The sequence below is a fragment of the Chenopodium album genome, chromosome 20 (assembly GCF_948465745.1).
Source record: "Chenopodium album chromosome 20, dcCheAlbu1.1, whole genome shotgun sequence".
Classification (NCBI taxonomy): domain Eukaryota; kingdom Viridiplantae; phylum Streptophyta; class Magnoliopsida; order Caryophyllales; family Amaranthaceae; genus Chenopodium; species Chenopodium album.
In genome coordinates, this window is record NC_137853.1 from 15863011 (window position 1) to 15935099 (window position 72089).

At 35.6% G+C, this 72089-nt stretch overlaps 5 protein-coding genes and 1 long non-coding RNA gene across 7 annotated transcripts in view; 1 reads left to right on the forward strand and 5 right to left on the reverse strand.

Moving 5' to 3' along the window:
- Nucleotides 1–6097: 6097 nt before the first annotated feature.
- Nucleotides 6098–7713, reverse strand: LOC145596860 (protein FAR1-RELATED SEQUENCE 5-like). The gene is made up of 3 exons (XM_081653051.1): nt 7574–7713; nt 7138–7378; nt 6098–7045 (listed from the first exon to the last, which is right to left on the reverse strand). Exons 1-3 carry the CDS (start codon nt 7711–7713, stop codon nt 6098–6100), a joined length of 1329 nt encoding a protein of 442 aa, XP_081509177.1.
- A 1274-nt stretch (nt 7714–8987) lies between these two features.
- On the reverse strand, nt 8988–9620 carry LOC145596861 (protein FAR1-RELATED SEQUENCE 5-like). The gene has a single exon (XM_081653052.1). The coding sequence runs from the start codon at nt 9618–9620 to the stop codon at nt 8988–8990; it is 633 nt and encodes a 210-aa protein (XP_081509178.1).
- A 2206-nt stretch (nt 9621–11826) lies between these two features.
- On the forward strand, nt 11827–29865 carry LOC145598301 (vacuolar lysine transporter YPQ1-like). Of its 2 annotated transcripts, XR_014103530.1 has the most exons (14): nt 11827–12145; nt 14969–15011; nt 17716–17742; nt 17830–17922; nt 18373–18566; nt 19465–19636; nt 19722–19820; nt 20461–20574; nt 24959–24979; nt 25073–25131; nt 26911–27001; nt 27364–27469; nt 28489–28689; nt 29516–29865. XR_014103530.1 is itself a non-coding variant. In XM_081654639.1 (13 exons), exons 1-12 carry the CDS (start codon nt 11931–11933, stop codon nt 27451–27453), a joined length of 1218 nt encoding a protein of 405 aa, XP_081510765.1. In that variant the 5' UTR covers nt 11827–11930; the 3' UTR covers nt 27454–27469; nt 29516–29865. The 2 variants fall into 2 exon arrangements, 1 of the variants encoding a protein (XP_081510765.1); XM_081654639.1 differs by lacking the exon at nt 28489–28689.
- A 2428-nt stretch (nt 29866–32293) lies between these two features.
- On the reverse strand, nt 32294–33963 carry LOC145596863 (uncharacterized). Its single transcript, XM_081653053.1, has 2 exons — nt 33140–33963; nt 32294–33020 (listed from the first exon to the last, which is right to left on the reverse strand). The coding sequence occupies exons 1-2, from the start codon at nt 33961–33963 to the stop codon at nt 32294–32296; spliced, it is 1551 nt and encodes a 516-aa protein (XP_081509179.1).
- Nucleotides 33964–68467: 34504 nt separating this feature from the next.
- Nucleotides 68468–69373, reverse strand: LOC145596864 (uncharacterized). The gene has a single exon (XM_081653055.1). It carries the CDS (start codon nt 69371–69373, stop codon nt 68468–68470), a length of 906 nt encoding a protein of 301 aa, XP_081509181.1.
- A 1642-nt stretch (nt 69374–71015) lies between these two features.
- The window catches only part of LOC145598747 (uncharacterized), a 2738-nt gene continuing 1664 nt past the window's right edge, over nt 71016–72089 (reverse strand). The window contains exons 3-4 of the long non-coding RNA XR_014103605.1: nt 71935–72012; nt 71016–71448 (exon numbers count right to left, since the gene is read on the reverse strand). This is a non-coding gene — a long non-coding RNA (uncharacterized LOC145598747). The remainder of the gene's footprint in view (nt 71449–71934; nt 72013–72089) is intronic.

Sequence of the window (72089 nt, forward strand, 5' to 3'; positions counted from 1 at the left end):
ACAATTAGTTTGATTAAACATGCTCTCTATCATGCCATAAATAAATATGTAGTCCATATAATCATGCCAAAATATAATTTTCCAATCCATAGATCATCACAAATAATTCATGCTTCACAATTCAATCACCAACACCAATAATTCACAATTCAATACATGAACCTTAGCATGATACTACTTGTAATTGATTGAATTCAAGCCTAGCATGATTCTACATCATCAAAATATGCTAAGTACGCGAACGTACCTTGAATATGATCTTAAATTCGCCACGACTAGTAAAAATCGCTTACTTCAAAGTCTCCTACACATTAAAATTATAATAGTGTATCAAAGTCCACTCTAAACAAATTTCCAGCAATATATACTATTTTAAAACCCTTCATAAATTAATTAGAATAAGCTGAAATTATATTTAGAACACCATAATTAAGTCCCCTTTAAAGTCCTACATCTCTAAGTCCCCAGCCGGGGCAAAGAAGAAGAATAAGGGTCAGTCCTCCAAGGCTGGCCCCCAGCCTACTAGTAGTTCGGAAACCGACAAGGATCCGGTCTACACTATAGCAGGCGGATTTTCATGTGGTGGCCCTACCATCCGGGGCACCAAGAGCCACCTTCGAAAGATGGACAAGGATGATAATGAGCAGGCGTCTGCCTCCTCCACCTTCCCAGACGTCCTCATAACTGAGAAGGATAGGGGCAGCGCCCGCCGTCCGCATGACGACCCGGTCGTCATTGAATGTAAGGTTGCCAACCAGCTGGTTGGACGGATCCTTATTGACACCGGTAGCTCCCCCTCAGGCGTTTGGCCGCCTGAGCCGTCACTTCTATAATCTGGATCTCGTGCCGTCTGCATAGTCCGAGCCATTGTGTCCTGCACAGACGCGCAAATGGTCGGAATCCAAGCATGAGGGTGGTCCCAACACCCTGAGACGACACTACCAGTCCTAGACTCAGCCGTCCCTGGTGAACGGCTGGATTCTTCCCTAGGTTGTGCCGTGTGTGTTAGTGATGAATCCATTTATTGCAAGGAATATATACAAACGGAAAAATGATAAAAGAGCTGAGAGAGTCAGAGACGGTACCTTTAGATTTGAGATCTGAAGGTAGACGGGTCCGCTTGTGTATGTGCGACTGAGTTTCTTCGAATTTGCGCCTGACTCAGACGGATGACTTCTGTTCTCTCTTTCAAGATTCTCTCTAAGTTTACTCTGAAATTTTTGTGAAGCGTAACAAAATTATGAGGGTAAACGGCTATATAAAGAGGGTAAATGAAGGGGTATTCCCGTAATTTACTCAGAAGTTGAATAGTAAAATTTCGGCGGTAAAATTACCACCAATCAGAGAGTGACGCGTGTCACAGATGCCACGTGGCGTGCCACGTCACACCTGTGAGGGGCAAATGTTTAGGGTAATTTTACCCCTCCATGTGGCCCAATCAGAGGGTGACACGTGTCAGCCCGGGGGTGGTCCAAAATGGACCTATCCCTATTTGACACGTGTCATTCCGGATATTTGGGGGAAAAAGTCGGCCTTCAGGCCCAAATCCTGAGAAAGCCGCAATGCGGCGCAGCCCATCTCTAATTAGGGTTCTGTCACCTAATCAGGGGCACAAATCCCAAGGACCCTATAAATAGGGGGATTCCCCTCTTTTGGAGGACACGTTTTTCCATTTATTACAAACTGTCCCTTTGATAGAGACAACTGAGCTAGAAAACCTAGCAGATCCCCACCTAAATTTCCGCACCTTTTTCTCTCCTTTCAAGTTACTAACTTGATCGTCGGAGGCGGAGCACCAACCAACAGGTGTCTCCGTTTGTCTTGCCGGTACAGGCCGCTCCGGACCAGTCTTCGAGCTGTAACTCTCCCGAGGGACAAAAACACCCAAAACAGCACAAACGATTCATTTGATCCATGAAGACAACAGGAGCATTTGTGAGACCAAATGGCATCACCTCAAATTCATAATGCCCGTACCTTGTATGAAAGCTTGTCTTTGAAATATCTTCCTTCTTCACAGGAATCTGATGTACCCTGACCTCAAATCAATTTTGGAGAACACTCCAGCGCCCTTCAATTGGTCAAATAGATCTTCAATTCGAGGCAACGAGTACTTATTCTTGATTGTTACCTTATTCAGCTCTCGGCAATCAATGCATAAGCGTATGCTCCCGTCCTTCTTCTTCACAAACAAAACAGGAGCACCCCATGGGGACACACTAGGCCTGATGAAACCTTTATCAAACAATTCTTGCAAATGAGTCTTTAACTCTTGCAATTTTGATGGTGCTATTCTATAAGGAGCTTTAGAAATGGGAGCAGTACTAGGGACAAGGTCGATACTAAACTCCACATCCCTTTCAGCCGGAATACCAAGCAATTTGTCCGGAAAGACATCAGGGTATTCCCAAACGACAGGAATGCTCTCAAGTTGTTCTTCAAGAGATAAGTCTTTTACTCTACAAAGAAACACTTCTTCACCTTGTTGACGAATCTTCCTCATTTTCATGGTAGAGATGATCTTTACACCCTTCTATAGCACAATGCCAGAATAAGAAATCCAGTTACCCTTGGGGCCACGTAGAACCACCTTTTAATCATGACAATGGATAGTTGCGTGAAACTTGGATAACCAGTCCATTCCGAGAATTACATCAAATTCAAACATAGGAAATTCTTTAAGGTCTACAAGCAACTCAGACCCCGAAATAATAATGGGAACTCCCTTAAACTCATTATAACACGCATAACTCTCTCCAGAAGGAAGAGATATAACAACCTTAGTAGGCGAACCACATGATATATTAGCTTTAGTAACAAAGGAACTAGCCGCAAAAGACACGGTAGCTCCAGAATCAAATAAGACATAAGCAGGCACATTATTAACAAGAAATGTACCCGTGACTACATCTGGATGAGTGTCCGCTTCAGCTTGAGTCATCACATAGATTCTGTTCTTGGGAGGGGCTAAAGAGCTAGCCGGCTTGGCAGCACCAGACAAAGAGTTCAATTTCTTAGGACATCGGAAAGACTTATATATGTCCATCCTCTTTGCAAAAGTACCAAGTGATTTTAGAACCGTCATAATTCCTCACGGGATGGTAAGCACCACCACGCTCAGACTAGAGAAAGCTGTCAGGCGGACGGAACATGGCCTGAGTTCCAGGGCGTACGCCCCTTCGATGAGCGGATGATAAATGTCCGCCTCACCATGGATCCTAATCGTCCGAGAACGATGCCTTTAGGAATAAGACCCAATATGTGGTCCAGGGTGTTCGCCACCTCAATGGACGGACATAACCTGTCCGCCCCATTTTCTAGCCCAAAGCCCTGTATACTTGGACGCACAAAACGAGTAGAAAATCAGAGGAGGCGGCCAGTAAGCGTACGAGCCACCCCCTCTGAGGGGCAAATGTTTAGGGTAAAAATAACCTAAGTACGTGGTCCAATCCCGTAGTGACATGTGGCCCATTGAGAGGGCGACATGTGTCCCTATGGGAGGATGACACGTGTCAAAAGCCCTAAAGGGGCACCTAAAATCAACAAAGAGAAAAGGACTTTATTACATCAAGCCCAAATCCCGAAAAATGACAGTGAAAGCTGTAAAACGGTGCCCCCCAAGTGACACGTGGCGCTCCATGATTGCGCAGCCAATCACGTCACGGAATTTAGGGTACAAACCCTAGAGGGGCACATGTTCCCACCCTTATAAATACCCCAATCATTTATGATGGGGGGTGGATTGTGACATAACATTAAAAAGAGCATTAAAAGAGCTCCAACTTCTCTCTACTTTCTCTCTCTAGATCTTCCGTTTCTAGATCTCTAACTTGATCGTCGGAAGCGAATATTCTGGTAAAGGAATATTCGTTGTTTTGCAGGTGTCCAAGTCTCGTTGCCTGAAGAACGCGACCAGTATCTGAGGAGATCACAAAAAACCCCGAAACAACCATCATGTAAGAACAGTGCTTGACCTACTTCTGAATGAAAAAAAATCAAATGAAACAGAAACTGCTAACAAATGTTGAGGATTGGGAAGAAAAGAAAGAATCTGAACAAATGCTACAGTAGCTACTGCTATGTCTCTGTAGTTTTATGTGTTTTTTTTTTGTGATGAATGAAATAGCTTTTGGGTTAGTGCAGGTTTAGGGAAATGAATTTCAGAGACTGTTGTATAGCAATTCGGTAGTTCTAGTATATATAAGGCCTTATTTTGGTTAGCATCAATTATAAATGTAAAAAATATGTGATGCTATTTGTAATTAAAACTATGGCTTTAGCCACTTAATATAATATTTCCAGTTTGTGTTAAAAAAAAGAATACATATTATATATCTAAGTTAAATTACTAGGATTGTTCTTTCTCAAAAATAATGATAGCAATGTCAAAAAAAAAAAAAATAATGATAGAAAGTAAATGTAAATAGTGTTAAATTAAATAACAATGTGTTTAAAGTAAATGAAAAAAGTTTTTAAAAAAAATCTTTCTGAAATATGGTGTTCGATTTTAAAGTAAAGAAAAAAAAACTTTTAAAGTAATAAAACATGAATCAAAAGTAGAGGTGGAGATGGGAAAAAGTATTAAAGTCAAAAATCATTCGATTATAAGTAAATGAAAATAATGTTAAAGTAAATAATACTATGTTTAAAGTAAAAGGAAAAAAGTTTTAAAAAAACTTTGTGAAATTAGGTGTTCAATTTTAAAGTACAAATTAATACTGTTAAATTAATAGAAAATGGATATAAATAAAGGGAGAAATGGTAAAAAGTATTCAAGTCAAAATCATTGACCCGACCCGAATGACCCGACGCATGACCCAAATTTGACCCAAAATCATTGATCGGAAAAATGACCCAAAACCCAAAATTAACCTAACCCAACCCATACCCGACCCGAAAAATTAAGTTGACCTAATCAGACACTCGAGCTCACCCAACCTGAAGTTGACCACTCCGAATTTGACCCGAAGTGTTTAACCAACCCGAATATGATCCGAAGTGTTTAACCCGAAATGTTTAGCCAACTCGAATGTGATCATACACAAAACTGGGGATGGATAAAATCTCCTACTTCTTTTGCCTCACTGACATTCATAGGTGGAGGTGGTTAATCAAATTAATACCATAAACTATGTTGATCGAATTACAACTGGCCTTACATCTTATTAGATTTGGTAAAAATTTAGGTGAGTTTAATAACCGGTCAAATTACATTCAAGTAAAGTCAATAATTAATGGTTAGAAAATTAACTCATTCTAGAATTTTAGTCAAGTTTGGTTCAAGTCAATAATTTTACGGGTTATAATCAAGGTGAAATCACCAAGTCAATAATATATGGGTTACATTTGGGTCGGGTCATTTACACGTCAATCCATGTTCAAAATCGGTATCAAATACTCTTGTCAACTCGGGTTCTAGGACAAGTATTTTAGAACAAAAAATGGATACGGTAACAAGTATTCTAGGACAAAGGGAATAATACAAGAAATTATCTTTAATTTTGTAAATAAGAACATTATATAAATCAAATAATTCATATGATATAAAATATGATAAAAGTAAATGAAACATTTCATAAAGTTAATGTATATTAGCTAAAAGTAAATAAACTAAACTTAAGTTCTGTAGTACAATTACTTATAGTAAATGTAAAAATATTACAATAATAAAAATAATAAAAAATATTTGTTCATTAACTCTTGATCTTGATCTTCCAAAACATCTTCTAATTTCCAAGTATTATAATAACTGCACAAAAATAAACATCATTATTTGTCACAAATAAAAGTAAATAAATTAGAATGTAAAGTAAATAAATTACAATTTAAAGTAAATAGAAAACGTAAAGAGGTAAAATACCAAATAAAAAAAATACCAAGTATTATAACACCTGCACAAAATAAAAAGTAAATAAAGTTACTGTAAAAGTAAATAAATAGAAGTTTAAAGTAAATGGAACACACTTAAAAGTTAAATACCTGAAAGACTACTTGTTTGGATAGTTTCTACTGTCATGGGAAACACCAGATTGCCCACAAGCTCTACAAGTTCTGCCTTTTTTAGATTTTTCTTCAGTAGCTAATTCTTTTGCACTCTTCAACCTCTTTGAACTTCTGGCGGTACCTTTATTAAGACATTGATTGGAGGCAAGACATTTACATCTACTTCATTTGACCCAACCAAAACCTGAATATCATCATCTTTCACCTCTTTTGAACTAGGTGCATTTTCAGGATTATTCTTTGATATCATCTGCCCCTCAAATGAAGATAATGTCCTAATAAGCTCAGATAAATCATCCTCAGATTGGTTAGTTAAACTCACACAACTAAAAATCTTGGACCATACATCACTGACCAATTGCTTCTTCTTATCATACTTAGAAGCATCATCCAGAGCAACATCTATGACAAAAGCTTTATTCAGAACATCTTTTCTCCAATGATTCAAGATATAAGCATCAGGAATTTCACATATACACTTGCCTTTCATAACAAACAAAATGTGTCTACATAAAACACCTTGACTCTCAAACATTCTACAAGTACAACTTGACTCAAATGTTGCCAAGTCAAAATTTACATCAAAATTTATCCTTTTCTCATGATCAACAATAACAAAAAACTCCACACCATCTCCATACAGAGAACTACAACTTTCAACACCACATGAAAAACAGGGTCCCTGATATTCTTCTTGAAAATCATAAAATATGGCACGAGTATAAACAACAGCAACATGCTTTTCCAAGTGTAAATTAGTAACCAATTGAGGCTCAAGTTTATTAAGCCTGTACAACTCATCTTGTTCATGCCTTTGAGCATCAAGAGCAGTTTCATAACGGATAAAGAATTCAACACAGGTCACATGAGGGTTTGTAAAATTACAAAAGAAACTGTTTTCACCTTCAGACCTAGATGTAGAATGCAGTAACCCACCCATAAATAAGTCCCTAAAATATGTAGGAATCCAAAGATGTTTAATCTTGAACATGTATGCAAACCACTCATGATCAACAAGGTTAAACTCCTCCATAACACTATTCTAGCCATCAACAAAGGATCAATCTCTCTATCCCAGACTATTGCACTTAGCTTTTTCAGGAAATCAGTTTCATTACAAAAATCAGTTCCAACCTTTTCAGGTACCTTCCTCATTATGTGCCACATACATAGCCTATGTTTAGTCTTGGTAAAAACCTTTTCTATGGCAATACCCATTGCAGGATCTTGATCAGTGATAATACAAGAAGGTTCTCTTCCCATACACTTCAAAAAAGTTTGAAATAGCCACACAAAAGAATATATGTCTTCTTTAGATAATATATCAGCACAAAATGTAACACATCTCTTGTGATTATCAACACCAGTAAAAGGACTGAAAACCAATGAATATTTATTTGTATCATAGGTGGAATCAAAAGATAATGAGTTTCCAAATAAAAGATAATCTCTTCTACCAATAGCATCAGCCCAAAAGACACGGGTCAAATGCCTACTTTCATCAACATAGTAATCAAAATATTAACCCCTTTTACTGGTTTTCACTTTTTGTTCAAGGTTCTGAACAAACATTGCACCATCAACATTAGAGATATGGTTTCCGATGGTTAAAATCCATCGGAAATCACCCAAAAACCGTCGGAAATATGGTTTCCGACGGTTTTCCATCGGAAATGTGTCATCGGAAATCCCTCCGTCGGAAATTTCCATTTTTCCGATGGATAAGCCATCGGAAATCAATTTTCCGATGGTTTTTCAAGGCCATCGGAGATTTCCGACGGCTGAAACCATCGTAGATTTCCGATGGAAAAACCGTCGGAAGGTTCCGACGGCCAATCAAACCGTCGGAAATTCCGACTGCTTTTCCATCGGAAAATCCGGCAATTAAAAAATAAAAAAAAAAAAACCCAAAACCCCTACCCAAAACCACCCCTGACACCACCGAGCACAATCACCCCTCCCTTACATCCAAATTCACCACCACTTCTCCCCCACCTTACCCTAACCCACGACCCCAGACCTACCCACCCACCTTAAATCCCCTCAAAACACAAGCATAGACCCAGATCCACCCACCATATTTTAAAACACGAACTACAGACCCAACCCCCACAACCTGAAACCGAAACCTACACCGCTGACACCAACCACCGCAACAACCACTGTTTGTTTCATCAACCACAACCCAACACATTTAAAAAAAAAAAAGTGAACTCAAAAGTAGAATTAATAGTACGAAAAATATAAAAACGAAAACATACCTCAAAATATACCACTAAAAACTCCGAATCGGCTTCGAATTTGGTTTTATAAGGTCAAATTCGTCCATAAAAACTCTAGATCTAGAGTTTTCATGGATGAATTTGGCCTCAAAAACTTAACTTTGTGTTCAAACGTTAAAAATCTAGAGCAAATGATGAGAAGAAGGAAAATAGAGAAGTTTATTGAGAGGAGATGTAAGAACAGAAAAGAAAGAAGGGAAAATGAGGAGAGAGAGTAATGTAATAACAAATCAAAAGAAAGAGAACAGAGGAAGAACGAGAGGGATAGAGGAAATGAAAAGAGAGTGAAATGTAAAAGGGGTGGCTGGGGATCAGTTTAGGGTTAGGAAGTTTCAGGTTTTTGTTTTATTTAAAAAAAAACTTTCCGAGGGTTTTTTTGTACAAAGCCATCAGAAATTTCCGATGGCTTTCAAAACCACCGGAAAATATATTTTTTCTGATGGTTTTAAGCCATCGGAAATTTCCGATGGCTATACAAGCCATAGGAAATTTTCGATGGCTTTAAAATCCATCGGAAATTCTATATTTTCCGATGGTTTTATAAGTTGTAGGAAATTTCCGATGGCTTTTGTCATCGAAAAAGCCATCGAAAATTAATTTTCCGATGGTTTTAAAGGCCATAGGAAATTTCCGAGGGCTTTTTCCATCGGAAATTATACATTGTCATCGGAAATTTCCTACGACCACTAAAACCATCGGAAATTATGTATTTTTCGATGGTTTTATATGGCCATCGGAAACTATCCATCGAAAATGCCGTGTTTTATTGTAGTGATAAACTTTTAAGTCCCTAGAAAAATTACTGAAATCATTTATACTGCCCTTCACATTTTGAAACCCACCACAAAGTTCTTTCATGATCCTATAAGACATAACAACCCCTATATTTAACTTTGAGTTGTCAAAAATAAACTTATTATGAGCAAAATTTAAACCAACTTCATGTTTAGTAACCTGCCTAGTAATAGGTGTAGAAAAAGGGTGAGAATGAGATTCATAAAAACAATACACCATATACTTCCCACCGGTACAAAACCTAAATTTTATCTTAGCAGGACAACCAACTCTATTCACAGTCTTTCTCTTTAAACAAGCACTTTCAACTTGTTTACCAGATTTCTTGTTATTTGTCACATCTTCTTTGCTACATAATAAATATTTAATTATAATAACTCCTTTACCAGTAGGATCATCCTTATTCTTTTGTGATTTAGTAGTAGAACGGACTTTAAATCCACACTCATTAGCATATTTGTAATAAAAGACAATACCATCTTGAAGGGTATCAAATATCATACCAATAAAAGGTTTGTTTTCAGAAGAACAACATGGCATATACTCTTTATCACCTCTAGAATTATAATATAATTTAGGAAGCAAAGGCTGAGTGGGTGTTTTGAAATTCTTACATTGTTATCTTCAGTAGTGACAGTAGAAGAACAATGCTCTACGCTTTCAGACATGTTCCTGAAAAAGTAAATGAATCGAAGGAAAAGTAAACAAACAATAAATAAAAGTAAATAAACTATAACTAAAAGTAAACAATATTTTTAAAATATATGCTCTACGTACGCTTTCAGACATGTTACTGAAAAGTAAGTGAATAGAAGGAAAAAGTAAATAAACAATAAATAAAAGTAAATAAACTATAACTAAAACTAAACAATATTTTTAAAATATATACTAATAAAAACTATTAGAGGATATACTAAAAAGTAGATGACTCAAAGCATAAAGTAAATAAAACAAATTAAAAAACTTGAAGAACTTAGAAACATGAAGTTATAAGAATAAAGGAAAACTAATAATGAAAAGTTAATGACTGAATGCAAAAAGTAAATTTAAAACAACGACAAATTATACTACTAGATTAATAACAGCAAGCAATATAGCAACTATATGCATAAAATAACTACATTGAATCCGTAAGTGTAAAACCATAAAATAGGAATTAAAAACCATCGTAAAAATAAAACCCAAAATCAAACACTAAATTGTATAGAATAATTCAAAGAACAATTAAAAAGCAAAAATTAAGAAAAAATTACAATAAAAAACCCTAAATCGAAAAACTCAGCTCAAAATAAAAAATGAAATCAAAATAAACAAACAAAATACAAATATAATTAGAAAATTACCTCAATGAATGAAAAAATCGAAGAAAACAATGTAATTGCAGATCAAAATAAAAAAATCTGAGCACAAAATTCGCTAAATCGAAGAACTCAGATCGCGGCGGAGTTCTCGATGTTAGAGAGACAAAATGAGGAAGCGAAGAGAGAGAAAATGAAAGGAAGAGAGAGAGAGAGAAAGAAAGGAGGTCATTCAAAGTGGCAAAATTAAGGCGGGTGGGATGTCAGCCGTTGGATCAAGGACGATCAATGCACCAGATTAGTTCCTAGTTCCTACTCTATGCTTAGGTTCTCACATGATCCCATGTATATATATATATATATATATATATATATATATATATGTTGTACTATGTACTATTGATTAATTGGAGCATTAATAAACAAATTGATAATTTTAGGTGACAAGACGTTATCTTAGCCAATAAATACTTAGTTCAAAGTATAGAACACGTTTTGCCTTCGGTATGTCGTTCTTTATTTCTCTATTAATATTTATTATATTTAGCTATATTCTTATAATACCTTGTTATTGTTTTAGACGTACACTTATTTTAGATATAATAGGCCCTCGAAAGAAAAGGTTTCAAGATCCGCCACTGCACATGATGTTGCGAAAGGGAAATTAGATATTTCCGCCTTTTTTAGTGCTATACTTTGATCGATACATAAGTCTATGATTGCTGAGAGGTTGTTATATATACACTCGGGTGTAATGTATACTAAGGGCCTGTTCATATTTACTAAACTGAGCTGAACTGAACTGAACTGAACTGATTGGAGCTGAACTGAACTGAACTGAACTGATTGGAACTGAACTGAACTGAATTGAGCTGAAATGAATATTTTATGTGAGAGGGAAATTAAGAGCTTAACTGAACTGAACTGATTGGAACTGAACTGAACTGAACTGAAATTAAGTAAATATGAACATGCCCTAATGCGTATTAGTTTTCATTGTGATGATTCTTTTACATTTTATCATCAAATAAAGAGCAAAGGTTACTTGGATGTACGATACACTCGAGTGTATATAACAAATTCTAATGCTTGTTTTGATTCATTGAACTGGATTAAAAACACATTGATAACTTTTTCAATATTATAGTAGAACAAATGAAAAAGGAAAATGTTTACGAAACGGCCATATCGCCCAATATAGGGATTTACACCTTACCTAACCGCGCTACCTCAGACCTCACTGATATTGATTCTACCAAATTCTAGGCGCCAAAGCAACATACACACCCACCAATTCTTAATCCAAACAAATCCCACTTCCCAAAATCTACATTGTCATTATCCCTCATACAAATCACTCTAAAACAAACCTCTTGTTCTGAATATTCTCACCCATATAATATAAAAAAAAAAAAACATTTATTTATATAAATAACAAAATAACAAAACCCAACCTAAATACTCGGATACTCCGTAATATTCGTTACCCAAGGTTTAATTATTATCATTCTCATTCATAGTCACCGCTTTCAGTACCAAATTCAGCGTATCAATGGCGGAAGCAGTCTGCCCTGCGCATTGCGCGGCATGGGCGCGCGACTACCTTGGCTATTGCTTATGCACTACCAGTGACGCCGTCTCTTTATCCCTTGGTTTGGCTAGTGTTCTTAGTTGGGGTGTTGCCGAAATCCCTCAAATTATCACTAATTTCAAGACTAAATCTACCGAAGGCCTTTCCTTCGCTTTCTTGCTTACTTGGATTATTGGGTATTCTCTTTCTCCTTCTTTCTCTTTTTCATAATTGTATTTGTTATCATATGCTTGTGAATAATGTGTGAATGGTTAGTATTTTTCGTTAAAATAAACGGAGCCTTAATTTTTGCTCTGTTTGGAGTAATTTGATATGAATGTATCTGATAAGTTACTGTTGGTTGAGACTTGAAAGTGGCTTTTATTTATAATTTTGGCATCATTTTCATAACTTAATGGTCAATTATTGTAAGGGACGTTGTTGTTATTGTTTGGTATTGCTAAATGTTTTTTTTTTTTTTTTTTTTTTTTTTTTTTTTTTTGAATGGGTATTGCTACATTTTAATAATGGGTGAGTAATGTTTTTTTTTTATTTTTTTTACTTTTTTTTTTTTAATTTTTAATTTTTAATTTCATTTTTATTATGTAATTTCTGGGGAATTATTCTGTATGCGGCGGAAAATTTGCCCCAATCACACTTTTCATTGTACTAGGAATTTAGGTAGATTTTGTTTTTAATTATGAGGTAGTCCTAGTAGGGACTAATTGAGTTGGATCAATCTTTTAATTAAAGGTGGCTCAAAAAGGAAAAGGGGTAAATCTTTAAGGGAAGAAGAGAGTAACTTGTTATAGTCAATAATTGTAAGTCGGCCTTGACTACGAATTAGGTAATCAAGTGTAGGAGCTTTGTACTTTCATTGTTAGATGATAATAATAGTAAGTGTTTTATCTTTTTTGAGATTGTTTGGGTATTGCTTTATTCTTCCAGCCCATAATTCATGTATTTGCATGTGGTAAAAGTCACTAAGCTTTGTCACAATGCTGGAATAAAGATCAGGTTTTGTCTTATACATATGTAGTACCTGGGTTGTGTACTTTAAAGATAAGATTAGTGGTACCCTGATACAATTATGACTAACACTAGCATCTTTTTGAAAGTTTAATGGCAGCTGTTTCAAATTTTTAGTGTTTAGCTTTTTATCATTTTATATAGACTGTCTAGCACTCTAGCATTTAAGGTAAAATTTTGATAAGCTTAAGTAGGAAGGTTAATAATCCTCTGGATATTGCAATGACAGTACTATCAAGAAGGGAAATTTAGGATTCTTTTTATGGCTTTAATTTAGCTCACTTTTTCTTCTTACGTAGTAAATATTTTTTTTTAATCTTAAAATTGAAAGGGGCCTTTATTTTGTGTGAACAACTAGATTTAGTCATCAAAAAGCCCACAAGTGACCTAAAGCTGCTCTAAAAAAACTAACTCTGTTCTCTAAAGGCTTTTCTAGTATTCTGTATATTCGTATAAGTTTGACTATTAATAAATCAAATAATGTATTTGTATAAGTTATATAAAAGTTATAATCCAAAATTACATATTGAGAAAAATCCAACAATACACTGCATGAATATGTCTTTTGTATGTATGAATTACAAATGATGGTTAAGGTGAAGTTTGTGAAAAGATATGGCCCCTCTATTTCTCACATTCTATAAATAAAATACACACCTACCTCCTATTACATCTTTTTTTTTGTTTTTGTTTTTTTTTTTTACTTTTTTTATTTTTTTTTATTTATTTTTATTTTTTATTTATTTTTTTAAGAGAAAATGTGAAGTATTTTACTATCTCTTCTTATGTCTATTAAAAAATATTCCATTATTTCCTTTTACGTTTGTTTTTCATATGAAATAATATTGCACTATTGCCTTTTTCCTCTATTTTTCTAATCTAATAATAATTGATAACCAAATAACTACTTATCTACAATAGTACATGCCCATGATAAGTGCTAAAATATGGAAAGAGGGAGTAACAATATCCCTTATTATAATCATGTTTCTTGTAAATTAGCAATGGATGTGGTCATAAATGATAAACGTGATCAACTAATTTGAAACGGAGTAAGTATTAACCAGAATGAACGTACCTGTGTGGTGGGGTAACCGAGGGTAAAAGAGAAATTTTGTTTGCAAAAGTAGACCAAAGCAAAGAAGTAAGATCACTGAGGATTGGACACAAATGAAAAAAGTGGGAAGATATTTGGATAATTAAATGAGTATTCAATCAATGTCTTGCTTAAGTAGTTAAGCCACCTCTCATTTTTATTCCTTATCAATTTCCTTAATCCTTATATGTATTTATCTTCTCAAATGAGAGAAAGAACCTGAGAATCAAAGCTATGGTCCTCTGGTATCTGAAGCTCACTGTTTTCAACACAACAATCAAGATTGGCTACTTTCATTTGTAGCTTAGAAATTATTTTAGTAAAATTGATTGTATCATATGTGACTCCATAGAGGTTCAGCAAATCAGCAAAGTATAGATAGACTCTTATCTTAGTGTGTATAAGCCTCTAAGGTGTAAACGCAACTTGCTTAATGGGTTAGTGTCTGGATGTTGCTTAAAATTCTCAGTTTGAGTATGGATATGTTAGTACCAAAGATGAAAGAAGTTTCAAATAATATTGTCTAGTAGTAACTCAGATCATTTTGTGACGTGCATTCTAAAATCAGACATCAACTAGGTATTTATTATGAGATTTAAATGTATTAATTGGTCTTTTTTTTTTTTTTAGGGAAGTATTAAGCGGTCTCTCTCTCTCTTTTTTTTTTTTTTTTTTTTTTTTTTTTTTTTTTTTTTTTTTGAGGGAATTATTAAGTGGTCTTTTATCCAAGAGATGTGGCTTTATTTGTTTATTTTTTTTTTTGTGATTGTAGGAGTTATGGAAACTGATAATCTCTGTAACCCTGGATCATAATATCTTCTGGTCTTACCTGGATATGTTTTACTTATCCGTCTGCACTCAGTCTTACTTTTTGTTACCCTTTATATAATTGCAGGGACTTTTTCAACATGTTTGGCTGCTTGCTAGAACCAGCTACTGTAAGTTTCTCTGTTACAATTTTCATTGCTAATTATTCTGTATTTCCTCCTTTGGCATACATTATGCAGATTTGTTTATTAAATTTGAAAGTCCCATCTATGATTTTTGCTCACAAAGAACTTCAAATGGATGTATCTGTTTCTTGTTGATCTTTGGCCTCTCGAGTTGTAATTCTACATACTGAACTGTAAAAGAAAAAAAAAAAAAAGGAAAACTAGCTACCTCAGTTCATTGTTAGCCATGACCATATTTAGGCATTTGCTTCATGCTCCTCGAGGCAAGTAAACAAGGTTGTTCCCTTGCTGCAATAATCTGATCCCTTTCTTGGTTGAGCCTAGCCAGTGTTACGTAGTTTGCTCTTCCCCCCATTCACCCCCCCTAAAATAACCCCTGGACTGAAAAAGGCACATTGTACCAGCAATCCTATTTAACAACTTAGGTAGTGATTGCAAACCCGTACGCGAATTAGGTAACACTGTACCTTACTATTGTTTAGTTGCTTGATTCTCTTCCTATCTCTCTCCCTTTCACGTTCTTGTATTCAATTTTTATAAATAATGTGGATCAAATGGCTGTGTAGTCTATACCTTTGTGCAATTGTGGGTGTTGTACTAACTTGAATCTGAACTACAACTCAGATCAAGTGATTCTGAAATCAAGTGTTATTTTGTGTTTCTTATATCCAAAGACTTGACTACCCCCTCCCCCCATTTTCTTTCTTGTAATAATTTTTTCGAAGGTCTTTGTCTTAAAATCCCCCCCCCCCCCCAACACACACACACACACACTTTTTTTCCAAATCCTTAATTTTAGACTTTTGCTAATGCAAGCCAAAACCAAAGCACATGGTAGTATGGTACCAGCACAAACACGTAAAGTCGTAAATACCAACTAACAACTCTAAAAGAATACTAGGATTTAAAATCTGAAAAGTATACTGTTTTGAATCTATTTTTATTTTTCATGGTTATTAGAATGGAGGCTATTTTGTTTATTCCATTCTCCAAGGTTGCTCCTCACGATGGCCTATCAATGGCATCTTAATCTTCTTTTGACGATGCAAACTCATTGCACATCTACGTCTTCAAAGACACAAATTCCTTTCCAATCGGACAGTTTTAGTCTCTTAAGACCATTTTATAGTGACTTTAATAAGTTCAGTCAACTGTGATAAGTGATAACCATAATTTAACTGCTCCAATCAATATGTAGTGTGTATTTGCCATCTGGACTCTAGGTCATTAGAATTCTAAACAGAATTTGATGTTGGACATGCACATTGCACTGAGCTTTTCCAGCTAGACACCTTGTGAAAACTTTGTAGTTAAAGCCATTGAATATATGCATATGAGACTTGACTGGTTGCAGATTCAACTTGTTGACCTTAGAGCCTAGGTTTATCACTCATCAAATCCAGATCTTGTATTTTGAATGTCAGAGAAAACTCCCTGTTGGATAGTTTCTATTAAAGCTTGATTTTTTTTTTTCTTGGTCAGAGTTTTTAAATCAAGAAGAGGAAGTTTCCATATTGATCACCATTATCTTTGAAATGCTTCACAGAACTGACTGTAGACCTAGTGCTTCCCTTACTACACTTTTTTGTGGCAAGTCCTATGAAGTCTGGCTAATGTGTTTTATTCCAAATCTTCGAACACCTAAGGTGTAGAATGACTGTATTTTCCTGCCAGAAACTATACACTAATATATCCTTCTAAACTCATGCAGACAAATCCATATATTCCTAGTAGTTTGAATAAGAATTACTGTTTGTTCCGACCAAGTGAAAAAGGTGTTTGAGACTGGTGACTTTTTACACTGTAAGGTATTAAAGTAACCCTGATAGTGTGCCTCTTATCCTGAAAGTCAGTAACCTTTTGAAAATATTGTAAACTTCATCATCAGAAATAGAGCTCTTGGTTTCCTCCTTTTTCTTTCTCAATGAAAATTGTAGAGAATTGGTTTTTTTACATTTATGCAAAGAGGATATAAATATTCTATGCTCCACCATTTCCTTCAATCCTCTATATCTTTCAAAATTATTTCTGATAAAAGATGAGCATGGATTAATTCATGCACCATGGACTAAGGTACATGCTCCTGCACCACGCTTCTTGAGTTCAAGGGTTTATAACTTTATACTCTTGAGCAGCTTAAAGCTCAAAGCTAGGCTATCTCATTTCGTTAGAAAGTATCCATTTAGTTGGGAATATGAAACATAGGATTTTAGCTACAAGTTCAAGGCTTCAAGCTAAAACATCTTTAGGTAGTCAAGTCAGCTGTCCAGATATATGGAATTCATCAGACCATACCTTTCCATTTTTAGATGTTAATTGAAATTCAAGCTGTTTAAGTATGAGAAAATTTCCTTTCCATGGACTTTGTTATCCTTGACACCTATCCTTCTTCATTTGAGCTCAATTGTGAATAAAGTCTTGTTCAGATGTGGCCAATGTAGCGTAGTAATTAAACACTTTATATCCTTTCTCCTCCCAATGGTTATCTTATGTAGATGAAAGGGTTTAGAGAATTTGAGCTTGAGTTGTTGGGAGGTTTGAGAATAACTTTCATTCATAATCCATTGGTCCAATTCAGATATCACTGCTTGCTGTTTAATTGTTCTAATGTTTTATGCTTCTTGAATTTAAGTTCCTGATCTTGTTGAATAAATCTTAGTTGACTGATAGTTCACTTGTCTTTGTGCAGCTTCCTACACAATTTTATATGGCCTTGGTAAGAAAGTGTTTATATATGGAGTAATTTATGTCTTTCTGCTTTGTTCTGTTGACTTCACCCAGCAATATTTTTTTTTTTTTGCAGCTGTACACCGTGACTACCTTGACTCTTACATTGCAGTCTGTATATTATGGTCACATCTATCATCGATTAAAAAGTAAAAGACAACGCAACAAGGTTTGTACTTTTGCATCCTGTGTATTTGCTTATGTTTGTACTAATCAAGAAATATCTCTGGGTTTGTGAACTTTACAGATTGTTGAGAGGGTATACAACTATGTTAAACATGATATGTGCTAGAGAAGTTTGTCTTTTGGGAAATTTTATGTGTCTTTGTAATCTAATGATTCTTCTTGATACAGCGTTCAAGTTGAGAGTTGATAGAGGATTTGTTGGATCAAACAACATTGCTTAGTGATCACTTTACTTAGCTAACATCACCACTACTATGTTGTTATAACCTTTTAAATTACTACTACAGACTAAGTTTGTCTTTTTGTTACTTCAACTCATCTTTGTAAAAACTCCCAGCGTCCCTAAAAGTAGTTAGGTTTAGATAAGGGCCAGGTTTATATAAGATTACATAAATGAACAATGACTTATTTTTTTTTTTTTACTGATGTGCAGGATGTGATGCCTCATCAGGTAGAAGTGGAAGGAGAGTATAATGTACATCGAAACGGTGGTGTTGAGAAACAAAATGGAAATTATGGCAACACACCAATATCCAGTGCAAATCAGAGTGGTGCTACAATGAGTTCACCTATTCCACTTCCTGGCATTCCACGTAGTCATTCTGCAGGACAAGATTCCTTTTACACGTAATCTGTTTGTCTACTTTTTGAAGGTGTTTCTATGCTTTATTATTCTTTTAGCCTAATCTAAAATTTTGACCTTCCAAATTCCAAAATCTCAGTACCTTGCTAGTCTTGAGCATGTGTCATAAGTTGTATTTCATTTGTTGAAGATAGGACTAGGTGTTTTTTTTTAATTTTATTTTTATTTTATTTATTTATTTTTTTTAACCTAGAGAAAGGGTTTTCTTGTTTTTTTTTTTTCCACCACATTATTCTCTGTATATATCCTTGATGTTTGCAGTTTGGATATCAGCATTTTATAGTTATCTTATCTTTGTGCTAGTCAAATGTCTCATTCAAAGTTCTGACCTTGCTGTTTGGTGAATATACCTACCTATATCTCGATAAATATGTTGACAACATTTAGTAGATACACTAGGGAACTAACTTCTGGCCTTCATATGTATGGTTTTAACTAAGTCACAGTTGCTAACTTTGTTTTTGTTGCTGTTTGGCAAATCAACTTGTAGCCTTCATATGCCATGGGTTTCGGTATTTGTTTAGGCTTGTACACTTTTTTTTTTTTTAATCTCCCTTCTATTTCTCTTGTAATTTTGAGTTATTAAATGTGTTAGTCGTGACAATTTATACTGAAAATGTCGCTTGCCTTTCCATTATGATATATGTTATGGAAGATTTCAAGTTATAATTGTTCATCTTTTGTTGTTTGTATCAGTATATCTGTTGATGCTCGTTTTCAGTTACTTATTATCATGAAAACCATTTACAAACATAGCAGTTGTGTACTTCTATTCTGGAAATAGATATTATGTGTAACCGTGGTATAGTTGGAAAAGTTGGTGCCACCAAATGCACTTTTTGAAGTTTAAATGTTCTAAATGGTTCAATTTTATCTATTTAGGTCAGCAAGATCTTTGTCGACAAGCCATACTCCAACAAGGAGGTCTTTTGCTGCACCATGGAGACCCTCTTCCACAGTGGATGTCGAGGATCCTATTGAAGAGCCTTTGCTTGGTGGATCCTTGCCAGCTAGGCCGATGCATCCGTCAAAACCAAAAAACCTTTTGTGTATAGTAAGCTTCAATCCTGCAACCTTGTTTTCTGTTAAGAACTACTCATGATTTTGTTGGGCTGCATGTCATTTAATTTTCCACTCAGGTGCCTGCTATAATTTTCATCGTTGGAACCCTGAATTTTTCCCGTAGAGACTCAAGGCTGAGTTTGGCTGCTGAACTACCAAACAGAAAGCTTTTGCAGGTAATATAGCATACTTCTATTTGTATGTTACTGAATTTTATAATTTGTTTTTGGTGTGGAGTGGACTTTCGGTGATAGATTCTACATCTCCAGTACAATTATGTGTTCATCAGTGATCCTTTAGTTTATCTGCTGGCCTTTATATGTCTTACTTTCTCTTGCTGCTATAGGCAGCTATATCAATTTTGGAGTTACGCATTTCAAAGCTAATACACAACAGGCATCAAAAAGCAAGGGTTGGCTTATAAATTGAGCTAGTCTCACTGAGATATGGAGAAGAACTTTGTATTTTTTGTTAGCTTTTGCATGAATTGCATCTACATTCTTGGTTCTAGAAGCTAATGTGATTTGTGGTAGTAGAGAGCAATAAAAGAATTCTGAAAAGAGAGGAAAGCTATAATCAATAACACATTTGGTCCTGCTGAAGTTTTCTTATCTTGAAAAATACTAGGATAAATGACTGGAAATAGCTTTGATTTTGCAGAGTCAACTCATGGAATATTGAAAACGATTAATACGCTACTTTCGTGAATTCCCCAAATCAGAACTTATTATAGGAAATTGGAATTTCTGTAACAGTTTTGAGTGTGATGGAGGGACAACTTCAGTGTGACTGACTTGAATGCTAATGAAATTTCAGGTCAATGGTCAGCAGAACATCACATCAGGTGTTGGTGAGGGAATAGGCACATACATGGGTTGGGCTATGGCAGTTATTTATATGGGTGGACGGCTTCCGCAAATTTGCCTAAATGTAAGATTTACTCACTGAAGTTTTGCATGGTTTTTAAGTTTATGAATATAAGAAAAACTCCTTGCTAACAATATTTAAGTACATCCTCTGTTTTTTTTTTTTTTTTTTTTTTTTTTTTTTTTTTTTATCGTTGCAACAGACTTTTTCATGGTTTTTATAAAAAGTGGGCTTTTTATAAAAAGTGGGCTTTACATGACTTAACACACTTTAAATGGCGCTGAGTGATAGTTAGGAGTATTATTGAGTGGGTTAGGGCTTTGAAAAAGGGTAATAGTGTAACTTTTTCCAAAAAAAATTTCAATTATAGTGTGTTTAAAATTTTGTGACATTTTCATTTAGGGAAGTGTTGCAAGTATTAACAAACGTAGGAAGTACATGCTAAACAGTAGGAGTGAATCACAGTCCTATATTTTACTTCTCTTCATTAAACTTGGTTGAACAAAAGTGCACATCGACCATGCTACATATCAGATTATGAATATCCATAAGAAGTGATGATGAACATCCAAATGCCTAGATAATGGATTACGAAACAACTTCCTGTTCTCCATATAAAAATTTGATCAACAAACTAATATGTGAAGAAGATTTCTTGTTTCTTTCCATCTAAAAAAAAAATAACATATGGATAGCAAGAAATCAGCTGACTACAAGATCTTCTGCTCATCCTTCTCAATCCCAAAATAAGCAATATTAAAGGTGATCTGAATATCTGATTATAAGCTTGGCAGTAATCCACATACCATATCTTAGAATGTCTATGCTAAAGACATATGACTAGCTCACAATGCTTAAACTATTGCTACCTATTTCTTCATTTTTACAAAATACTGTGTGTACACATATGAGGCGTGAGATACCTTCATTTTTCATTCAGATGTTGTAATTTGCTGCTGCTTCTAAGTTTATCTTATATGCTGTCCAAGAAAAGCCTCCCCCCTCTTTGGACATTTAGAGTTCTATAAAAGTTAGCAGCAGGAAAAAAGAATTGTCTTGGTATCTATTTTTGCCTGTTTGTCGTAAGGATTCTTAACAACCTTACCCTTCTGTTAAATTATCCACAGAACAATTCTTAAAATTAAATAAGTATAAAGACTTTTTTGACATTGCAGCTTCTAGAAAACAAAGATATACTATTTCAACAAGAAATACTTTAATGTCAGCAATTATGTTATGGATTGAGAAAGGTTTCCTTGCCTAAGACTCTTCTTAGAGTTTAGTGTCTTCCTGTGTCCCTGGTCGATCTAATACTTGACTACTGAAGGAAGAGATGTGGTAAACAATGAACAGAAGTACAGACTCGTGTTAGAAGCATTATTTATTATCAGTCAAGCATGGAAGCCACACGTTTTAAGGCCATACCACTGTTTAATAATTCTATACAAAAGGAATTTTAGTATTGGAACCAACTTATGCTTACCTACCAAGGAGATGTCCTTCAACATTAGATAGCCTGTAAGCAAGGTCCATCTTCTTAGAGCCTAAATCCTTATGCCAATTATCAACCAGAACAATCTTTAAGTCTACAAGTAGATGCCACATTGTCAAGTGATATCTCTTGTTTTTACATATTCCAAATAGTAAATAGTTGCTAACTTGCTATGTATGCATTCAAGCTTCTTACGTCTGCCCTCTGCATTATGGACTCTGATGTGCTATTCTGTGGAGATTTGGAGATGTTCATCTTTTAATCTTAGTGCGTGGTACCTGTACAACTAGGCATACTAAGTGTTTTTCCTCATAGCTAGCAAGTATTATACTCGTCTTGTAATATCTCAATAGATGATATTCCACTTGTGCCAGGATTAAGTATATTTACTCTCTTGCCGTTTGCTGCTCCTATTTTTGGATTAATGCAGGACTGGGTATTTTGGTTTCTTACACTAATCCTGCATCCTTTACTTTAATGTACTTTCAATGAGAGGTCTGCTGTACAATGATGCTATGTGCTTGGAGTTTGGGGAGTGCACATCAGTGATAAACTAATAAATTGCTAAGAGTAAAGTCTTTGTCGTATGCCTTAGCTTTCTTCAAGAATTTTTTGCATATAACACTATCGCCAAAGCATCATTGTCATCTGAATTCTGAATTTCTGATGTTTATACCATACTTTGTTTTGAGAAAGGGAGGCCTATAGAAGGAACTAAAACAGGATACAGTGTAGGGATCTACATCCACTCTTCTGCCCAACCCTCCCCCTTCTATACAGTAGACAGTATTGAACCACATGGATGGTAAATAAACTGCATATATGTTTAGATAATCCCTTAAACTGGAATCAGTACCATGAATATGTGCAGATGTTGAGAGAAGCTTTTAACTTGTAATTCTATAGAGGAAAATTTCCACTTTGGTTCCCTGATGTTTGACATAATTCCACTTTGGTGTCCCGTGGTTTCAATAATTCAACTTTAGTTTTTGAGCTTATAAACTTTGTTTCAGTATGGCGTCCTATAGTTTGGTAATTTTACTTCGCTGTCCTAAGTTTTATACTTTTCTTTTATTTGGTGCCCTAAAATATTTAAATATGTATTAATGATCATTTTTGTAACTAAATCAACTTCTTAATTCTTATTTCATTATAAGAAAAAAATTTGTCATTTGTCAATTGTCAATCTCATTATAAATTTTTTATTTTTAAAAAATTATGTGTATGTTAATATTAATTTTGACAGTGATGATGGATTACTCTTTATTTAAACAATTTTTCATTGTCTAATTTTCTCCTTGTATAGATTACTCAGTTTTTAATAGGAGAAATTATAGTATCAAAAGATTATTATTCTATAAAGGAAAAAATAAGTTATGTTAAATTTGTTTACTAGAGAAAAGTTCGCGTTGAAATAGAATAAATATATGAGTAAGAAATTTACTTGAGGAGGCTTGAAGAGTTTAGGGTTTATATATATATATATATATATATATATATATATATATATATATATATATATATATATATATATATATATAGGGGAGGGATCCGGTAAGAACCCCACCTAATATAAGAACCCTTTCTTATGTAAGAACCCTAATTATGTTCTAAATTTTTTCCTATGTTCTAAATTTTTTTCAACTTATGTTCTAAAGTTTTTCCTATATTCGAAAAATTTTATTACTTATTGTTCCAAAATTTTTCCAATGTTCTAAATTGTTTTTTAGATTATGTTTTAAATTTGTTCCTATGTTCTAAATTATTTTTTTCAGCTTATGTTCTAAATTTTTTTTCTATGTTCTAAATTATTTTTTCAGCTTATGTTCTAAAGTTTTTCCTATATTCTAAAATTTTTCTACTTATGTTCCAAATTATTTTTAATGTTCTAAATTGTTTTTAGATTATGTTCTAAATTTGTTCCTATGTTCTAAATTATTTTTTCAGCTTGTGTTCTAAATATTTTCTATGTTCTAAATTATTTTTTTCAGATTATGTGCTACGATTATTTTTTTCAACTTATGTTCTAAATTATTTTTTCTTATGTTCTAACTTTTTTGGTTGTTTATGTTCTAAATTTTTGCTATCTTTCAAATTATTTTTCTTATGTTCTAAAATTTTCTGCTTATGTTCTAAACTTTTTCTACTTATGTTCTAAATTTTTTTTTTCTATGTTCTAAATTTTTTTTTTCTATGTTCTAAATACGAAATTTTCAAAATTACAGAAATGCCATTACTAAAGGATCATTTTAGATGGTTAGATCAAAACTAATAAAGGGCTGAGATTGGTTCTTATATAAGATTGGGTTCTTATATAGAGGAGGGTTCTTACATGAGCCTTCCTCTCTCTCTCTCTCTCTCTCTCTCTATATATATATATATATATATATATATATATATATATATATAACAGAGTTAATCGTGTGCTATAATGTTGAACACTAATATAAGATTTTTTAGGAGCAAAGTGCATTGTGCAATAATTTTTTTTACTTTGATTTTTTGAGTGAAATAAGACTAAACAAATTACATTCTTGTTTGATTAACCAAATGACGGGGATCATAATGAAACAAAGTTTAAAAGCTCAGAGCACCAAAGTTGAATTAGTGAAACCACGGGGGACCAAAGTGAAATTATGTCAAATCTTAGGCACTGAAGTGGAAATTTTCCTCCTTTGCTGCTCTTTGTGCGATGACCGCTAGAATAAGAATTTGTATAACAAGGCTACTGCTCCTCATTCCCAAAACCAGCTTCTTTTGTTTGTATATATTTGGGGCCCAAATTTAGAATGTCAAAAGTCATTAATCTATGTACACCTTGTAATAAAGATACAATTACATTTTCATTGTATGTTTTAATCCTTTTGCACCAATCAAGTTATCTTCATCTTCAAAATTTGCAACTTGTGAATTTTTACTAATAATCACATACTGATATTATTTTCAATTTTACAGTTTAAAAGGGGCCATGTTGAGGTAAGTACACTGTGCAGAGTTTACTTGTATTAATTCAGGTCTGGACAAACTGATAACCAATGTTGAGCCATTTGAGTACTTTGTTGGATACAGGGGCTCAATCCACTGATGTTCATGTTCGCATTGTTAGGAAATACAACTTATGTGGCCAGGTATTTCTGATAAATTCTGAGTTTTTATTTGTTCATTGTTAAATTATTAAAAGAATTTTTTTCCTTCCTTTTATTAGTTCCTACCAAGTTATTTAGAGACCTGATGATCTACTCCCTCTATTTTTATATGTTTGTCCCATTTGGTATCTACACAGTTTTCAATGCAACTTTGTAATTAAAATGTCTCTAGCTACACATTACCAAAAAAAATAAAAAAATTGCATATTTAAAATCTAAAATTCCAGCGAAATCCAACAAGATCTCACATAACTATGTTCTGAATTATATAAAAAAAACCATTAAATTACTAGATTCCATTTCCATTAGAATGTCTCAAGATTTCAAATGAGACAAACAAAAGAAAGTGGAGTAGTTTACTCCAACTTTTCTCAATGTTTACCTATTATTTTTGGTAGGATCGTATGGAACATAGGTTGGCTATGTAATTTGATGGTTTGAGTAAAAGAGGGATGGATAAAAGATTGTTGACAAATTTGGCTACTTGTAGAAATTTAGTTGCTAAGTCATGTAACATTTCTAGTTATCTCTCTCAACTTCTGCTTAACCCTTCATCTTTCCTAATCACTAATTTGCTGCCTATGATTATAATTTACTAAAATGCTCAACCTAATCATCTATACCCTTTTTTTTTTTTTTTTTTTTTTTTGAAATTCTATTATGGTCATGAAGAGGAGGGGGGTGGCTGTAATTTTTCCTTCACCATTAGCAAGTGACTCAATTTTTTTTTTTTTTATGTTGTACTTCTTAAAGCATGTTACAATTTTAAGTACTAATGGAAAAAATCTCGTTTGAAATAGAGTTGTAGATATTGGAATGCTCACATACTATGAACATGATATGGGAGCAGCCACCAGCTATGCTCATTCTGCTTTGGACATTCCAGCTCCTGAGCTAGCAAGGCTGAAATCTTTTACCAGTTTGTAAAATAACATCATTTAACAAAAAAGCATAAATTATGTTATATGGGAAACAAATTTCTTCTGTACACTAACCATTATAAATCGTCTGCATTAAGCAGAAATTATAAGCTAATAACCTTTTCATGGTCAAAGGATGAAGACACGGATAAAGCCCTTTTAAGAATCCTTTAACATCGGGTCAATGTACATAGTGACAGTGTTGCTTCTTATTAGGTCTTGTGATTGAAAACTAATAATTCTACTTCCTCTGTTTCTTTTTAGTTGCTACACTGTCCTATCTTGGAAATTGTTAATTAGTTGCAACACTTTCCATCTTTGACATTCTTTTCTCTCTATCTCTCTTTCCTACCCACATGGGTCCCTCTTATTTTTTTCTCTCTAACTCTCTCTTAAAAAATTGTCTAGGATACCGTAAAAGTAATAGTGTGGCAACTAAAAAAATGGAGGAAGTATTAGGCTTCCTACTACCCTAATGCTGCTGGATACCTTTTCAACATAATATATGACATCAGCTGAAGGCACAAGTGCATTTTTTTTCCAGAAAATTCCTGTTAATGTTTGGTTCTAAGTGCAAGGATTTGATTGATCAATATAAGGTGAATTCCTCTGTGAATCTTTTATTCACAGACAGCAAAGAAATGCATACTTTTGGGACCATATATATATATATATATATATATATATATATATATATATATATATATATATATATATAAAAGATTGTATAGTATTTTGTCAGTTTTTCTACTTATTTTCGTAGCTCTAGAGGGGAATTATTTATTTTCTCTATTGTTACCAACTCATAGACTCTAGCTGATGTTTAATGTTTATCATGCAGCATACTAGTTAATAGCTTGGATTGGTCAAAGATTTTCCCAAACCTTCCATGGCTGGTTGATGCAGGAGGCTGTGCACTTCTTGACACATTTGTATCCTTACTTACCATATGTGGTGTTTCCTTGCATAGAGTTACTATATTCAGTAGAAAATCTAGAAGATCAATATATTTATTTAAAAAAAAAAAAAAACCCTTAAGACATTCAAAATATTTTTGCAGATTCACTCCTTCCTATCTTGTACAAAATCAATAATTTCACATATCTACATTTGTTTTCAATTTGGTAAATGTTTACATTTATGTGCTTGGGTTCTGGGCAGTTGGCCTAAGTCAAAATTTAAAATGGAAGGAAGAATGTATGGCATATATAATACTTATCTGCTTATGTTTAATGTGGTTGTATTTGTGTCCTGAATTACAAGGCATTGTTGGGTCCTTAATCTCTTTGATTAGATACTACTTCAGTTCGTATATTTTCTATGTCAGCGATCATATCATCGTGGGACCAAGCAAACCACAGAGACACATTCTACATTAAGTTAGCACTTTACTTTCTCAGGTAGTTCTTTCCTTATTTTCTCATGCCTTCATTTAGTATCAATGTCATGCTAGATCATTTTGAGTTTTGACCTCGGCATTTTGAACATATTCGTTGAATGTATATGCCGATCTTGTGGATTCTAGTTACACTTATTTATTTATTTTTTTTTTTTATAGGGGAAATTGGGATTTAGCTTCTTTACAGTTTTATCACATTTTCCCACTTTTGGTCTTATTTAGTCTTATCTTGATACTAGTATAATTTCGTGAAATACAAATTAGCACGAAATCTAAAATATATTTATGAGAATAATTGATTACTCGGCGCCAAAATATCAGTTATCATCTTAATATCATTTTTGAAGTATGGATTTTCAAAGAGGCATAATTCTTTAATATCATTTTTGATATATAATTTTGTGGGTACTATCTTATAAATATTGATTTCTGTGAAAAATTACCATAGATAATAAACGTGGTAATTAATTACCTTATAAAGCATAAAATGCTGTAAAAAGGTACCTTTTGCCGGATTGCGGGAGTTTGACTATTTGCCAGCATTGACTTTTCATTTTTTGCTTTATTTTTTTTCCCCTCCTTTTCTCTCCATTTTCACAATTGCATCCAAATTTTTTTTTTATCTTCCTCGTAATTTTTTCTCTCTCTTCTCAAACCCCTCATGTTTTTCTCAATTCCTTCATAAATTACCCACCAAAACCCAATTCTCTCTCTCCTCTCTCTCCTCTTCTTGAAGAAGACCAAACCATAAAAAAAATAGCTTGTTCAATACTTCAAATCCCCCCCCCCCAAAAAAACCCAAATCGGCGAATTGGACTCTGGATTTTACTTTAAATTAATTGTTTTGCAAATTCTTTTGAGAATATTGCTCATTTGTTACAAGTGAGATAAGAAATGCAACTTCTTCAAGGTTTTGATGTTGTTGTCTGTCGTAGACGATGTTTTGTTTTTTAGCATGTAATTAATCTGAGAGGAGGAGAGAGAAAGAAGCTAAGTGAATGTTAAGTGAATATTTTGCAGGGACTAAGGAGAGGGAGTTGCCAATTTATTTGAAGGGGAAGAGTTAGAATAGAAGGTGGCGACTTAGCGCCCATCAATTACTCGTAGTAATCATCAACTCCCTAACATTGGATGAAATTGGAGAGAAAAAGGAAGTAAAAATATAAAGGAAAATAAAAGTCAACGCTGGAAACTAGTCAAACTTCCAGAACTAGGCAAAAGGTACAATATTACAACATTTAATTTTTCATAAGGTAGTTTTTGTACATCATTTAGCTACTTATATTAGTAAATATCTATTAGTTACTCAACCTTCCTTTTTGCCCCAAAGCAATCCTAACCAAACACTTTAGTTTAGGTAGATTATTATTTTTTTTTGTAAAAAAAAATTTGTTCGTAAACACAAAAATGAACAAAAATGATGCACCATGAGGTTCATTTAACCATTTGTGAACACAGAGCCGTGGGACTGCAGTACATAGTATGTGCCATATCCTCTTAATGTCATCTATAGTACCACATGCTCAGAGCAATTAATCCTGTCCAACCAAGCCTTTTCATTCTTTATCAAATCTTAGTTTCTAGAAGGAAGTGCTTCTGGTGGCGTGGATAGTAAACTTCAAGACTTTTACAGAGATCACTATAAATTTTGATAACTGATGTTCGATAGATAAGGTAATATGGGAATAAATGTAACCCATCTTTGAAATTTCCCCTTGTGGTTCACGAAAATGGTTCCTGTTTGATTGATCTAGGGTAAATGTTGCTTACCAAGGTTGCTTTATTTGGTGCAATGGTCTTTTATGAGCTCGTCCCATTGCTATGCTCTTCTTTTCTCTAACTTATTGGAGTTGTTACTTGTTACAGCTCTAGTTTCTCCATAAATATGGTTCAGCCTTTTATATTATGTTACCAGTTGGAATCTTGTTGAGCTTTTATGTCTCAAAGTTAATTTTTGCATGATCACCTCTATACCTTACATTTTTCTTTTATTAATGACTATATTTCAAGCATAACTGCACTAATCTTTGATGTCACAACATAACAGGGAATTTCAAGCATCTGAAATCACGACATTGAATCACATTGATTTTAAACTGACAGTGCTGTGGATGCTGCTTGGCTTCAGCGTAACCTCATCACAAATTGCTTACCATGATATTTTTGTAACTACGATTTTTCAGTGTTTGTGGTCTGTCCTGGACAAAACTCCAATTTTGTTTATTTTCTTTCTTGTTGATATTCCTTTGACAGCTGAAAACAGCAATTATATTTTCGAAATTGTCTAATTTTAGAACATTGTAAACAGATCCGTAATATGCTTCCATCTTTGTTGCCATGGGATTCAATTATCCTTTTGCAACATAATTTTCCTACAAATGTTTATTGACAGTTCAATCCATCTTGACTTGTTTGACATAACTTATAAGATCTCATCATCAGTAAGAGTAATGTGAACTTTGTTTACGTGGCATGGAACAAAAATGATTTGTATATTTCTTTTTTTTTTTTTTTTTTTTTTTTGAAACAAGGCTCCAAAGAGAGCATATCATTCATTCATAGCAATATCAGAATTCAGAAGGGATACAATGAAATCAGGAAACTCCGACTCCCAAATACGCCTTCCTACACACCACGGACTCATATGAGCTAATTCATGGGCGACCTTATTACCTTCTCTACGCGTAAACGAAAAAGACACACTAACAAAAGACCTACAAACATGATAAATATCATCAAAAATGTTATGAAGAGAGCTACTTCCCCTTTCCTGTGACTTCATTGCATTGACAAGACCAAGGCTATCACTTTCCACAATTACTTCACGAAACCCATACTCTGCTGCTGTTCTTAGACCAAGTAACATGGCCATAGCTTCAGCAATTTCAGGCTGCCACCTCTCCTCTAAACCCCACGACCCTGCCAACAACGCCACCCCATCACTGTTTCTCACAACAGCCCCAACAGAAGATCCCAGACCCTCAAGAACACCAGCATCAACGTTCAGCTTCACGCATTCTCCATTAGGGGGCTGCCAGCGTTGTCTAGCACTCCTCCCACCCACCACTGGAGCATTCTCTTCCCCCTACAGCTCGCACATCAGCTTATCAATATATTTAATTACACTACACGGGTCACATTGCTCCCTTTTGAACAGCCATTTGTTTCGTGCATTCCAAATAGACCAAAAAATGGTCATAAATCTGCCATGATCTTTACTTAGTAAGCGATCTAAACAGGACAAAGCCATATCCCCAAATGAATTATAAGGTCCCTGCAGCTCCATTTCAAATCCACTAGCATCCCAGATTAAATGGGCAAGCACACAATCCCTTAAGCAATGTAGCTCCGATTCCTCCTCGACTCCACACAAAGAACATGTAGGTGAAATACTCTGCACTCTTCTATGCAGTCCCTTAGCTGTAGGAAGCGCACCACAACAAGCACGCCAAAAAAACAGTTTAATTCGGGGATGAGTGGCAGCATGCCATACCTTTTTCCACACATTAGAGGTATGTGAAGACGATGACAGCGAACTATCCTCAGAATCCCCAAAAATAGCTCGGTATGCTGACCGAACTGAGTATTCACCGTTCTTCTCAAGATCCCAGCACCACGAATCTTCCGGGAGGCGAAAGCTAATAGGAATGCTTAAAATTCGCTCTCCCTCGAAAGGGAGAAAGAGTTCATTAATACGGCTTACATTCCACCTAGCTGTAGGGAGGTGAATCAAATCACATACCCTTAAATCTTCCGGAGCACTACCCCTAGGTGAAATAACTTTTCTTGTTTGAGTACCTGGAATCCAAGGGCTATGCCAAACAGAGATATTCAGCCCATCACCCACCCTCCATCTAACTCCACGGTTAATAACCCATTTAACACCCCAAATGCCGCGCCAAGAATAGCTTGGATTGTTCCCAAGTTCCGCATCTAAATACCCTCCGTTCACAAAATATCTAGCCTTAAGAACACGAGCCACAAGACTCTCCGGAAATTGCATGAGTCTCCAAGCCTGTTTCGCCAAGAGAGTCGCATTAAACAATTTAAAGTCACGAAACCCAAGACCCCCCGCAGCTTTTGGCTCACAAAGCTTTTTCCAAGCCAACCAATGGATTTAACGCTCACCTTGCTTTTGTCCCCACCAAAAATTCGCCACCAAAGATCGCAATTCATCACAAAAGGAGGAGGGAAATTTAAACACACTCATCGCGTAGGTAGGGATAGATTGGGCCACGGCCTTAATCAAGACTTCCCTACCCGCCTTAGAAAGAAATCCCCCCCTTTCCAACCCTGCAATCTCTTACATAACTTCTCCCTAACACCCTTCGTTATCACCCTCTTAGACCTACCAATAACCGTCGGTAGCCCTAAATATTTATCATGAATATCTACCACCTTAATACCTAGTCGACACGCAAGAACCCCCCGTCTCTCCTCCGCCACCCCCTTGCTAAAACTCACAGTAGTCTTATCAAAATTCACCATTTGCCCTGAAGCCGATTCATAAATTTTCAAAATATCTCTAATAGTATCCACTTCCTCCACACTCGCCTTAGAAAAAATAATACTATCATCGGCAAATAGCAAATGAGAAATAGACGGAGCTAACGGCGCCACTCTTATGCCATGTAAACCACCATGTTCTACTGCTTTATTCAACAAACCAAACAAAGCCTCAGCACATAAAATAAATAAATACGGGGATAGAGGATCACCTTGCCAAATGCCCTGAGTAGGAATAAACTCCCCTGAAGGTGCCCCATTTATAAGAACAGAAAACGAGACCGACGAAACACAATGCATTACCCGGTTAATCCAAGGCTCAGCAAAGCCAAACTTGACCAATAACTGCTCTCAAAAAATCCCACTCAACTCTGTCATATGCCTTGGCCATGTCCAATTTTAAAGTCATCGAACCCTTCTCACTATTTGAACATTTCATGTGGTGAAAAACCTCCGGAGCAACCAGAATATTATCTGTAATCAACCGACCCGGAGTAAACGCACTCTGGTTGATAGAAGTAATCTCAGCTAAAAAAGTCTTTAGACGATTTGCAAGAACTTTAGTAATTAGTTTATACACCACATTACACAGACTAATCGGTCTAAACTCTGACATTTTGTCCGGCTTTTTTATTTTCGGAATCAAAACAATGAAAGTATTATTAATGGCCTCTGGAATAGCTTCACCATTAAGAATCCCCAAAATCAGTGTAGTAACAGCAGGACCAACAATATGCCAATAAGTCTGAAAAAATAAAGGACACATGCCATCCGGACCAGGAGTCTTAAGAGGGTGCATTTGTTTCAAAGCTGTGTATATCTCCTCCTCCATGTATGTTGTGGTCAAAACCTCATTCATGTCTGCAGTCACCCTTGGTTCAATACCCATCAGCGCCTCATCAAAAGAAGTCGGGTTCGAAGCAGTAAATAAATTCCGGAAGTAATCAACAGCAACCTGTCGAACACCCTCCTCATCATGCACACGGACCCCTTCTTCATTCACCAAACTCCCAATGTGATTCTTAGCTCTACGCTGAGATGCCTTTCTATGAAAAAAAATTAGAATTGCGGTCCCCACAGGTGAGCCAGAGAGCTCTAGATCGCTGACGCCAATAAATTTCCTCCAAGTGCAAAAGTTTAGAAATTTCCTTCACCACTTTCCTGCGTTCTACCACCTGCGCATTCGACCTTCCCCCCCTTATTTAGAGCCGCTAATCTCTTGCGCTTTTTCCTGATCTCTTTGAAGACCCGGGCATATTCCTTATCACTCCAAGATGTTAACAGTTCAGCACAATATTTCAGCTTGCCTTCGATAAGAGTTCCCCCACTCACCCACGCTTGTTCCACCACTTCTTCACATGTAGGATTCTCAGACCAAACCTGTTCAAATCGAAACAATTTTGCTTTTTTAGTAGCGGGGTTCTCATCTTCACACAATAGCAACTTGATTGGTGAATGGTCCGACCATTCACACTCCAAGTGGACAAGCTTAGCCCTCGGAAACACCTCAAACCACCTATGCACCGCAAGAGCTCTATCCAACCTACATTGGATATTATCATCTCCACTCTGCCCGTTGTCATAAGTAAAATTATAGCCCGAGAATGGGACCTCCTGCAAAGCACAAGCATCTACCACCTCTCTAAAATTCTCCATCTGCCATAATGCTCTATCTCTCCCTCCTTTCTTCTCCGACTCCAGCAAAATCTCATTAAAGTCCCCTATACACACCCACCGATCATGACCTCCGCCATAAAGATCCCTTAACAATTTCCACGAGAGATGCCTATTTTGAACCTCCGGCCACCCATAGAAGCCAGTCAACCGCCATTCCACCGAGCCTACCCCTTGCCAAACCAACACATCAATGTGATGTATTGACATCGATCTCAATTCCACCCGTAAACCTTTCAGCCAAAACATAGCCACCCCTCCGGAACGACCACAACTATCAACTGCCAACCCCTCTGTAGGGAATATTTCAAGCATTATGATCCCAAACTTGAACCCCACTGTGATCATACACTTAAGTATGGTGGCGTTCCAAAGGGAAGAAAAAGAGAGCAAAAGAGTCGCCAACAAGTTTTAGGAACTTGTAAACCCAAAAGACAATCCAAAAGGACCATCAACTCCATAAGGTCTTGAACCAAACAGGGTTCGGGGATGAGGGTACGAATCCAATCTACAAAAGAAAGGACCCGCCCTATAAAATAGGCCTCTAATTTGTTCTGCTCGTATTCATGTGCGCTTTTCGAATAACATGCAAACATTATATTAAACCTAACCTGTTTATCTATGTTGGTTGAATATTAATGCACAGATAAAACTATTATTGGTGATCACTTGAGTTAAAATCACATTAGCCTAAACCAAATTATTAATTATCTTATTAAGCGTGATTTCAAGTACAAATTCCCTTTAACATGCATTTAAGGTGTGATCAAGCAATAACAATAAAATATATCAAGCAACATAATAATAATAAGATATAATCATCATAATAATCATAATAAGGTATAATAAAGCTTAATTATAATAGTAAGATCCTAGGCATGATACTAACAATAAAGATCAAAGCTTTAAACTAACATGGTACTAACATGATATTATAATATTAGAAAATAGATAAAGGCACCCTAAACATGATACTAGAAAGCAATAAAAATATCCTAACATGATACTAGGAATTAAACATCCTAACATGATACTAGGAATCATAAAACAATAATAAACATGCTTTCTACATTGTGAAAGAAATAGAGAGTAAACTAATTTACTTACTTTGAAGCCTCGTACCTCTTTCTAATAACAAAATACACAAGTTAGTAAACTTCAACGAAAATAATAAATCAAAGAATTAAATTAAATAAAGTTTTGACTAGTTTTGGACCAAACCCTCAGAAAATATCAAACCTTGCACGTCTAGGGCGAAGGCAACTTCGAACTTGGCTAAGTAATTCTAAATCTTGTGAATGCGGAATATTGTGTTTGTAAAAGGTTGATTTAGAAAAAGAGAGAGAGAGAAAATAAGAATTAAGCTATATTGCTTAGAGAGAGAATAGAGAGAATTAATTGTTGATGAGAGTTGATGAATAAAAACAGAGGTTCGGACCCAATTTATAAGAAAACAGTCCGGAAAATCATAGAATTTGATAAGGAATAAAACTCCTGTAACACCCTTCCTAATTCTACCCAAATCTCGCCGATAAATAAAATAAGAACACGAAGTAAGAATAAAATAAATAATTAAATTCATTTATTCAAAATAACTAAACAATTCGAAAATAAATTAAACAAATAAATACACTTTATTTTTTTATAAATGCCGAAATAAATACAATAGAATAGAATAATTTTTGAAAACCTAAGTTAACTTTAAATAAGGTAGTTAAATAAAACTCATTAGATTTAAAACGTTAGGCGCCTAAAAACTTCAAATTAAATTTAGTGGTAATTAATATATTATTTAGTGGTAATACCCGAATATTTTATGATCTAATATATTATATTTTATAAAAAAAATAGTTATTTTTATTTATTATATAACTTTCCTAATCTTATGCTTTTATTTTAGAGTTCGAAAATGTTTAACACCTATTTTAATTTTAATAGGATTCTTATTTGATCTATATTAACTAATTTAAACCCTAAATATGTTGGGTGAAACTTGCAGCTTTTATTAAACTCTCCTAACTTTCTTTTCTTTTTCTTTGTTCCTTTTCTCTATTCCTACGCATTTTTCCTCACCATCAAATCCAATTCATCACTTGATATTTTGCTAGCCATATTATGCATGTTGTCAGTACCCTTATCATATGATTTAATTTATATTAATTTGATCATCATTGATATCCACAATGTTTGTCGTCAGTGCTTGCCCCTCGAATTTTGGAGTTGTAGGTTCTCTTTTTTTTTTTTTCCGGCTATTAATATGTCCCTATGTGTGGGTATCAATAAGAAAGGTAATCACATTGCCGTAATTAATTTTTTTTATTGTTTGATTATATATAAATTGTTAGTATTAATTGTACTTCGTATTGTTATGTGTATATTTTATAATTTGTGAATTATATATGATCATAATATATATATACATGATTAGTGTGTGGTATAATATGATTCTAATTGCGGTATTATTTTGTGATATTGATTGATTGTGTTATTTTTCTAGGGTTTTTAATGTTGTTTCTATAGGGAGTACTGTTTCAAGGTTTTAGGGTTGTTATTGCAGAGTATTATTTTGGGTTGAAAATTAATTAATTTTGGGTACTAGTATTAGCCATACAAGAGTTGAGATATTTTATGTGAACCGAATATGTCGTCATATATGAATTGGGAACTTGTGCCAATATTGAGATATTATTTATTATCATGTGAAAGATTATTTGATCAAGTATGAGGTCAAAAGGTTGAGAATTATTATATTTTATTCTTGGTTTGAGGCTCGGCGTTATAGACCTTAGTCCTTGGCATGTTGGTAAGGAGATAATGATCATGAGTTAAGAATGAGGTACAATCTTTATTATTTATTATTTTTTTTTCTATGGTCCCTTACAGTGGGAATTGACCCGTATGTGGTCTGGTTCAAGGTGTTTTTCTGGTTATTGAGAGTATTCAAGTTTTTATACTTGTTGGTTTTATTCGAATTACCCATGTCCAAGGCTAGGTATAGAACAATGCGCATGGCACACTTATGGGTTATATGAGTTGATGATTGAGTAAAGGTTCGTATTATTATTTGAGGTTGAGTTGATCAATGGTTACTTTTCTCAGAGTACAATGCGTAATGTAGTTTGAACTACATTGTTTAATTGAGCTAGTAATGTTGATTATTTTGCTATACTCTGTATTCTGATATGTGGTGATTACTCAGCTTTTTGCTGACGTGTGTGTGCTATTTTGTTGTGCTACTTGTGTTTGCGGCCATGTCTTTTTCTTATGGTGGCCCTGCGACGATCTATTTTGAAATTTGTCCTTAATGGTGAGCAGAAAAGATTGTTTAAACAGGTTGATCAAGTGATCATAGCTAAAGGAGCTCAAGGGTTTCGATTAGTTTGTTATAACGAGTTTATAAAGTTGTACAAATAGCTCACTTAGATTTATTGGGTTGTAATTATTGGGATTTTGTAAGCCTTAACACTTGACACGTTGTCGAGTGTGGCGGTAATACCTCTGATTTAGGTGTATGCTTCCGCAATTTTATTTAAAGATCGTTAATTTTCCTTTTATTCTTGTTTATTATCAATTAGTAAATCGGGGGTGTTACAAAATGGTATTCAGAGCCTAAACGCTCGTGGGATTTACGCAGGGATCTTCATATTCCAGCGTGGTTTGGTTTAGGAATGAACCTATTAATTAAGAATTAGGATTAAAATTGACATAGGTTAAGCCGTTTCAAGAGTGTTTCTTAATGTGCTCGTGCTTGTATGTGTTTCTTTTTATGTGAGTAGCTTTGAGTTCGAGGGCGAACTCCTTTTTAAGGGGGATAGTATGTAATACCCCTACTATTTTATTACTCTATCTATATATTTTATACTTCTTAATTATAAGTTTCGGGACGAAACTTGTTTTAAGGAGGGTAGATTGTAATACCCGAATATTTTATGACTTAATATATTATATTTTATAAAAAAAATAGTTATTTTTATTTATTATATAACTTTCCTAATCTTATACTTTTATTTTAGAGTTCGAAAAGGTTTAACACCTATTTTAATTTTTATAGGATTCTTATTTAATCTATATTAACTAATTTAAACCCTAAATATGTTGGGTGAAACTCGCAGCTTTTATTAAACTCTCCTGACTTTCTTTTCTTTTTCTTTGTTCCTTTTCTCTATTCCTACGCACGCGAAAATAAAATAAAATAAAATAAATTCCCTTGATTTAACTCCCATCAATATCCAAGCATTAAGCAATTAAACAAACACCTAATAATAGGCACATAATTACATGTTTCACATAAACAAATTAAATCATTTAAACATTTCACATTGCACAAAGAATCTCATTCCATTCCATATTACATGCTTTAATCTTAAACATGATACTAAGTGATCACTTAAGTTTGCACCATTACATGAAACATACATAAATTAAATAACTTGCATGATCACTTCATACATGAATAAAAGCATTAAAGTAATTAATTACAGTGCATACAGAAATAAATAATATATTCTATACAGGAATGATTAAAATTAAATAATCATTTCCTTTAAAAGTGACTTATTAGGGGCGATTGTGTGGTCGTGTCCATCTTTCTACCTTAATATATATATTTGATGATTGTGAATGTGATTCATTGAACAAGTAGAGTTCTTTCGTGTTGATATCGGCCTAAGAGTGTATTACATTTCTAGGCAAAGAAGTTAGATGGCTAACAACGATGCATTAGCTGCTGCTATTAGGCTACTAGCTGAGAACTTGAACCAAAACCGCAATGATAATCTTGATCCCGCGGGTGAGATGTTTAAGAAACTTGCTCAAGTCAAGCCACCATACTTTGAGGGAGGTGGAGACCCGACTTTTCTAGAGAATTGGATTAGGGAGTTTGATAAGATTTTTGCTACTTTGAATTGCCCTGAGAATATGAGAGTAGATCAAGCTACCATGTATTTGAAGGAAGAGGCAGATATTTGGTGGAGGGATAATGGAGATGTGCTTCAAGCTGAGGCTAATTTTGGTTGGGAGACTTTCAAAACCAAACTTAGGGAGAAATTCTATCCACCATTCTTAAGGAAACAAAAGGCTCAAGAGTTCATCAATCTCCAAATGAACAATATGTCGATTACTGAGTACTATAACAAGTTTATGAACTTGGCAAGGTTTGCTCCTGAGGTAGTGCCTACTGAGGAGTTGAAGACTCAAAGATTTGAGCAAGGTTTGACTAAACAATTGCAGAAGGCCTTGGCTAGAAAGACATTAAAGACTCTAGATAAGGTTTATGGGAGAGTAGCGCACTTGTACGGTCTAAATGCCAGGAGTGCACCTGAGAGTGGAAGTGTTGGAGAAAAGCGTAAGGATTTTGGGAATTTGAGTGACCAAGGTAACTCCAAGAAGCCAAGGAACGAGAATTTCCAGAATAGGAATGTTCAGAACAATGGAGGGTCATCTAAAACTAATGGCGAAGCTGAGAGGCATTACAACTGCAAGAGATGTGGCAAGGATCATCCTGGAAAGGATTGTGATGGGAACTTGGTTGTGTGTAGATTCTGTAACAAGAAGGGCCATAGGGAGTTTGAGTGTTTCTCCAAATTAAAGCAACAAGGTAATGGGAACAAGTTAACTTCAACAAGCAACCAAGGAGGGAATTCGAATGGCCATAATGGGAATGGAAAGAACGGAAATGTTGGCAACAACAGCTCCGAGAATCAAGGAAAGAATGTCACTCCAGGTCCTTTGTTTGTGATGAGCAAAACAGAAGCTGAAAGGTCTTTTGACACTGGTAACTTTTCTATTCATTCTATTTCTGCTAAGCTTTATTTAATTCTAGAGCCACCTATTCTTTTATTTCTAGTTCTGTTGTAGTGAAACCATTTGGACTAGTTGAACCAATTCGATTGACTTACTTATTAGTTTGCCTACTGGTAAGGTTGTGAGGTGCACCAAGATACATAAGAGATAAATTATTTAATGAGGTGAGTTACGAGGGCGTAACTCTTGTTCTTTAAGGGGGGTAGAATGCGTATAATTTCACGCTTTTTGCCCAATTTTATGCTATTTTATGGTGTTTTCATGCTTTTCATAGCACTTTTATTTGTTTACGCATCTAGTGAAGTGCGTAAATTGGGATGATAATAAGATATTAATGTCGATATTGTGACACAATTGGAATTCCAGCAACATAATTTTGATAATTTTGAAAAGGTTTTATGCAAATGTTTTGCAATTTAAGGGATTTCGTGCTAAGTTTCGGGACGAAACTTCTTTTAAGAGGGGTAGATTGTAATCCCCCATATTTATAAATATATTATAAATAAATTTTTATTTTATTTATAATATTTATATGTGTTTTTTTTTCGGGATTTAAGTTTTAAAGTTCCAAATTATTTTTGGGTTGATGATTGATTTTGTTCTTAAAAGATTTCTAATTGTCCATTCAACAATTTATGTCATACATATTAAACAAAACTAGCCCATTTCATTTATCTAATTGGCCCATCAATTTTATGAGGCCCAATCTTAAAACTAACCCTACACCACTCTCTCTCTCCTATAAATACCCCATACATCCCCAAATTTTTTCCCCACACAAAAGGTTAGTCTTATTTTTTCCTTCTCTTTATTTTCTTTATTTTATTTTTCCTTTATTTTATTTTTCCTTTTTCTTTTTCTTTTTCTTTTTTTTCTTTCTTTTCTTTCTTTCTTTTCCTCCTCTCCTACGTGAGGAATTCCTTTCTCACTGTTGCCCATTGCTGCCGCCACCTAGCTGCTGCCGCCGCCCGCCGCCGGCGACCCACCGTGGGCCCAGCCGTGGCCCACCTCGCTGCCCCCTTTCCTCCTCCTTTATTTTCTTATTTTTGTTTAATCTTCATATAATTAGTTTTGGGTTTTGATTTCTTAGTGTAAAGATTATATTTTTAGTATTAAAATCATGTTTTTGATAGCTTAAACTTATAAATTTCAGATTTTGTTTATGTTATAATTTTCAGATTTTATAATTTTAAAATCTAGGGTTTCAATTTATTTAAATTGGGATTTTAGGGTTTTTATGACTAATTAATTTGGGGCTTTGTTCCTAGTCAATTTCTAATGATTAATTAACCATAAAAACATGTTTTTAATGAAGTTTTAAGGACTTTTAATCTAGATTATATTGCTGGAAATTTTTGTAAGTATTAATTTGTGATTATTGGTTGTTTTCTAGGAGGTAATTTTTCTCTAGGAGACTTTTAATTAATTAAAAGTAGCGCAAAGAATTGTTTACACGAGGTACGTACATGTCTACTTCGTCATAAGTAGTATCATGTTTAGGTACCAAAAGGAAAGAACTTAGTTTCATGATTAGGGAACACTTGGATGAAAATTGTTTGGTTACACATTGATTTAATTCATGTGCTTATGTTTATGAGACATGTTTTGGTGAATTGATTATGTTTGTATGGAATTATGGATGCAAACATGTTGAATTATATTGGATAAAATGTTTGTATGGAATGTTGATACAAGCATAATATTATTGGATTGGTTTGTTAACCACATTTGGATTATTAAAGGATTGGAATTGAATGGTTTAAGTGGAATGAATTTATTAATTATTCCACAAGGTTATTATTATTTATTTATTACTCAATCATAACTTGTTAGTATTTTGAGTAAAAGTGGATTAAGCCGAAATGGCTAGGTGAGTTGACTATGTTCAACAATTTTGGATAATTTGGAAGTTTAATGGAATTAAAGGTCAATTTGTGATGTGATCACCATTGTCCTAAATAAGATTAAAAATGAATTGATGTATGATTGTTATGTATGGTCTTCTTGATTGAGTCGGCTATTAATTAAAATTGTAATCACATAAAGTGAAACATGGATGAGCAATAAAACTCTGGAAAGCGTGCACTTCTAGAGTATTGACAATTATGGGTTGGGGTACACGGTGGTAGCCCGTGGCTTTTCGAGGCTTGTTTGATCAACATGTCCTCTTCTCTTTTGGTATTTACATTTTATTTTATAATGAAAGTTAGATGGGATCCTAGACTAACTTTGTGAGAATGGAGTCGCGCCCATTCTTGCATCGCGCTAAACTTTTATTTCAAATGGTCATTTGGGACCAAAATGATTTGGTGGATTGGACAACCTGGTCTATTGCTTACTCCAAACTAAATTAATCAAATTAAATATAGAGTCAAGTGTTTGGAAGTAATTAGTAAGTATGTTGAGTCAATTGAATTGTCTAAGTGTGGAGTCTTAATTAAATAAATTTGTGTTATATGTTTATTTACTTTAATTAGTTGAGCATACTAGGTTTTGTGCGTTGTAGCTTGTATGTACTCAGCTTTGCTGATTGCGTGCTTTTGTGTGTGTTTCTTTGGTCATGGCCTTCGCCTTTCAATGACCCTGTGATGATCCAATTATTACACTCGTATTATTGGGGAGCAGTATTGCACAGGTTAGCTTGATGATGTGAAGTTCGGGGATTTGACATACGCATTGTCAAGGGATTGGTGTGCTTGAGAGTATTCGTTCTTTGTGTTGAACTTATTTATGCTTTGCTATTTCGTTTATGTTTTAGACTTTGATTATTGGTTTGGTTTTAAATAAGGGCCTTACATGGTTCCAATTTGTAAGCTTAGACTTATTAATTTCCTAAACTATGTTATTTTAAAGACTTATGTTTGATTTTCCGCTTCGATACTTTGATAAAGCCTTAACGTTTTAACACGTGGCGGTAACATGTCAATGGTTCTCCACTATTTTATTTAAAGTAAGTGGTTTGAAAAAGGGAGAATTATTGGGGTGTTACAACTCCACTCTGTCGCCAGAAAACTAGACCTGTCGCCAGAAATTTATCTTGTCGCGAGGCGACAGGCTTGTCGTTTCGCGACAAGACAGTTTTTTTGCGGATTTTGTTTTTATCATATCTTTTGATCCAGAAGTCCAAATAAGTCATATCATATGTCGTTGGAAATCTCTTGAAGTCTACTTTTCAATGCAATTAGAATCAGATTAAAATATTTTGTACATAAAAAGATATGGCCGAAATAGTGAAAGGGTATCAGTTTTGGATAGAGTTTCGTATTTCTTTCATATCGTTTTCGTTATAGCTCGGAATTAATATTATAATATATCATTGGAAAGATAATTTCAAGATCTATCTAACCATATAAAATTTGGATAAAAAATATGAGGCACGAAAATAATATCTGACTGTCTTTGAACATGTTTAAATCCGAATAGAATTAGGAAAGTTTTAAAAAAGGAAAGTTTATATTCAAATCAAATTCCATGATCTTACCTTTTCAAAAAAGGATAATTAAGATATTTTAGAAACTTATAGAAGATTCTAATCAATCCTAATTAGTTTAGGAATAGGATTAAACCTTTGGACCCTCCACATGATCATTGGGTCGTAGGTAAAATCCGGTTTGGGCCCAATTTAGTATTTTGGCCATAACTTCCTCACTATTCATCGGAATTGGGCTTATAATATATCGTTGGAAAGGTCTTTTCAAGACCCATCAAAATACACCATTATTGGACCCTTATCATGGACCAAACTAAACTGGATTGGACGTTTTTATAAAATAGAGTGGGTTTTCGAAAACAGAAAGAAGGATTTTAATAAAAACTAACCGCAACACTTGACTTTTCACACTTTCACCTCATTCGATTATGGTTCGACGCGAAAGGTATTCATCACTGGGTTTGGTTTTGGGGAGACACAAATGGGTGTCTACACCCTCATAATTTATTAATTTTGCTTTAATTTTTACCATCTCACCACTACTAAGTTTCGTCTCCATTAAGAAAATGATAGACAGGGCCTCCCTTCGGATCAAAATCCGAAGATTATTAACTGCAGGAGTGTTGCCCAAACCCCTACAGTTAATGCTTAGTACACTCATTGAGCTCGGCGGGGTAATCTGCTACCTCCGCCCCCCGCAATCCATTTGAACTCATATCAACCATATGTTTCTTCGAAATATTTTCTGCCTCCACCATATCACAGTCCCCTTCTCTATTACGTTTCCCAAGCAAAACCCCCCCCCTTCATAATCCATCCTACTCACTTCCTCACTTACTGACCCCTTTCCCCCTTTTTTATTTTTCCTTACAGACAACTTTCCCCCTTTGCCCCCCTCACCTACTACAAACTTCATAGCAGGTAGCATTCCACTCTCAACTTCTGACCACACCTTCTTACCCTCTTCATTTCCCCTCTCAAGACTTCCCTTTATTAAAGAAACCTCCCCTGAGCTTCTTTCACCCCTCCCACCAACTCCATCTTGCGCCACCTGCTTCTCTAATCCTTCACCTCTCCATTCCTCTTCATTTAGAGGCTGCTCAATCTCTACCAGCGAGGCATTCACAATAGAAGTTCCAATTTTTTCCTTCCCCTTATTCCTACCCTCATCTTCCTGTCTTACCTTCCAATTACCCTCTTCTTTCAACTCCCTCGGTTTATGAGTAAAATTCAGAGTTTTCTGAGTTGCAGAACGAAGCCTCCCAACTTCCTCTTGAAGCTTAGCTCTCCCTTTGCGGGGAGAGGGACGCAACCACAAGCCCCATTGTTTATCATCTTGCTCCTCGTCCTCTGCCACATTCGGACAATCCTTCTCTGTATGGCCTAGAATGCCACATCCAAAACAGAATGTAGATAAGCGTTCATACTTTATTTGAACAACAGTCACAGCACCTCTCTTATTTCTAATTTTCTGGATCCTATGCAAAGGTTTTGAGGTATCCACTAGAACACGAACACGCCGGGATTTATCCCACCCCAATTTGTCCCTTTCAACCTCCAAAACTGCTCCTATTTTATCAGCAATGGTTTTAATATCAGTGTCCGACCTGCTGTCCAGAGGAAGATTATATAGTCTAATCCAAAAAGGGCAAAATTTCAATTCAATAGAATCCGGTTGTTCATCCCCATGAATCTCTCCTAACAACAGCAATTGATTATCAAAGTTCCAGGGGGCTCCATCTAACACTTTCTCCTTATCACGCCAATGAAAGAATTGTATGATAAAGAGGTTATTTTCAATTTTACGGAAAACTACATCACGTTTCAATGCCCAAATCTCTTTCAAAGTCCTTTGCATAGCATCAAAGTTATAAGATCTCACCGTTAGTAATTTCGCAACAATCGAAAGAGCAATTTTACTTTCTTGATCATCCGGGTTGGACTCGCTCAGTTCTGCGATATCATCCTCCTCGGACATTATTATAAGATTCGACCACCTCTCCGCTAACTCTTCCGCCATCGATCGCCGACAAACACCCCGCCACAGGGGAGAAAACTTGAACGCACAAGAGCACTTACTCCGCCCTCCGCAAGAAAGGAAACCCTATTCTCTAGAGCGAGACTCTTTTTTTTTTATTTGAATATTTCTATTAACCTCCGTTTGTTTTGAAGAAAAAATTTAAGAGGGATATTGTTTTCTATGTAAAATAGTTTCCAAGGAAAGCAAAATTGTAAAAATCGGTCCTTGTTTCTTTGCAAGAAAAATCAAATATGAAAGTAGATATGTAGATGAGGAAAAGTATTAATGGAGAATTTAACATTTTTTTTTATAATTTTTAATTTTTATTTTTCTTTTACAAAGAGTTCATTGAATGAAAACATGTACAACAAGATTACAACCTACAGTAAGTGAACGAAGCTAACACACAAAGCACACATACTAAAATCTTATTAACATTCATGACCCCTTCCCGAAACAAACTACAACACACAAATTACACATACTAAAACCTTATTATCATTCATGACCCCTTCCCGAAACAAACTACAACGTGCTGACGTGGGAAAATTAGGTCGTTGAACTAATCCTCCTAAGCCAAATAAAATTTATAAACACTCAACAAACCTAAATACAAGTATAGAGGTAAGTTAAGGGTCGAACCCAAAGGAACGGTAATGTCTAAGTGCTTCCAATTATGTGCCTAAGCTAGGTCGAAGACGAAGGGTAAAAGAGGACACCTACAACTACTAAGACAAAGAAATCAAACAAATAAAATGCTAGGGATTAGGATTCACTTATAATAGCAATGAACAATGCAAATTGGTTTAGGAAGTTGACTAAGTCAAGCAATGTGAGGGAAGATCGATTATGCAACCAAAAGAGCATATCAAGCTATTCTCCTAGAGGTCTAACTAGCGTCAACTACGATAAACTCTAGCTAGGAAACATCACAAGACACCTCAATCGTGTAAATGCAAGCCACAAATCAATGGTCCGTATCAATGTGAACTTACGATGCAATCTAATAGGAATAACTAGGATGATCAAGCCTAAATCAAACACACACATGCACATAATCAATTAACCAATTTAATCACATCATCAACTCCATCAAAATCCCCAATCTACATCAATCCATTACATAATATAAGCTTCACCAAATCCCTAACCAAACAACTACTCTAGAAACATCATCAATTCAACAAACAACTAAGAAATCAACAATCTACAATCAAAGAATCAACAATCAAAGAAGAACAATTACTCTAATCAAACATCAATCATCAAATCATCAAAATCTAATGAAGAACAAACAATCTAAACATGAATACTAAACAAAACAATAAATGAGATAGAGTTTAGAAATGCTCATTGATAATAGAGTAGATCTCCAATACAATTGTCACCATTGGATCTTCAATCTCTCAATCACCATTGAAATTCTTCACTTTCTCTCTCTAAAATCTACTCCTAAAACTAACCCCTAAATCTAGAGAGAGAAACTCTCAACTAAGCTAAGAATATGATGTAATTCTAATATGAAAACTTCTTACAAAAATTGGGTTCAAATAGGTATAAGAAGAGAGAGAAAATCGTTGAAATCCGATCGGAAAAGACCCACGTCGGTGCGGCCGCACAACAGAGGATGTGCGCCCGCACCACCATGATGTGCGCCCGCACCACCATGGTGTGCGGCCGCACATCCTTCGTGTGCGCCCGCACCTTCTGCGCGTGCGGCCACACTCAGCTGGGTTTCTTCGAATCTTCAACTCTTCAAGCTCAAGGGGTGCACACATGATTTATGATGGTGATGGGCACTAGGAGTGGCAGTAGCTAAGGCTTAATATTGAGGGCACACACTTCCTTTGAAGGGAGCACAATAGAAGAGCCAAGACTTGGAACTTCCACTTCTTTGCATCTTGAGCTTCCCAAATTCCATGAACTTGATCCAAAAGCTTCTTCCACCATAGTGGATCACCAAAATCAAGATACGGACCTCGTCCAATACCTACAACCACGAAAATAAAGCAAATAAAGAAGAAAAGGCTAGAAAACCAACGAAATGCACAAAAGCTACAAAATAAGAGAAGAAAGGTAAAACTAAGCTACAAAGTTTAAAACTAAGCACTTATTAAGCATGAAAGCTATGAAAAGAGAATAGAAATGACCTAAATGCTCGTCAAATTTGTGCCATTTATGACACACATCAAATACCCCCAAGCTTACCTTTTGCTCGTCCTCGAGCAAAACAAAACCAAGGGAGTGGAAATGACGAGCTTATTAAAACAAACTAAAGAAGAGACGAGATGAGAATATACACTAACTCACTTTCGTAGGAATCACGGTAAATTTTAGCAACTAATGACAAGCCATTTAAACCCCTAGATCGCCCTAGAGGACGAGTGATGCTCTCGTAAGGGTATCCTAAGAGTTTACCCATAACTGTCATAATAATACAAACAAGGCAAAGCATGAAAAAGAAAACAAAATACAAGAAAAGCGAACAAATGTTCATGAAAGGACTTTTGCAAATGTACAAGCACAAGTGGATGCAAATCTTTCTAAACAAGTAAGGGAGTGCACGTTCCAAGATACCCAAGGTTGATTGAAACATAAATATGCTAAGCATAGGAACTAGCTTTCACAATCCACTTTCATCCCAAACGATCTTACCGCGTTCTTCCTAATAGCTTCAATCGACCTCAAATGAGCATCCCAATGATTCCACGAAGGAACCGGAAAAAGAGAATTTTTAGGGTACTCGACATCTTGACTTTTGCATCCCCTCTCCCTATTCCTAAAACTCACATTCCTCTCCACTGATGAGTGACTCAACCATTTAGGTCAAAAGGTCTTTCCCCAAGGTTGTAACGTAAGGCAATAAGGGTGAAGGTAGGCTAAAAATTTGAAATTTGGTGGTTTTCCTAAAAGTGAAGCAAAGAGGGCGCCTTTCTTTAGAAACACAATCAAGTAATCACCAATCCAAACAAAAATACTCACACCCCCAAGCTTATTCAAAGCTATAAACCACAAACATATACACAAAAAGCGTGAGAACGCTTCCCCCCAAGCTTAAATGGAGCATTGTCCTCAATGCTCAAAAAGGGAGAAAACTCACATCAAAATATTTTTTGAATTTTTCATTTTTCACTTTTTTTTTTCTTTTTTTATTTTTCAATAATGCTTTGTCCTCGCCTCTTTTAACTTTGGACGGCTTTTTCGATTTTGCACTTATTTGTCCATGCCTTTTATAATATAGGACGGCTTTTACTCATACTCATTTGCCATTATTCACAAAGAAGATATAACACAATCTTGCTATCATAAGAACCAAACATTCCAACTTCTCCACCACAAACTCCATCAAGTATGATCAATTGCTTCACAAAAACCAAGAAAAGAAAGAAAATGAAACAAAAGGCCAAAGATCTAAAGATGTGGCTTGAAAAGAAGGTATAAGGCTCAAATGGTTGCAAGATGGCAAATGTAAACCCAAAAATAACAAAAATGAATAAAACTATCCTAAAAATGAAAAATACCACCCCGAAAAAGGTGCCTTTGTCCTCCCTAAATGGTTCGGTCTCGGATTCAAGATCTATGAGTCAAGTTTCAAGATTAGGTTTGCAAGAAGTCAAGGATCCATGCCGCTCATACAAGTGAGGTAGAAGGCTTGAAAAACATAGAACTCACATGGTTGTAGCAAAAACTCACTATTGGTGTCTGTAGGGAATATTTCAAGCATTATGATAACCCCAAACTTGAACCCCACTGTGATCATACACTAAAGTACGGTGGCGTTCCAAAGGGAAAGACAAAGAGCAAAAAGAGTCGCCAACAAGTTTTAAGGAACTTGTACCCAAAAGACAATCCAAAGGACCGTCAAATACTCCATAAGGTCTTGAACCAAATAGGGTCCGGGGATGAGGGTACGAATCCAATCTACAAAAGAAAGGACCCGCCCTATAAAATAGGCCTCTACTTTGTTCTGCTCGTATTCATGCGCGCTTTTCGAATAACATACAAACATTATATTAAACCTACCCTGTTTATCTATGTTGGTTGAAATTAATGCACAAATAATACTATTATTGGCGATCACTTGTATTAAAATCACATTAGCCTAAACCAAATTATTAATTATCTTATTAAGCGTGATTTCAAGTACAAATTCCCTTTAAACCTGCATAAAAGGCGTGATCAAGCAATAACAATAAAATCAAGCAACATAATAATAAGGAATAAATAATAATGATGATAATAACATGATAAGGCATAATAAAGCTTGAATAATAATAGCAAGATCCTAGGCATGATACTAACAATATTAATAACAAATCCTAGCATGTCACTAAGCAATAAAGATCAAAGCTTTAACCTAACATGGTACTAACATGATACTAGAAAGGATAAAGGCACCCTAAACATGATTCTAGAAAGCATAAAAAACATCCTAACATGATACTAGGAATTAAACAATAATAAACGCGCTTTCTACATTGTGAAAGAAATAGAAAGTAAGCTAATCTACTTACTTCGAAGCCTCGTACCTCTTTCTAATAACAAAATACACAAGTTAGTAAACTTCAATGAAAATAATAAAGAATAATTAAAGAATCAAATTAGAATCAAATCAAATAAAGTTTTGACTAGATTTGGACCAAACCCTCAGAAATTATCAACCTTGCACGTCTAGGGCGAAGGCAACTTCGAACTTGGCTAAGAGATTCAAGATCTTGTGAATGCGGAATATTGTTTGAAAAAAGCTAGTTTAGAAAAAGAGAGAGAAAGAAAGAATTAAGCAATATTGCTTGGAGAGAGAGAATAGAGAGAATTAATGAAAGTTGATGAGAATTGATGATAATAGTTGATTATGAATGATTTCTGAAAACAGGAATTCGGACCCTATTTATAAGAAAAATAGTCCGGAAAAACATAGAATTTGATAAGGAATAAAACTCCACTCTGTCGCTAATCAAACCGACCTTGTCGCCAGAAATTTATCCTGTCGCCAGGCGACAGAGTCTGTCGCGCGGCGACAAGCCTGTCGTTTCGCGACAAGACAGTTTTTTTGCGGATTTTGTTTTAATCATATCTTTTGATCTAGAAGTCCAAATAAGTCATATAATATGTCGTTGGAAAGCTCTTGAAGTCTACTTTCTAATTCAATTGGAATCAGATTAAAATCTTTTGTAGATAAAAAGATATGGACGAAATAGTGAAAGGGTGTCAGTTTTGGATAGAGTTTCGTATATCTTTAATATCTTTTTCGTTATAGCTCGGATTTATTATTATAATATACCATTGGAAAGATAATTTCAAGATCTATCCAACCATATAAAATTTGGATAAAAATTATAAGGCACAAAAATAATATCTGACTATCTTTGAACATCTTTAAATCCGAATAGAATTAGGAAAGTTTTAAAATAGGAAAGTTTATATTCAAATCAAATTCCATGATCTTATCTTTTCAAAAAAGGATAATTAAGATATTTTAGAAACTTATAGAAGATTCTAATCAATCCTAATTAGTTTAGGAATAGGATTAAACCTTTGGACCCTCCTCATGATCATTGGGTCGTAGGTAAAATCCGGTTTGGGTCCAGTTTAGTATTTTGGCCATAACTTCCTCATTATTCATCGGAATTGGGCTTATAATATATCGTTGGAAAGGTCTTTTCAAGCCCCATCCAAATACACCATTATTGGACCCTTATCATGGACCAAAATAAACTGAATTGGACGTTTTTATAAAATAGAAATGGTTTTCGAAAACAGAAAGAAGGATTTTAATAAAAACTAACCGCAACACTTGACTTTTCCCACTTTCACCTCATTCGATTATGTTTTGACGCGAAAGGTATTCATCACCGGGTTTGGTTTTGGGGAGACACAATTTGGTGTCTACAGAAGCCCCCACTTTGACTGAGTTTGGAGAAACTTATGTTTCGAAAACGAAAGTCAAAGTATCGATAGGGACGGAGAATGATCCAAAACGTTCTGCGATTCCAAATCATTCTTATAACGCCGATACCTGCAAAACAATCATTAGTTAAACAGATAAAAGAGTTAAGAAACGCGTATCTTGCACCGTCGAGCACACGTCTCTGAGCGTAACCATTTTGTTGTTGCTTTATTTTGACGACCTTCTACAAGCTAGAGAACGCCATCTTGCTGTTGCTGATGTTCACTCGTCTCTGAACAATGGAGTCTTTTTTTGAGGATTGTTCACTCGTCTCTGAACAATGGAGCTTGATGATATGTCCACGCGTCTCTGAACAATAGAGCTTGATGATATGTCCACGCGTCTCTGAACAAAAGAGCTTTGATGATATGTCCACGCGTCTCTGAACAAAAGAGCTTTCATGATATGTCCACGCGTCTTTGAACAAAAGAGCTTTGATGATATGTCCACGCGTCTCTGAACAAAAGAGCTTTGATGATATGTCCACGCGTCTCTGAACAAAAGAGCTTTGATGATATGTCCACGCGTCTCTGAACAAAAGAGCTTTGATACTTGAATGCTTGTTGCGATCGTTCGGTTGGCTGCGAACAGGAGCTTTGCTGAATGGTTGTATCCTGTAAAAATCAAAAGAATTGCCAAAAGACTTTGCTGGTGTTTTTCTTAGGGTTGACCTAAGGCTTGATGTGTTTCTTAGGGTTGACCTAAGGTGAATGATTGACTTGAGGTTAACTCAATGTGACTGACTGACTTGAGGTTGACCCAAGGTGAATTGACACGACATGACTCAATGTACATGACTCGTGTGGTGTGCGACTCGAAAATGCAAAAAAGAAAAAAATTTCCGTCATTTTTGTGGAGGGTACCGACTTTCTCCCGAAAAAGAAAGACGCGAAAAAGAATCGAAGTGTTTGATGGTGCATGTTGAATGAGGTTAGTCAAGTATATGCATTTGATACTATCCCTCAAGGTATAAGGATTAATTCATCCTAAACTATCTTAGTTGACTCGATTATGAAAGTATTTAAGTAACTTAGGCACGGAGGCTAAGTACTTCATACTTTGATACAATGATGATTATAAGTGATGAGTGATGTGCGATATGACAAAGCATGCTTCAACATTATGTTAAGATTTCATGACAAATGGTTCCTAATTGGAAGTCTATTTAGTCATGTATCTGTGATGTGTGTGAAAGTGACACTAAAGCTAAGCTGCAAAGGCTAACGGTGTGGAAAAGTATTATTTGATAAGAGTCAAATAATGATGACTCTTAGGCTAGGTAGGCTAATGATGTAAGGATCAAGCCCCCAAGTCTAGCTCTAAGTAAATAGGGATGAGCATTGGAGATCCCTTGATATGATCATGGTGTAAGTGTGTGAATGTGAAAATGAATGCATTTTTATTATGGCCGCACCTCAATATGAGGTTGCCTACGTATCCGTTAGGAATCAGGCCGAACGTAGCTCTAGCCGAACCTCGCACAAGTGTATGTATACCTCAAAAAGGTCTTTTAAGGGTTGTAACGTGGTTAGGCTAAAGGTTAGAGAAGAAGGGGATAAAGGCTCAAGACCCTAAATAAGCCCCCAAGGTGTGCAACCTTGCTTTTGAATCTATGTATTTTTATGCTTAAGGTTTTTTTTTTCACTTTTGAGCTTTCTTTATTTTTTTTTGTTTATTTTTTGCTCTATCTTTTTTGCTTTTGCATTTTTATTTTTATAAGTGTGGGCAATCCCGATCATGCGGTCTATCACTCACTTGGCATTCATGTTTCTCAGGCACGGTACCGAGCACTCGATAAGAAACGCAATTTGAGACATGTTCTTATCAAAGATATTTTTATATCCAAGACATTGGAACACTTGCCCTTTTGTACACTTTTATTAATTTTTGCTTATTTTTATTTTATTTTTTTGAGATCACTCAAGCTTTTATATTTGTAAATTGCATAAGTTACACACCATCCCATCCCAAGGTTAAGTAGATGTGGGTTGAAAAATGAAAGGTCTATCGTTAGACGAGGCTCAAAGTGGTTTATCAAAAAAAGGATTATATATTTAAAGGGTGAAGATATGATATGGCTACAAGGGGTGCCTCAAATCATTGGTATACCTTGTGCTTAATTCGGCGTTTTTTTTTTTTTTTTTTTTTTTTTAATAATGCAATGATCATATGCAAGAAATTAAAATGCTCATTTTATTAAAGGGGAACAAAATAAAAAAAACCTATGTAAAAAATCTAAGGTAGACAAAGGGTGCCTATGCTAGACTTATTGGGGAAAGGTTTGAAAAAAGAAGAAGAAAGCATGAAATCTTAGTGAGAAGCTTGCCTTGTGTTTTGTCTCATCATTACTCCTTTCTTTATTATTATTATTGTCAATCACATGACTCGAACTCGATTCAACATGCATAGATGGGAAGAGATCATGAAAGAATGAAGGGAGTGATATATGTGGAGAAAGTATGTAGAGAGTAGGAAGATGATGTAGATGAAGAAATATGGAAGAAAGTATGTGGAGAATAGGAAGAAGATGTAGATGAAGAAATATTGAAGAAATAGGAATAGAATGGACCCCCACTCAAATGACGGAAAAACGACTCATGCATGAACCTAAGACATGGTCATAGTGTGACAAACATGTTATGTGTGTGCTAGGACTAATGAGTGTAGGTGACATGTTAAGATTTGTGTCATGACCATGTGGCTAGACTATGTGACTAGACTTAAGCAAAGACTAAATTAAGACTTCACGTATGTGCATTAAACTGGATAGGCTGTGGTATTTTAGTCATAACTTTTAATCTGTGAGTCTGATTGGGATGAAACCAACGCCAAATTAAAGATAAAACTCGGGGCTACAGATCCATATGTTGTACGACTCGTGGTTCTTCCTAGAACTTCGGCTATGACCAAAACAAGTTGACGCATGTGCAGTATACGGGAATAAAAATCCGGGTTGACTTAAAGGAACTATGACTCGATTTTAGGCTTGTTCATTAGTTCAAATTAATTAATTAATTAATTAATTAAACAAAGTCCTTTAGTCATTGGTTAGTTTATCTAGTCTTAATCACAAGTCAAACAAACGGTTAGCGCACATATAATATATACACGCAAAAAGTACACATAGTTCACATAGTCACAAGATGAGTTTGCAACCTAACCATGACTCTAGTTCTCTAAAGTTCGAGGATATGGGTTAAGTCAAAAAGGTCCATGGTTAAGAATCCACATGCATTGCACACAAGCCTGCCAAGAGGGTTGGAGCGAATGGACAAGATTCCGCGAGTGCGGTAGGAGACCGGACTCGACGCCATGGTTGGATAGATTCCAAGACATACACGTCCCCAAATCTGAGCTTTGCACAAAATAGTGGGATGCTCCATTGGGCAGGCGAAGCAAGGAACCCCCAGAGGGTTATATCCATATGTAGAACACATATGGGTTTCAGAAAAGTGAGAAAATGATTCAATCAATAAGCAAAATCGAGCCAATAACACTAGAAAAGGTCAAAGCAAGAAGACAGAACCCTGGCTCAGTATTGGAAGAACTTGGCGCCAGACTACAGGGACTGTCGCCGCAAAAAAGTCCCTGTCGCCAAGCGACAGAACTGTCGCCAGGCGACAGAAACTTTTTACGGGCGACAAGCCCTGTTTTCTAGACGCTAGTTCCTACATGCCTTGGCAAGTTTCTGTGCTCTTCGAATTTTCCAGATTTCGTATTATCTTTTCGATTGTAGTCATGAAAGATATTTCCCAAATTTCCTACGTGTAAAATTCCTATGGATTGACTCATGGGGTGCTCCCATGAGGACCTTTTAATGCATATGACAATAATGTTAATCAAATCACGCACATGAAATACTTAGAATTTTTCGAGTCTCATCCGCTCATTCTAAATAATTGCTAAAATTAAATAAATTTCAGGAATATAAATAGAAATCCTCCCCAGTGGAGTCGCCAAAAACTGTAGGGAATATTTCAAGCATTATGATAACCCCAAACTTGAACCCCACTGTGATCATACACTAAAGTACGGTGGCGTTCCAAAGGGAAAGACAAAGAGCAAAAAGAGTCGCCAACAAGTTTTAAGGAACTTGTACCCAAAAGACAATCCAAAGGACCGTCAAATACTCCATAAGGTCTTGAACCAAATAGGGTCCGGGGATGAGGGTACGAATCCAATCTACAAAAGAAAGGACCCGCCCTATAAAATAGGCCTCTACTTTGTTCTGCTCGTATTCATGCGCGCTTTTCGAATAACATACAAACATTATATTAAACCTACCCTGTTTATCTATGTTGGTTGAAATTAATGCACAAATAATACTATTATTGGCGATCACTTGTATTAAAATCACATTAGCCTAAACCAAATTATTAATTATCTTATTAAGCGTGATTTCAAGTACAAATTCCCTTTAAACCTGCATAAAAGGCGTGATCAAGCAATAACAATAAAATCAAGCAACATAATAATAAGGAATAAATAATAATGATGATAATAACATGATAAGGCATAATAAAGCTTGAATAATAATAGCAAGATCCTAGGCATGATACTAACAATATTAATAACAAATCCTAGCATGTCACTAAGCAATAAAGATCAAAGCTTTAACCTAACATGGTACTAACATGATACTAGAAAGGATAAAGGCACCCTAAACATGATTCTAGAAAGCATAAAAAACATCCTAACATGATACTAGGAATTAAACAATAATAAACGCGCTTTCTACATTGTGAAAGAAATAGAAAGTAAGCTAATCTACTTACTTCGAAGCCTCGTACCTCTTTCTAATAACAAAATACACAAGTTAGTAAACTTCAATGAAAATAATAAAGAATAATTAAAGAATCAAATTAGAATCAAATCAAATAAAGTTTTGACTAGATTTGGACCAAACCCTCAGAAATTATCAACCTTGCACGTCTAGGGCGAAGGCAACTTCGAACTTGGCTAAGAGATTCAAGATCTTGTGAATGCGGAATATTGTTTGAAAAAAGCTAGTTTAGAAAAAGAGAGAGAAAGAAAGAATTAAGCAATATTGCTTGGAGAGAGAAAATAGAGAGAATTAATGAAAGTTGATGAGAATTGATGATAATAGTTGATTATGAATGATTTCTGAAAACAGGAATTCGGACCCTATTTATAAGAAAAATAGTCCGGAAAAACATAGAATTTGATAAGGAATAAAACTCCACTCTGTCGCTAATCAAACCGACCTTGTCGCCAGAAATTTATCCTGTCGCCAGGCGACAGAGTCTGTCGCGCGGCGACAAGCCTGTCGTTTCGCGACAAGACAGTTTTTTTGCGGATTTTGTTTTAATCATATCTTTTGATCTAGAAGTCCAAATAAGTCATATAATATGTCGTTGGAAAGCTCTTGAAGTCTACTTTCTAATGCAATTGGAATCAGATTAAAATCTTTTGTAGATAAAAAGATATGGACGAAATAGTGAAAGGGTGTCAGTTTTGGATAGAGTTTCGTATATCTTTAATATCTTTTTCGTTATAGCTCGGATTTATTATTATAATATACCATTGGAAAGGTAATTTCAAGATCTATCCAACCATATAAAATTTGGATAAAAATTATAAGGCACGAAAATAATATCTGACTATCTTTGAACATCTTTAAATCCGAATAGAATTAGGAAAGTTTTAAAATAGGAAAGTTTATATTCAAATCAAATTCCATGATCTTATCTTTTCAAAAAAGGATAATTAAGATATTTTAGAAACTTATAGAAGATTCTAATCAATCCTAATTAGTTTAGGAATAGGATTAAACCTTTGGACCCTCCTCATGATCATTGGGTCGTAGGTAAAATCCGGTTTGGGCCCAGTTTAGTATTTTGGCCATAACTTCCTCATTATTCATCGGAATTGGGCTTATAATATATCGTTGGAAAGGTCTTTTCAAGCCCCATCCAAATACACCATTATTGGACCCTTATCATGGACCAAAATAAACTGAATTGGACGTTTTTATAAAATAGAAATGGTTTTCGAAAACAGAAAGAAGGATTTTAATAAAAACTAACCGCAACACTTGACTTTTCCCACTTTCACCTCATTCGATTATGTTTTGACGCGAAAGGTATTCATCACTGGGTTTGGTTTTGGGGAGACACAATTTGGTGTCTACAGTGTCAAATCGACTATAGGAAGCAACTACCAAACGGGCAACAAACAAGTAGAATCCGGCTTCATGTTCCCACTAGTTCTAACCAACTACCTTAGCATGCTTTATCCTAGAATCAACCAAGTGTACTCTCAAACCGTGCACACCGTTACCATTTAAGAAGAAAAGCATTCAATTATACAAGTCCAAATGTTATTATGTCCAAAGCATGAACAAAACAAAACACATTGCAAATTTGCCTTGATAGAAACAAAAATCTTTTTGGAGTTTTTTTAAAATATAAGAAACATGGAAAAGCATATACAAAGGTGCATAACACATAAGGATCAACATCCCACCAAACATGATAGAATACCCTCCCCCAAGCTTGAATGAGACAATACACTCAAACATAAATCATATAATCCATGGGAGGGGAAAACAAGAAGATCAATCCAACAAACCAACATATGTCCAACAAGTCATCATCCACTAGAGAAAGAGCAAGGAAAGATATTACCGGATTTGAGGTGGGTTTAAATACCCGCAAATGACCAAATAAAACCTTTCAAAGCTAATTTCTCAAGAATTGAACCTTGTCTCCATATACTCGCAAAGATAGGAGTCAACCTTCCTTGATTCTTGATCCAAATCGAAGCACCAAAGTATATCAAGTCATGTACCTAGCAAAAGGCACACAAAAATTTCCATGAGAGAAAATCTATTCTAAAAAGAAAAGGAAAATCTAATCTAAAACACGGGTTACTTCCCGAGAAAGGCTTGCTTAAGGTCCAAGCTTGACCGCTCTAGTAAAATAGTAATTCAACGCACGAAAGAGCTTGTCAAATGCACTACTACACATTTCATAAGAAAGTAAGTGTGCACATGACAAAAATAAGGCATGCAACAAGAATAGTACACACCTATGAGGAGAGAGATGCCAAGAAAAGGAAGAAGAATCAAAAGAAAACTCAACAAAATAAGAAGAAGAAGAAAAAGAAGAAGAAAAGGAAAAAGAAGGCAAACTCTCCTCAAAATATTTTTGGGTGGCAACATCACCCTTTTTCCAAATTGGAGACAAATGAGCCACATTCAAATCTTCATAGACAAAAGGGTCCCCAGTAGGCTTACTAACAAAGGAAGGGAGAAAAATAGGGCTATAGGGGATGTGGTTAAACTTTTGGGAGAAAGGGGTATGAGAAATAGGCAAAGGGTTAGCTACTCTCTCAACACAAGGTCTCACATCGCCAATGAAGGCATGAAAATAAATCATAAAATTCTCAAAAGAAAAACACTCATAATCACCATCTCCCTCAAACATCCAACTCCCAAGAGGAACCACATAATCACCTCCACTACCTTCATGAACAATACCTCCCTCAACTTCCTTAAAGCCTAGAGTCTCAAAACCATGCATGAATGGAGCCAAATTATTTTCAAAATCATCTCTCTCCCATGAAGCATCATCAAGGAACTTGCTTAAAAGGCTATGGCTATTCCTTATGTACTTAATAAACACATTTGACATAACCTCAAACGAGTCCAAATACTCATGGATAGAAGAGTCACATTCATACACTTGAAACTCATCACAATCAACAAAGGAAGAGATGTCTAGACTTAAAATTTCATCAAACTCATTATCACTCTCGACTCTCTCTCCTTCACTTCTATGCTCAACAATAGGATCCTCGCATATTCTTGGTTGCTCGAAATTACCATCATCACCCTCAACACACACATTGGATTTGTAACTTTCACACATAAGCATCAAAGATGACAATTGGCTTTTTAGCTCTTCATTTCTCCTTCTTCCCTCCTCAAGACGCTCCTCACTCTTTTTCATCATCTCCAATTGACTTCTTAAACAATTAAGAGTCGACTCTTTTTTAGGCCCAAGATCATCACGAAGCTCAACATGCCTAATTTGAGTTTCCAAGGTAGCAATAAGAGATTCAAAAGGGGTAGGAGATTGAGGCTCAACAAGAGAAGAAGTACAACCAAAGGTAGGATCATCATCATTACAAACATGAGCATTTTCATCAAAGAGGGGGTTGGGGCATTTTCAAATGTATGAGATTTGTTAGCTTGAGCATGCAACACATTATCATGAACAAAAGAGGAAATAGAATTGGAAGCATTTGTTCTAGGTTCAACTATGGGATTATGTGATACATCATGGTAAATCATGCTAACATTGGAAGAATTAAAACATTGCACATCAAAAATAGAAGCACGTTTACCCTTGTTATAAACTTCCCAAGCAAACCAAACATATAATTTCCAAGCATCTTCAATAGAAAATTCTCTAAAATCACCATTATGCATTCCTTCAACTATATCCCTAGTTTGCTCATTCAAACCATGATAACAAATCTCACAAGCTTCCCAAAGACTACAACAATTATAGTCAAGATCGAAATTCCTTAATTCTATTCATGTTGAGAAAAAGATAGACATGCCATTTTTACAAAGGAAACAAAAACAAATAGAAGAAAAAGTATACACAAAGACCTAGACTCAAGCAATCAAAAACACTCAAACATAGACACCGTTCCCCGGCAACGGCGCCATTTTGACTTGGGAAAATTAGGTCGTTGAACTAATCCTCCTAAGCCAAACAAAATTTATAAACACTCAACAAACCTAAATACAAGTATAGAGGTAAGTTAAGGGTCGAACCCAAAGGAACGGTAATGTCTAAGTGCTTCCAATTATGTGCCTAAGCTAGGTCGAAGACGAAGGGTAAAAGAGGACACCTACAACTACTAAGACAAAGAAATCAAACAAATAAAATGCTAGGGATTAGGATTCACTTATAATAGCAATGAACAATGCAAATTGGTTTAGGAAGTTGACTAAGTCAAGCAATGTGAGGGAAGATCGATTATGCAACCAAAAGAGCATATCAAGCTATTCTCCTAGAGGTCTAGCTAGCGTCAACTACGATAAACTCTAGCTAGGAAACATCACAAGACACCTCAATCGTGTAAATGCAAGCCACAAATCAATGGTCCGTATCAATGTGAACTTACGATGCAATCTAATGTGAATAACTAGGGTGATCAAGCCTAAATCAAACACACACATGCACATAATCAATTAACCAATTTAATCACATCATCAACTCCATCAAAATCCCCAATCTACATCAATCCATTACATAATATAAGATTCACCAAACCCCTAACCAAACAACTACTCTAGAAACATCATCAATTCAACAAACAACTAAGAAATCAACAATCTACAATCAAAGAAGAACAATTACTCTAATCAAACATCAATCATCAAATCATCAAAATCTAATAAAAAACAAACAATCTAAACATGAATACTAAACAAAACAATAAATGAGATAGAGTTTAGAAATGCTCATTGATAATAGAGTAGATCTCCAATACAATTGTCACCATTGGATCTTCAATCTCTCAATCACCATTGAAATTCTTTACTTTCTCTCTCTAAAATCTACTCCTAAAACTAACCCCTAAATCTAGAGAGAGAAACTCTCAACTAAGCTAAGAATATGATGTAATTCTAATATGAAAACTTCTTACAAAAATTGGGTTCAAATAGGTATAAGAAGAGAGAGAAAATCGTTGAAATCCGATCGGAAAAGACCCACGTCGGTGCGGCCGCACAACAGAGGATGTGCGCCCGCACCACCATGATGTGCGCCCGCACCACCATGGTGTGCGGCCACACATCCTTCGTGTGCGCCCGCACCTTCTGCGCGTGCGGCCGCACTCAGCTGGGTTTCTTCGAATCTTCAACTCTTCAAGCTCAAGGGGTGCACACATGATTTATGATGGTGATGGGCACTAGGAGTGGTGGTAGCTAAGGCTTAATATTGAGGGCACACACTTCCTTTGAAGGAAGCACAAGAGAAGAGCCAAGACTTGGAACTTCCACTTCTTTGCATCTTGAGCTTCCCAAATTCCATGAACTTGATCCAAAAGCTTCTTCCACCATAGTGGATCACCAAAATCAAGACCCGAACCTCGTCCAATACCTACAACCACGAAAATAGAGCAAATAAAGAAGAAAAGGCTAGAAAACCAACGAAATGCACAAAAGCTACAAAATAAGAGAAGAAAGGTAAAACTAAGCAACAAAGCATAAAACTAAGCACTTATTAAGCATGAAAGCTATGAAAAGAGAATAGAAATGACCTAAATGCTCGTCAAATGTGTGCCATTTATGACACACATCACGTGCTTTGGTTATACTACAAATTCGAATTAAGTAGAGCATTACTACCCCAAACATTTGAGCGGATACCTAAAAGACAAAACCTGTGAAAAAGAAAGAGCGAATTAGGTGAGGGAACTAAAAAAATAAGTAACAAAGGGGCCTAAGAACAAAGGTTGAGAAAGAACGCTGATGAAAGACGATGTTAGTGAACACTACCTCTTTAGAACTTGATTGCCTTGTCACATCAGGCGAGTACCTGCACTCGCCATTAAGGTCATCCCAAGGCCCTAACAAGCAACCGAACATCTTGGGATCCTTGACCAGGAGTTACTTTCCCTGTTTACTCAATACTAAATATCACATGACAAGGAGAATGTCTGGCCTTCAAGGAGGAACTTGCTTCCCTCACTGTTTTCAGATGAGGAGCCTCCATCAAGATTTGATTAACAGTAATCATGGCTCTACTGGCCATCATCACCAAGTACGGGGTTGAGGGCTTCTTATAGGGCAAATGATCTTTCACTATTTAGGGGAAAAAAAACCAACTAAAGTTATCCTTATCTACAAGTACCAATAGAGTACCAAGGACACCACGATCTTATTCTTAGGTACACCTAAAGCTAAATCCAATGATTTTAATTGCATTTGGAGGATTTGAAATGAAGAAAATTGATAAATTGAGCAAAAAACACACATAGATACACCTATCGTTTGGTACTTCATTAAAATTTATAAACTTTTGGAATGGAAAACTAAAATTTTTTTCTTTACGAAGATGTTAACCTATTAGGAATGAAAAAGATAGAGTAGGTAAAAGTAAACAAGATTTATGCAGGTTAAAAGGTATATAACCTTTTATATTAGACTACCTAACCATACTTGCTTTGAAGGGTTTGGATTATAAGTGTGGGTTCTGTCATCTTGGTCTGGAAACTCTCTCCTACTTATTTTGTGATTGTCCTTTTATTTGGAGTTTATGGGAGGATCGGCCTAGTGGTTCATCTTTGGGTGTGTCTCAAATTCAATCTTTTGATATTTGGTTTCCTGAGGTTCTTTCTAGGTTTCTTAAGGTTAAGAACTGGTTGATGTTGGATCGTTTCTTTAGTCTGTTGTGGGCTGTCTGGCTTACTCGGAATTCTCTGTGGTTCCATTCTAAAGTTTACTCTCCTCATCATTCTATTTTGGATCTTGCTTCTAATTGGTGGATCGGTGTTCAGAGGCTAGGTTGTTGAGGTATGATGTTAGTCCTTCGACTCCCCCTGGTTTTTCTTGTTCTTTGTCTTCAGTTTTTCTCCAGGGGAGGCTTTGGTTGCATGTGATGTCTTCCTTGCTTTTGATGGAGTGTGGAATTCTGGGGATCATAATGCTTGTACGGGGTGAGTTTTCTTAGATTTGGCAATTGATGTTCCAAATCAGGGGTAGGGCTCAAGCTTGTAGTTCCAAGTCTGCGATTCAGTCTGAATGGGGTCTGTTTGCTATACACCATGTTGGGCAGCTTGGGTACTCCTCTTACAGATTCTCACTGATTGTAGTTTGGTTGTGGATTTGCTTCAGTCAATCAGTCTCAGAATCCTATATATATTTCTATAATATGAATTATATTCATTAAGAGATTCTAGGATGCGTAGGTATGTACTTTGGATGTGTGTCATGTTCAGAAGGTTTCCAGATCAATCATTACACAGGTTCATTGCTCGGCGGGTTTGGCGTGTCGTTGTCAGGCCCGTATCTGACCCTGGGCAGCCGGGGCGGTGGCCCAGGGCCCATGGAAACTAAGGGCCCCAAATTTTGTTAACTTCTAAGTTATTAATATGTGTTTATAACAAATTAGGCTGCACATGGTAACATTGTTGTGAGCATGGCGTGATGGGTTTTTGCATTTGGTGAGTTTTACATCATGCTATCTGGCAGGTCGTGGGTTCGATGATACTTAGGTTGTATTCTTTCTATTTTTTTTTTTAATTTGTATTTATATTCTTTTCTCTTGGGTGATTTCCTTTCAAATAAGGTATTTTTTCAACTCTTTCTTTGACTTCTTTACTATCTTAATAAAAAAAATAACTTTTTGTTTCATTTTCTTTCATATCTATAATTCATACAAGTGTTTCACTATGTATAGTACAATACAAAGTATTACCTATCAAATTTCATAGTTTAATTAATATTATATCTATAATTCAAACAAGTGGAGAACTTTTTTCATTTTCTATTATTTATTTTTAATATTGTACCCAATCAATTGTTTGTAATCAAGTAGAATTGCTAAGATACTAGATAATGAACCTATTAGTGACTGATATCATTTGTTAGAGAGATAGTTAAACAATTGTATCTGCATAGGTTGTCAAAAACCTTTGTACGAATTAAATTTGTACATTACTTTATTTTGATAAATATATATATGCTATAACTTTTTTTTTAAATAAATAATATCAAAATATTACTTTATATTTGTAGCCTATATATAGTTCAATTTTTAATATTCTTAGGATTTGTTTTTATTTTACAACAACTAAATAAAATTGGATTATTTGTTTCAAGTAATAATGAAATGAAATTTCCTCCTACATAAAGAAATAAAATACATACTATTATTATTCAATAAAATAAAATAAAATAAAAGTACATACTACTAAATTTTTAGGTCCCTAATCTTTGGACTAAATAAATAAATATAGGGCCCCAATAAATTAGTTCGCCCTGGGCCTCCGAAATCTCAGAAACGGCCCTGGTCGTCGTGATTTGCTTTGTTTCCATTTTTAGTGTGTTTGTTCTTTTTGTTTGTTATTATTTGTAAGTTCTTTGGTAAAAAAAAATATTAGAAATATTTTGGTAGCCTTCCATATTTAAACATCTAAACCTCTCCACTTCCACCTTCCACCTTAAAATTATGAAAATGAAAGGGTATTTATAGGCAAGAACGAGAATTAGGAAATCTAATTATGGTGTTGCACATGTTGGCTCTTAGCTTGGTGTATGACTTTGGGTCCCAATCGTCAATACTTTGGAAAATCGACCAAAACCTGAAAAATTGATCATGGGGGCACACTCATTGCACTTTCTCTCTCCGAAAACCAAAATGCTCTCTACACAAATTGATTTTTCTCAAAATCAATGATTATTGGTCAATAATTTGCATTAATGTAAAATTAAGCAATTTATTTTTTTTTCGCAAATACAAATCCTAGAATGGAAAGAAGAAAAGAACAACAATATTTTTTTTGGCGTTCCACCCGTTTCACCCTTTGGGCTAATCCGGATTCGGGAATCAGTTCTGGGTGATTAGGTACCAGTCCCTTCCCAATTGTTGTTGCGGGGGATCGAACACATGTCCTCCTTACCAAGTGTAGTCCCAATCACCACAACACCAACAACCAATTGGTAGAAATGAACAACAATATAGCTATGTCGTCCTTTAATTAGTTCCGAAACACAAAGACATTATGATATGAGAAACTATTGGGTGAGATTTGGCTCATCAATAATTTCATGAGACAATCCCAATATAAGGAAAGTTAAACCCTTAACAATGGTAAAGACATCCAATCTAAATACTTAAAGATATCATCCAAACAATTAATCATATCATCCGGAAAATTAATCATGTTATCCAACCAACTATGAAAAATTACATGATTGATGGAGTAATTAAAAAAAAATTTTAAAATTTGGAATGTTGAATGTTGAATTTCTTTAGTTGAATTTTGATGTGTGAGAATGGTGACATAAAGCGTTAAATTTTTTTTTTCAATGGCCTTCATTCATCTTACTTGGGCCTTTAATTCACGGGGCCCTATGCTAAGGGTCTGTTTGCACAATGTCTTAGCTATCCCCGGTAATCTACATCTTAAGTTAATCATATAATGTATTAATTTGTGCTTGGTACGTATGACTTTTTTTTAAAAAAAAAAATAGAATTGGTATTCAAATAAATAGTGTTTAGGATAAAAATACTACTCCACGTTAACCAAACATATAATGACACGTGGACCAATATATGGATGACACATATTCCAATGGTGGAGGGACACGTGGTACCATACTTTCACCTGAGAGGAAAAAAAGATTTTTTTTTTTTTTTTTGACAAAAGAACTTACAAACAAACAACAAAGAAACTAAAAACGGAAACAAAGTAAATCACGCCGACGCGCCTTCCCTGCCAAACAGTGAGCTTGAGCAACCATAGACCTTGGAACCTTCTGAATATGATACACAACCAAAGCACCAATAACTTCCAAAATCTCTTGCTGAATCCAACATACAGAAATATCTTTGGGAAACTGAGATCGAAGCAGATCCACCACCGAAGAACAATCAGTAAAAATTTGTAAAGAGGAATACCCACGCTGCCTGGCATGGCGTAAAGCAAACAGACAAGCCATCAGTTCAGCCTGTAACGCAGAATTAGAGTTACAAGCCTGCGCCCCACCCCCGAGTTGAACATCAGAAGCCAGATCCAAGAATACCCATCCAGTACCCGCATTATGACTAGCAGATCTCCAGGCCCCATCAAAAGTAAGGCTGACAGAACAAGCATCCGACGCATTCCCTCGAAGAACTGCAGAAGATATATTACAAGAAAACCCAGGAGGAAATGTAGGCGTAATATTAATATCATATCTGAACGACCTAGCCTCAGAACACCTATCCACCCAACTAGAAGCTAGATCCATAATACAATCAGGGGAAGAAATTGCAGAACGAAACCTCATAGAGTTCCGAGTAAGCCATAGGGCCCATAACAAACTAAAAAAACGATCTAACATCAACCAATCCTTATCATGAAGAAACTTAGAAAGAACCTCAGGAAACCACTCTTCAAAAGGCTGTTCTGGGAACATATTCAAGGCCGATCCACAAGGCCGGTTCTCCCATAAACTCCAAGTAAAAGGACAATCTCGGAAAAGATGAGAAAGAGTCTCCATATCCTTATGACAAAACCCACATTTGGAATCCACGGGCAAACCCTTCCAAGCAAGCAACGAAGCAGAAGGCAATGCATTATGGATAATCTTCCAAGCAAACATTTTCCACCTTGGAAATAAAGGGGAAGCCCAAAAATGCCTCCACCAACTTGAGTCAAGAACTAAAGGTGATCGGTGATCCCCATTCTCATAACACAAGGAGCACACATATGCAGTCTTCGTGGAGAACATCCCGTCCTTAGTAAATTTCCAATAAACAAAATCATCAATTCTTTCCTTAGGCCGTTCAAGGCCCAAAATAAGGCCAGCAGTACGGGGAGAAACAACCGATGAATCAAACTCGTTTTCCATGCGTTCGAACGAACATTAATCAAATCAGAAACAAAGGATAGGACACCCATCCTGTTCACAAAATCCTTAAACTGAACGTGAACCCCAGGCACCCAACTATCATCAAGAATACTAATGTTGGTACCAGACCCCACTTTCCACACTAAACCATGACAAAGAGTTTGAAAACCTTGTAACACACTACGACAACCCCAAGACGGTCTGATCGTCTTGGCAGTGCCATGAGAAGCCAGCAAAGACGGATACTTTGCTCGATACACCTTGGAAACAAGAAGTTGAGGATTATGCATAAGTCGCCAAGACTGCTTAGCCAGGAGAGCAGCATTAAAACAACTAAATTTCCGAATACCCAAACCTCCTAGCCCCCGAGGCAAATAAAGAGCAGAACAAGGAGATAACGCTATCCCCTTAGAGGAAGGAGAAGAGCGCCACCAAAAACGAGCTAAGAGATTATCAAGTCGATTATAAACCGTAGAAGGCACTTTAAACACAGAGAGGATATGGTTGAAGGAAGCAACACGTATAGAATTGATAATAACCAACTTCGCAGCCGCTGAAAGGTGCAAAGAAGCAAAGGATGAAAGGCGCTGAACAAGTTTATCAACCATAGGCTGGAAAACCTGACACTTCCCCCTGCCCATATCAACAGGCATGCCCAGATAAGTACCTAAGGAGCTCCTAGAATCCATACGCAACACAGAAGCCAAATAATCCCTATAATCCGATGGAGTATTAGAACTGAACTTTACAAACGATTTTTAGAGATTAACCATTTGGCCCGAGACAGAACAGAATTTGTTAATGACAGCCATCAAATTGTCGCAAGCAGAAGGCGAAACTCGGAAGAAAAGCAAGGCATCATCAGCAAAGAAGAGATGGGAGATAGGTGGGGCCTTACGGAAAATCTGAAGTCCTCGAACTAAACCAGAAGCCTCGGCACGACTAATCATTAAAGAGAAAATCTCCATACAAAGAACAAAAAGATACGGGGAAAGAGGGTCCCCCTGTCTGAGGCCGCAACGAGGAAGTAAAGTCTGTGACGGACAACCATTAACCAAGACCTGGTAGGAAACCGTTGTAACACATTGCTGAATTATATGCACCCAATATGGAGGGAAACCAAAAGCTCGTAAAACTTGCCACAAGAACTCCCAATTAACCCTATCATAAGCCTTATTCATGTCCAACTTAAGCGCCGCTGAACAGAGTTTAGAAGCCGAGGAATTCATATAGGAAAGAAGTTCATGAGCAAGCAGACTGTTGTCCGACATTAACCTACCAGGAACAAAGGCACTCTGAGATCCTGAAATCAAAGAAGGCAAAAATCTCGAAGGCGATTCGTTAAACATTTAGCAATACATTTATAAAGAACATTGCAGAGACCAATAGGACGGAACTGAGAAGGCTCCTCTGGGTGATCCACCTTAGGCAGTAAAATCAAAAAGGTACGGTTCCATTCCTTAAGAAGATAACCATGGGCAAAAAAGAACTGAATGGCCTCCGTCACTGATGTACCAACCACTGACCAATGGGTCTTAAAGAAGGCTGCAGTATACCCATCCGGCCCTGGAGATTTGTCATCACCAATATGGAACATAGCATCTTTAATTTCCATATCAGAAAAAGGTAACATAAGCTCCTGACAAGCAAAGGAAGACAGAGTGGGAAGCTTTAAATCTTCCCAGTCGAGGACCGGAATTTCAGCGGAAGGGGCATGACATTGATAAAGGTTCGAAAAGTGATCTGTTAACATTAGCGAGATTCCAGCCGGATCTGATAACCAATTACCCAAAACATCTCTCAAGCTGATTATCTTATTGCGTTGTTTACGAGCATGTACCGAAGCAAACAAAAATCGAGTCGGAGCCTCACCCAATGCATCCCATTTTACCTTGGCTCGTTGTTACCAATAAAGAAACTCAACTTGGGCTTGATCTAAAACCTCCTTTCTTGCTGAAATAAAACTCATACGATCTGACTCAGTAGTCAAAGGACTAGATAAAGAGCAAATGGAAGTCTCTATCTTCCTCCAATCAATACCCGCGATTTCTTATGAGCAACACACCAGGCCAACAACAAACGACGAATAAAATCCAATTGACGACAAACCGAGAACATCTTAGACCCTTGGGCATTAGCTTGCCAATTGGTACCAATCAGCAAGGAAATTCCCCGAAATAACAAACACCAATTCTCAATCCTATAAGGACGCTTCCTAGTTGAGATAACTGGACTATCATGTAAAATAATCGCCCCATGATCAGAGAATAAAATAGGTTGATGGATAAGCTCAGTCTCAGGAAAAGACTCCAACCATTTCCTAGAAGCATAGGCCTTGTCAAGACGCTCGAAAATCAGGTTATCTAATTGGCCATTAGTCCAAGTGTAAGGAGGTCCCGAAAAAGGTACATCCATTAACTTCTCATTTAATTTCCAATCCAAAAAGTCCTGACGACCAAGAATATTAAAAGACCCACCAACTTTGTCTGTCAAGTATTCAACTTGATTAAAGTCTCCTAGTAAAACAATATCGTCAACTGTCCTAAGAATAGCAGAAACCTCATCTAAAACAGAACTACGATCAGAAATGTGAGGCGATCCGTACACAAAAACTACATTCTTTACTACTTGACCAGGAACATGGATTTCACAAAAGATTACATTAGGTGACACTGAAATAGGAACTACCTTAAGGGGAGAAAACCAAAATACAACTAAACCCCCACTAAGCCCATTAGCATCCATACCACAAAATCCGCTAAAAGCTAAAGAAGACAACTTTTGTACAGCAACAGTAACAATAGTAATGGTTTCAACTAAAAACATAATATCAACACCATAAGAGCGGACTAACGAGACAATATACGGAACCTTAGGGGAGTGCGCTGCTCCAAGACCCCTACAGTTCCAAGCTGCCACATTCATAACAACCGTGGTGGCCCAAATCGGGGAGCCACCGAGCCCTCAGAAATTGAACTTAAAACACTACCCAAATGGTGTTGACTAGACGACCCTCAACGTTTTTTAAATGCGTTAAGACACTGCAAATAAGGAGGAATACTACCCTCACCACCTAAGTGTGCCGTTGAAATATTCTGCACTAAAACAGACTTTGTATAGGGCCAAAATTCCTTAACCCCGAGGAAAAATAGATTGTCATAACATAAAAAGCTCAAATCCCGAGAGGCCGAGATACACTCCATGACGACGCACATAAGGACACATGTCCTAATGTCATTGCGCAATCAATCAATGCCAACCTTTCTAGATGTATAACCCTAGAAAAACACGCATTCCCACCTCTATAAATACCCTAATCATTGATGATATGATGGGAGGAGTGGATTAAGACATTAGCATTTAAGGCACTTCATTGTTATTTGCTCTACCTATTATGTACTTTCTCTCTCTAAACCTTCTGTTTCCGATTACTAACATAATCGTTGAGGGTGATATTCTTGTAATAGAATATCCGTTATATTGCAAGGTGTCTGAAGACCGGGTGAGTGGCACTATTTAACACCCCCAAATCTCCCTCTACGGAAATACTAGTATAATACGTATAATTATACCGTAGAGATAGACTTAGGCGTATTACCGCCGCTTGATTACGCAAGGTTACTCAACTTACTAAAAAAACAATACTTTGCAGCGGAAAGTTCAATACTCTTCTTTATTAATGATAACCATAAATAGTAACTAATGTTATGAGTACTCAAAAATAGATACAAAGACCAAAATTCCTAATTTAGTGAAACCAATCCCGGGACTCTAATGCATTAATTATTGACTTCAACCTGAAAATAAGCAACACTGCTTACCATTATGGTAAACAGGGCGAACAAAATAAATACGAGTTAGCAAAATATGATAAGTACGATAAGTGCAAGATAATTAAACTCAATTTATTCGCAAACATGCTTTAAAAACCAATTTCCAATAATTAATCCAATAATTCCAAACTCATGATTCAAAATCAATTCTCAATATTCCAATATCAATAATCAATAAAACCAATTCCAATTAAAACCAATTGCTCATATTAAAACCAATTCTTCTCCCAAGTGTGCACACTCCCTAAGCTAGTCTCCTTATGTTACAAGGCTATTCTTGAGGAAAGACTCGGTCATGCATGCAAAGTCCAAGGCCTTATCAATAAACCAAATCCGCATAGTGGGATTATCAACATGCTTATAAAGCATAAATAATAATAAATCAATGATTCAATAAATCCTCTTTTAAAATCCAATAATTCAACCTTTAATAATAATAATAATTCAAACTCCTTTATAGTGTATTTGCGTCGCTGCTATGAGCGACGCAACTGCTCGCGACGCAAATGACTTTTAAATCATTTGCGTCGCTCCTAGGCGCGACGCAAATAAGAGTTATTTGCGTCACTCCTATATAAACAAGTGACGCAAATAGCTGTTCTGAGGAACTTCTATTTTTTAATTTGCGTCACTTGTTTATATAGGAGTAACGCAAATGGCTTACTAGACAATACAAAAGCGAGTTATTTGCATCACTTGTTTGTTTAATGAGTGACGCAAATGATGTGATTTTTTTTTTTTTTTATAATTATATTAATTGCTTGTATATGTTTGTAGTACATGTTTCCCTTGGTAGTGGTATAACGTAATATGCTAACGCCAATAATTGAAATTAAAATGCAATATTAATGAATTCAAATGTAAATTTCGGCAGAGTTTCCTTTGAATTTTGGCCTACCCATAAAATTGGGAATGACGGCGGCATATTATAAACCTGTCCAATAAGTTTACATCTCAATATCATTGACATTATGGTCATCATCCAACACAATCACCAATACCAACCCAAATTGTTGGCAAACTAAATACATTCATGTCAAGCCTAACAAATAAAACAAGAGTCTAACAAGCAAATGGAGTTTGATCTAAAGTTCAACATAGCATTGCCCAAATATCTCGAACCTCGTTTATCTCCTCCTCTGTATACGGTGTAGATCTTGAAAAATCCTATTAGCACAACACAAATAGAAGAGCAAAGGTGTAACTTAAGTGTAGGTACTTCAAATTGTATTTATCAAGTAAAAATGAAATATTTGACAACTTACACCGTAATAAAATACAATTGCTTGGCACAATTCATAATGAAGTATGATTTAAATTTTATTGTTAATTATAATGTTATTTCCTCTTTTTCAAAGAATTTTTATTGTTGTGATGGTGATTATTAAAATACAAAGAACTTAAGAAACCAACGTACAAGTGATTGAAATACCCAGCAGCCCACAGCCCACTTAATTAATCCCAAAAGTCAGAACATACATTATAATGCAACAATCAAAAAGAAATTCACTAGTTCTTAGCTAAATTATCCCCTTGCCAACAGCATATATATTAGCTATTTTTTAACCATTGCATTTTATCAAAAATGTAGTAGTGCATCAAATAAGCATATTGAACTCTATTTAGCAATACTAGTGGCCGAAGCTTTGATACCTGCATTCATAGAGAACACTGCAGCTATAATGACTCTCATTCATAAGGTCTCCAAGCTTCATAAGCATATCATCCTCCCTGTAAAGATAAGTTATTTAATTATAAGAATCCAATATTTATTTATACATAAAACAACAGGAGAAAGAGGATCCTAC

What these genes read in the sequence shown, in the direction of transcription:
- LOC145596860 (XM_081653051.1), bottom strand. Translation starts at nt 7,713, where the DNA reads ATGGAAATTTCCGACGGAGGGATTTCCGATGACACATTTCCGATGGAA. An exon ending in TCTAATGTTGATGGTGCAAT is followed by an intron (nt 7,379 to 7,573) that starts GTTTGTTCAGAA and finishes ATTGGTTTTCAG; the next exon opens with TCCTTTTACTGGTGTTGATA. An exon ending in TGAGGAAGGTACCTGAAAAG is followed by an intron (nt 7,046 to 7,137) that starts GTTGGAACTGAT and finishes GTTGATGGCTAG; the next exon opens with AATAGTGTTATGGAGGAGTT.
- LOC145596861 (XM_081653052.1), bottom strand. Translation starts at nt 9,620, where the DNA reads ATGCCATGTTGTTCTTCTGAAAACAAACCTTTTATTGGTATGATATTT.
- LOC145598301 (XM_081654639.1), top strand. Translation starts at nt 11,931, where the DNA reads ATGGCGGAAGCAGTCTGCCCTGCGCATTGCGCGGCATGGGCGCGCGAC. An exon ending in GTAAAAGACAACGCAACAAG is followed by an intron (nt 17,923 to 18,372) that starts GTTTGTACTTTT and finishes ACTGATGTGCAG; the next exon opens with GATGTGATGCCTCATCAGGT. An exon ending in AATACAACTTATGTGGCCAG is followed by an intron (nt 25,132 to 26,910) that starts GTATTTCTGATA and finishes TTTATCATGCAG; the next exon opens with CATACTAGTTAATAGCTTGG.
- LOC145596863 (XM_081653053.1), bottom strand. Translation starts at nt 33,963, where the DNA reads ATGCTTGAAATATTCCCTACAGAGGGGTTGGCAGTTGATAGTTGTGGT. An exon ending in GAATGCGCAGGTGGTAGAAC is followed by an intron (nt 33,021 to 33,139) that starts GCAGGAAAGTGG and finishes TTTTTTTCATAG; the next exon opens with AAAGGCATCTCAGCGTAGAG.
- LOC145596864 (XM_081653055.1), bottom strand. Translation starts at nt 69,373, where the DNA reads ATGAATGTGGCAGCTTGGAACTGTAGGGGTCTTGGAGCAGCGCACTCC.